We start from the raw sequence: 60948 nt of genomic DNA on the forward strand, positions 1-60948 counted from the left end.
TGATTTCTTGAATTGGGTCTGTGGCAATGGAAAAAGTATTTTTTCCCTATTTTTGCAAACAGAATTGCATTTTGATATAAATCCATGATAACTGGAGTATTCTTAGATCTTTTCATTGGCTAGATACATCCGCTAATCATTAATAATTTGGATCAACTGTCTTTGCACTCTTTCATTCCCAAAGACTAGGAAAATATTCTTTTCTTTTTGTGAGGGTATTTGTGTTCCCCCAGAAGTTCTTCAGGTGATATATGAACTGTTTGCAGAGAGCTTAGCAAAGCTCTTAAACACAAATGAAAAAAAAAAAACATTAAGTAAAAACACTGGGATTGCAATGTACCAGAGTGTGAATTTTTGTTGTTTGATTATTATTTCCATTCAAATTTCTTATATTCCTGGCCTTATATAAGCGTTCTGAATTTTTTTTATGTCCAGTATCTGCTTCACTTTATGTTAAGATAGAATCTTTAGGATCTGTCAAGGTGATGACATGTATTTTATGGCGACCAAATGAAAGATATGAAAGAAAGAATCTAACTTTGGAAGAAAGCAACATGCTTTTCTTCAACATAGGATTTCCTCCATGGAGGCATCATCACAGACTGTCAGAAGCTGGGCAAATCTCCAAAGGTTAGAGACAAGGCCAAAACATATAATTTCTGCTTTACACAGGGCCATTTCTGTCTCTGAGATCTTAAATACTGTCTCACCACAGCTGTGAAATTCAGAACTCTAAGTGCAACTGAGAACAGTTCTTGTTAGTTACCACTTCAGTATAGTTCTTTATCTAAAGTCTATACAGATTACGGCTATTAGAGTTGTTAAAAATGCATTTCAAAACACATAACATATTCATGAAAGTCTGTACCCAGAAGTCGTCAAATACGTTTCCACAAATAATAATTTTTTCTTTTCTTGCAGAACAAAGTGAGTGTGGTCCAACCATGAGGGCACATAGCTAGGAGCTGAGGTTCTGAGGTGTATTATTGTTATTAATTATTTGTATTGCCATCCAGAGCACTCAAAAGCCTGAATCAGGAACCCATTGGGTCAGGCACTGTACGAACACAAAGAAAGGCCTGCAGTTTGCCCCAGAGTGTTTATACTTGAAGCCTTCCTGGCAATGACTCTCAGCCTGCGGCAGCAAGCCTCCAAGCCACTGGCTGTATAGGCATACCCTGAGTGAACCTAGGGCAAGCCACCCAGATTTTTAAACACCATGTGCAGATGTGTTTGTGTTGCACATGCAGGAGCTGCAGATGCGAAAGCCCCAATGCATGCATTAAAGTCAGAGATCTGCACGTGCATGACACTTGACACATGCATCTTTGACTTGCCCACATGTACCATGAGCCTCATCCAAAGCCCAGTGAAGTCAATGGAAAGACACCCCTTTACTTCAGCAGGTCTTGGATCAGGCCCCATGTGTTCTGAGCATGCACTTTAAGGTGTGGAGTTTGTAAACGGTCCAATTTATCCTCGATGCACCTCAATGGATCTGTGTAATGATGGATCCATTCACCCAGCACGGGCTATATTTCTTCCACACTTCCCGCCACAAACTGCCCTGGAGTGACAGGGGCTACTGCTCCAGGCACACACACACAGAGATGAATCAGTAGTTCAACTGCATGCAGGTTCCTTCATGACCTCCCAAGAGAGGGGTAGGATTTGCCCTGAGTCATTAATTATATGAGAAAGTTTGGGAGGGAAAGCACAGAGCCCCAGTTCTGATCTCATCAGGCAAGGAGAGGATAGGTTGCTTTTTATCTATTTTTTAATAGATAAATTTATAATCTATTTATTTAAAAAATTTCAGCCCAATGCATTAACGATTTGTGATCTTAAAGCATTTCCTTTTAGTTTTGGTTCACTTTTAAAAACTTGTCAAATCCCAAACAGTTGAAATGATGAATGTTCCCTTGTGTATCTGACCATTCCCAAAGATGAATTTTAACTCTTAGCCCTGTACAGATTTTTTTTTCCTTACATATTTGCTTTCTTACTGGAAAGAAAGATGATATCTGTTGAAGCAAGCAGCAAGAATATGCAAGAAAGATAAATTATGGAAATAGCATATCTCATTACAAGGCTGGATGCTAATATCCTAGTGTAAAAATCTGGAGGAGTGATGCTATAGTGACTTTAGCTGAGCTGTAATGTGATGTGTGCTGGAGTTTTGAACTCTGGTGAACTTGAAAGGTTATAAGGTCGCTGTCATTCATCATTAGGCTCAGAGTGACAAGCAAGTCAAAAATCCTGATGCAGAACTGAGGCCGCTGAGCCACCTGGGTGGAAAAAAATCTGTTTTCCTACGAAGTACTATTTTCAGTGAGGTTACTGTGTCAAGTGCCCATTCTGAACTGGATTAGGGTTGAGCGGATAGCGTGTGTGTGTGTTTGTATGAAAAGGAGAAGATAGTGTGATGATAGCTAACTGGGTAAATAGAGAGAGAGAGAGAGAGAGAGAGAGAGAGGTTAAATCATTAGAGGCTGAGAGAGTAAAGCAGGGAAAAGATTAAAGCCAGGAGAGAGGCTTAAATGAGAATTTTTAAAAATAGAAATATATCTAGGGAAATAACTGACTTTCTAGACCAGTGGTTTTCAAACTATTTTTCTGGCAACCCAACTGAAGAAAATTGTTGATGCCCGTGACCCAGTGGAGCTGGGCATGAGGGGTTTGGGGTGTGGGACGGGCTCAGGGCTGGGGCAGAGGGTTCGGGTGTGGGAGTGAGGGCTGTGAGGTGGGGCCGGGAATGAAGGGTTCAGGGTGTCGGAGGGGGCTCAGGGCTGGGGCAGGGGGTGGGGGTGCAGGAGGCGGTCAGAGCTGTGGGCTGGGGGTGCAGGCTCTGGGGTAGGGCCAGGGATGAGGGGTTTGGAGTGCAGGAAGGGGCCCCAGGTTTTAGGGGGGCTCAGAGCTGGGGCAGGAGATTGGGGCACGGGGTTGGGGTGTGGGCTTACTTCGGGCGGCTCCCAGTCAGCGGCGCAGCAGGGGTGCTAAGGCAGGCTTCCTGCCTGTCCTGGCACCGCAGACCATGCTGTGCCCTAGAAGCGGCCAGCAGCAGGTCCGGCTCCTGGGCGGAGGCACGCACATGGCTCCGTGCGGCTCTCGCCCACTGGCATCGCCCCCCCCACACACACACACTGCGCACCCTACAACGGCACAGCAGTGCCAGGGCCCCATTGTAAGGCACGCAGGGTAGCGGCTCTTTGTCGCCTGAGAGATCTCCTGGTGACAAAATAAAACCACCCCCAACCAGGGATGGTAGCGCCGTCGATGGGAGAGCGGCTCCCGCCGCCGAAGCGCTGTCCACACCGGCACATTTCATTGTTAAAACTTCTGTCGTTCTTTTCATTCCCCTGACCAACAAAAGTTTTAATGCCGGAAGTGCAGCGTAGACATGGCCTAAGGCTAGATCTTTAGTCAGTCAAATTTTTGTCGGTCAGGGACATGAAAAAACCACACCCCTGACTGACATACGTTTTCACTGACAAAAGTGCTGGTGTGGACAGTGCTACCCCAGTGGGAGATGCTCTCCTGCCCACATAGCTACCACCGCTCATTAGGGGAGGTTTAATTATGCCAGCAGGAGAGCTCTCTTCTGCAGGCAAAAAGCAGCTACACGGGAGACCTTACAGATGTCTCCCACAAATGTCTGTTTCTTCCATGCTGCCCTTTACACAATGAATGTCCTCCTTGAATTAACCACTACATTACTGCTCTCCCGCTCGTCGAATGCACCTCTGCTGCAATGCCAGCGAATGATGGCTGGGTTTCGCACCTTTCGGGGCTAGATGCTGGGTTTTTTTTCTTGTAATGATTTAGAACCATCTAGTGGTGCACCTCGCTACTCTCTGGATTCACGTGATCTTAAGGCTGCTATCTTCCTCCTCCTCCTCCCTCCTTTGGTTTGTTACCCTCATGGCTCATCTACCCACAGTTTTTGCACTGATATGACTCTACTGGTTTAGAAAATAATCAAGTTACATCAGTGCAACCCCTGGTGTGGAGTCAGTTGTGCCAATATAAAAAATGTTTCGATGATTACCGATCTAAACACTGTGGATTCAGTTATACCAATGACCACCTTTACACTGGCCTAGCTACATCCACACTAGGGGTTGCCCTAACATAACAATATGAGTTCCTAAACCAGTGTGGTCAAATCAGTACAAAAACCACATAAAGAAGCCCTTCCTTGTTGCATCTTGTGTCAAATTGGACCCTAAGCTTTCTGGAGCAGGAAGTGTGTTTGCACATAGTTTAGCACAATGAGGCCCTGATGGTCTTGGGCCTTTGGGCACTACCAAATTAATAATAATGGCTTCCAATTCAGCAAGCACATGCCTAATTTTAAGCACTTATTGAAGTTAATGGGACTACTCAGATGCTATAAGTTAGGTATGTGCTTCATTACCTTGTTGAATAAGGGCCAATAGGAGCGAAATTTCAAGCAAGTTGTCTCAGGGATGCTGTAATCATTACAGAATCTTATTGATTACTTAAGCTCTGATCCTGTAAGGGACTCCATGTATAAACAGAGATCCATGCACATGGAGCTCTTCGCAGAATCAGAGCCTTAGAAGAAGAAAAAAATCTTTCCCACATGATATGGCATTTTCTGTTGTTCAATTAAAATACATTTGCTCAGGTCTAGATCCCCCTTAACTAAATGTCTTCCGGTCTCCTTAGGTTCTTGTGTCATTGCTGAGCTCCACACTTACGAGGTAAGACAGAGAGAGAAGGAATCAAACCTGAATCTTGGGTTCCCGGCTTTCTAAGACACTCAGATGTCACTGTAAGAGACACAATATAAAAACTAACCAGATCTTTCTCATGGTAGTGATGGTCACTAGGCCACTGGCCTAGAGCCTAACCCTAGGCCTGGCTTAGCCTGAAGTGTTTTTCCAAAGTATTTAGGCACCTAACTCCTATTGATTTCAATTTTTATTTGTCTGGTACCGCAGATACCACAGTGATGAGTATAGAACAAGAGCCTGAATAGAACAGAACAAATTATAGTTATTAAATACTAGCATTATATTATTATATGTAATTTGGGGGGGAGATAATCCCTATTGCTTGTCAATTTAGTCCACTGGCATACTGAGAAATAGAAATAAAGTGTGATGATTAATGTGAGTATTAGAAGCCTTAACAAGCAGAAAGACAATGCTAGCATTTGCTAAAGATGAAAAACGTTTTTTAGCATTGTAAGATTGCAAATCTATTACATACATGAAGTCTAATGAGAGGGACTGAGCCAAGATAAATACAACTATTTAACAGTTTATTTTAACCATCCAATGGGAATGGAGATACTTAAATGGACTCACATTGCCAATTACTTTTTGTTGTTGTTGTTGCTTACATGGTATTTGTTAGAAATCAGGATTTTCCTTAACTAAATGTCTTGTGGTCTCCTTCGCTTTGTTTCTTAACTGGTTTGTCTTTATGTTAGTTTTCTTTGGCTTCCCAGTAGAAGAGTAACAGATTTCTTTTGAAGTTTTTATTGATGAATGAGCTCCTATAAATAACTCTCTGTGGCAGCAGCCTGCCTGATCTCAGAGTTTACTCTGGAATAATAGTAGCAATGGGAATGAAGGAAATTTATGGCAGCATGACATGAAATAGTTTAATGGGCCTCATACTGTTTAAGTTAATCTTTACAGATGTAAAAACAGAAATACAATTATTGTAACAACTATTATTACATATTGCTTTTCTAATGAAAACAGTGACTTAGTAAGCAGTTTAAGAGATGTAGTCAAGAATTAAGGTGGCCACCTCCCCATGGATTCAGGAATTAGAGTGTTCGTGCAGTGTGTTTTCAAACATTCAGCTGAAGATCTGGACAAAACTCAAATGTAATAAAAATGGAAACGCCCACACACACAGCATTCTGCAGACACAAAGTGAAACCTCTAGCTAGTTGTGAATGTTCAGTGTTTTAGACCAGATTATGTATTCTGTTGACTGATGCAGCCGTTATAAAGGAGAGCTAACTGGAACGTGGCCTTCACAGGATCCTTTGTGTGGATGGTGAATCCCCACATCCAACAGAGCCCACAACATGTCATTCAATGTTCCCTCAGTTTCTGTGTTCACTCACTTTGGGCTGAATCCAAAGCCCATTGAGGTCAATGGGAGTCTTTTCATTTACTTCAGCGGGTTTTGGATTAGGCCCTTTACCCTTTCCATCCTGGGAGCAAAACAGGACTTTCTTATTCTATTAATGATTCTCCTGTGATTGCTGAGCTGCCACACTTAAGGGGTGAGAAGGAGCATAAGACAGATAATCAAACCTGGCTGTTGGGTTCCCAGCCTGCTAAATCAGCCAAAATGTCCTTCCTTAACTACGTATCTTGCAGTCTCCTTATATTTTCATGTCATGGCTGAGGAAAGACACCGAGAGAGAGAGGGAATCAAACCTGAATCTTGGGTTCCCAGCCTTCTAAGACACCCAGAATGTCACTGGAGGGGATGCAGTTCAAAAACTAGACTGATCTTTCGCATGGCCATGTTGGTGACTAAGCCACTGAGCTAAACTCTAATCCTAGTCCTGGCTTTGCCTGATGTGTTTTTCCAGAACAGATTTTTCACCACCCAGAGCCCAGAGGTTAGACAAACACCTGTAGGGATGGTCTAGATAATACTTAGTCCTACCATGAGGGCAGGGGACTGGACTAGATGACCTCTCGAGGTCCCTTCCAGTCCTATGATTCTATATCTCCACCCTCATCCTGAACAACTAACGGGTACCTATGGCCTCGATGTTAATGTTTATCAGAGTGAATAGACCTAAACATCCAGGCATTTCAACTTTAAAAACTGAATGTGTTGGGGGGACATGGTGGGGACTGGGGCTATGCGGGACGAGGATGGCAATATGTAGGAGACCATGGGGGCGCTGTCCGGGAGGAGTAATGGGTGGGGAGAAGCAGGACTGAGCGGGGATCTCTTTGACAAAGTTCCTCCTGTCTGATGAACTGTCCAGTTTCCTCAGAGAGCAGCTGACTCTACCCTCTGGCCCAGTTCTCCACTCCTGAGAAGGGGCGAGTGCAGTCAAGGAGGTGGGTGTGGCTGTGTATGCTCTTCCTCCACCTATGCTTCCCCACATCTATGCCCCCTGAGGCTCCCTGGCAGGCTCTGATGCAGGGGGTTCAAATCTGGCAACCTGCTCAGGTCCACCAGAGAAGACTCAGCTCCTAGCAAATCACAGAAGATTCCTGAGAGGAAGACACTGCCTCCAAAAGCAGGCAAGCACTTGGGTTGTTGTCACAAGTCTGTGATCACTGCATGGCTCCGGAGTGACAAAAGGAAGCAGGACAACTGGTGAGCTGCTCAGCCACCCTCAGCAGGTGAAAATCTAGAGCACCACTCCATGTTTCACCAGCTTGAGTTGGTTGGTTTAGCTGGACATGGGGAAGTTCTCAGCTCCTTTCATGAGCAATACTTTTATCTGCTGGCAGAGACCCTTTGCTTGCTCAGAGTGCTATAGCAGCCATAACCAGTTAACGGAATTGGAATTTCAACCTACTGCTGTCAGTGCACAACAGATAATGAATAACATGTTGCTGTTATATCGGGCAGAATTCTGCTCTACCTTGCCCAAGTTTTTCCTGGCAGGGAGTGAAGGAGACTGCCAGGTAGAGGGCCTAGGAATTACCTTGCTTTTACACAGCAGAGTGGATGAACACTTGGGGGAGGGAGTGGGGCTGAGGGCAACTTCTGAACACGCCTTTAAAAAGGAGCAGCATGTCCCCCCAACTTAGCACCTGCTGCCAATTGCAACGTGTACGCTGGGCACCTAGAGATCTTGGTCATGCCCTCAAGTGAGGTGTTTATGCCCCTTTAAGGCTATGGATTGCCTTCAGGCACGTTAGCCAGCCCCCTCCCCGCTCAACATCAGTACAGTGCTAAGAGTTTATCCTACCCACATGGATACAGTGTGGTAGACTGGGGGCGGGAGATGAGATTTCTTATGCCTTTTTCCATTTGTACAAAAGAGAGCAGGATTTTGCCAATGTCTGAACTGTGTTTAAATTTCCTGGCACCTAACTGATAGGTGACATTGGCTTAAATATTCTGTGTGCGTGTGTGTGTGTGTGTGAGAGAGAGAGAGAGAGAGAGATTCATGGTATGTCACACAGCCTCATCTTACATGTCTAAGTCCTGATCTCTTTACCAGTGAAGGAGCACTCAAATGCTAGAATCCCAAATTAGCTTTTCTTTCTATAACTCATTTGCTTGGCATTATTTGCTCAAGGCACTATACACTGTAGTATAAGGATGGCCTAGTCACACCACTTATCTCAAAATATACCCAGCAAAACAATGCTGGGGAGGGTGGGGGCAGAGAAGCAGGACAGAGCATTAAAAATAATTGGTGTCTTTGGTCTATGTGGATTGACTGTTGTAATTTCCAGTGAAATTACCTTGGTTTGGCACTTTGAGCACTGTACAACTGAATTAGATCACTGTAATGTGATTTAAGTCCTTGTACAGCTGATTGACCCGCATTTAGTGGTTCCAGTATTGTGAACAAGAGCTGGCGTGAACTACCGTGAGTTCTGATCCTCTCCCCTTCAGATGAACTTTGCTACAGAGAAAAATTGCAAAGGGGCAGATTCTCTGGTGTAAATCACTGTTGCTCTGTTGACTTCAATGGAGTGATGTTGATTCACACCAGCTGGGGATCTGGCCCAAGGAGTTTATTCATCCATCAAAATACCAGGGATGCCTGAAAGCTTCACTATTACCATTAAAGGGAATTACACAGGACCTGATCCAAAGCCCATTGATGCCAATGGAAAAATTCCCATTGACTACAATTGGCTTTGGATCACGCCCATAACCATGTTCATTTGGGTAATGCATATCCTTTCAAAAGTCATATAATTTACCCCTTGCCTTAGCTCTGCTACAAGTATACAATGTAGGAATCTGAGACTTGTGTATTTACATCTCTCCAAGCAAAGGAATTTACTTAATTGAGTTTGAAGAATAATACCTGTTGTTATAATGCCCACAACAAGTGAAGCAAATGCAACCTAACCAAAAAATCTGCTCTAGTATTCCTTCCTCTGGCCTCCCCTCCATTTTCTGCTTTCATAAGACTGTGAGCTTTTTAGGGCATAGACTTTATTAGGTCTTTATATTATACCTTGTAAAGTGCCATGCACATTTTCAGTGCTTAACAAATAATAATAATGAAAATTAGTGATATATTAGTATTTTGCATAATTTTTAACAATAGCTGGCTGTTGCTCTAGTGGTTGTTGTTTTGTCCTTGAAACTACATTGTTGTGATGAAATTATAATGAAAATTATCATTTTGTTCTTGCAATTTGTATTTATTTTTAGTGGGAAAAATGCATTATTCATAATGTTGTCCAAGCTGTAGAAGTCACTCACGCAAGAAATAACTTGCAAATCCTGACCTGATTTCAAAAAATGTGGGAAAGTTTATTTATTTCTCCCTGCATTCCTGATTTGCAATGTACTATCTAAAAATGTCACTAAGATTTAAGCTGACTGAGCTCATGCTAAATTTAGCCACTATATTGTAAATAAACATTCTTTATGCGTTACTGAACTGGCTTTGAAGCTGGGTTAAAACAAATTGCATTTTCATGAGCATTAACAATGTTTTACTCTGGAGCAAGCTCCTATCTCAATTAGTAATAATGTCTTATCCTATGTAATCTGAAAATGTGATTTAGGGCCCAGTCTTGAATTCCTTTAAGGAATACAAAATCACACCCTGCATTTATCTTCTACAGGGCCAGTTCTCTCCTTAATCAAGCAAAACTTCCTGTGTGCCCTTGATTATATAATGGGCCCCATTCTGAAAGCCCTCTAAGCAATAAACTCATATTGAAGTCCACTGGAATTCAGCATGTATAAAGCTTGAAGGGTCTGGCCTATTATAAAGAAAGCACTTAATGGCTTGTCTGGCTAAAGCACTAAAAATAAAGTGTAGGGAGCAATTATGCAATAGCCAGACTGATGAATTACATAACCTAATAGTCCTTTTCCATCTGCAACTTCTCTAATTCTGTGATCTCTTTTTCTCAGTCTTTAGGCTAAAATCAAATATGCTGTCTTCTTAATATCTGATGTGCTGTGTCTCAGGGGACTACGTCCTAAATTTGCAGAGAGTATGGATTTGGTAATCTGCTAGCTCCTTCCCACCTCAAACATCTGTGTTCCTATGCCCTTTATAAACATCTACAGAGCAATTAGCAGAAAACTCTTGGTCTTCTGGTTTGAAAAGAGACATCATCTTATGTAATGAAACCAAGTATCTTGCTTAGGATAGGAAGGAAAGAAGAAGTAACTAATATTTTAAATTGTAAAAAAAAAAAAAGTTATTATTACTATTATTTGTTATTTTATTGTCTCACTTTGAAAGCAGCCAGGGTAGGACACCCATTCCGTTTGCTAACTGAGGGTGCCCCAAAACATCTTCTATTTGTATGTAAATATATAAAACGCCCTGGGACCAATTTTAAGCAAACACACACACAGTATTTAATGATGAGAAACCCCACTTAAAAGGAATGAAATTCCTGGATTGTTGCAATGCACTCCTATGTGCAAATTGCAGTTCCCTATAGGAAACCTGTGTTTGAAATTGTTGTTCTGTGAACTAGATAACTTCACTGTATACTCTGTGTGTTCCTGCAAGTTAGAAGTGGCTGCATAACTCAAGAGACATGAAACCTTGATGAGTCGTGACATAGGTCATTCCTATCCAGTGGAATGGAAAGACAGATACACTGCCCACATAAGGAGTATTCTGTTCTGTGTCATAGAATATTTTCTACTTTGTTCCCAGTATTTCAGACTTAAATTTATTGCCAGGCTGGAGAGGTTGAGAACTCTGGGCTGAAGATTCCACAGATGTGTCAAATAGTGGGTGGTAGTTTTCAGCATTGGCAGCTGCTCCTTTGCCTATAGAACAGGTGTGAAACTTTTGACAACAAATTCCAGGAGTGCGTCAAGGTGCCCATCTTTGTATGACATTTTAAGACAACAGTAATTTGTAAACATGAATTCTTATTGGAGTAGTAATAGCATGTTCAGCTATAAACAAGTTGTGTGTGAGAGAGAGAGAGAGAATATGCACATAGGTTCACATTGGAGTCTGCATATATTACATAGTTCTCATTTTATTATTGTTTTTCTTATCTTATGTACAAATGGATGACATACAAAGGGAGTGTACAAATAAATAATTCTATCAGCCCATCATGCTTTATTATGCATACGCTTTCTCTGTCACACACATTAGTCAACCGTCAGCGCTAATTCCAAATCGCTGCTCAAAATAATTTGCCTCATTCTGATTTCACTCCAACTGGTGTCATACCAGAATGTCTATTGACATCACCAGAGTAGGTGTGATCAAAATTAGTCCCAATGTAGCTTTTAAAAACAGCAGCAGTGCGTTGGCCACATTCCACCCCCGGCAGGGGGGAAAGGGGGGATGTCACCCCCCACAGAAAATAAACCTCCACAAAATATAATAATTAACAATACTCCAAAAATCTGCCTGTGGACAAAAGACACCTACTGTATATGCTGGGCTAAATTCTAGTTTCATTTTCAGCCATTAAGATGACCACCTGACTGTGGCTCAGCCCTGATGTACTCACTGGCACAGAGAAAATAACTCAGCCACATTTCTTAATTCTTTCTCAGGATACAAGGGCAAAGGGACGGCCCACAGCACTGGAAGAAAGGTCATTTTAAACAATGAAAGGAAGCAATCTCTTTTACAGAACTCACAGTTAACCTGTGGAACTCCATTCTAAAAAATATCAGTGGGGCCCACAGCTTGGCTGGATTTGACAAAGGATTTGCCTAGCAGTTTCCAATTTGTGGTCCATAGACAAGCAGTGGTCCACAAAATCTTTCTCTGTTCTCCACAAAGAGTTGGGTTGCTGGCTTAACAGCCCTGATCCACTCCAGCCAGGACACCTGTAGAAGGAAGGAAAATGGTGGATCTGCCACTAGAGGCTGCTCTTTCATCAAAGGGGCTGCTGTTTCATTCTCTCAAAGCCAAAGAGAAGCCACCTACCCCGTCACACCCAGATACACCATATGCTGGAGGGAAAGGAACTGGGATAAAAGTGGGTACCGTGGGGCCTAGACTGAGTGCTGAAGAGCCACAGAACTAGAGGGCTACGAGGCCAAGGGAGTAGGCTGGGAGCCAGGGGCAGAGATAGGACTGAAAACCCAAGAAGAGAGTGAAATGGAATTGATTATTGGTGGGGATGTTTAGTTTGTGTAAGAGTGGGTGGGGTAGGATATTTCTGTGTGTGGCAATTCTCAGTCCTACACCAAAGACAATCACTTCCCCCCCTCACCCCCACCCCAGGAGAATTACTGTAGCTCCTAGAGGTGGGATGTTGCCTAATCTTGATATGCAGCCTGATTTGGAGGAGGGCCCATTAGAGGATCTCTCTACTGAGAGGGGGCCCACACTACAAAAAATATGGGAACCTTTCAGATTAAGCATTGATAGGGCTAATAAAAACATTGAGAGTTAGTTACAGCGGCTAGAGGTTTTTGGTTTTGGTTTGGTTTGGTTGGTTGGATTTTTTTCAGAGATATGAACTCTCATGATTCAGGGCATAAACCAACCGCTAAGTGAGGGGACTAGGGGGGAAATTACCATATGGGCAGGTTGTTCCATAATTGTCCGCCATGCACCTTCCTCTGAAGCATCTGATACTGGAGTTCACTGGAGACAGGATATTGAACTAGATGGACCACTGATCTGGTCTGGCAATACCTGTTTTCCCATGGATCCCATTCCCATCTCAGCCAAAGGCAAAACACCCATTGACTTCCATGGGTGGAACAGAATGCCTCCTCAGTTCATACACATGTGAAACTGCCTTTGACTGCAGTGGGAGCTACGGCTGAGTCAGAACTGTGCAAGGCCTAATTGCTACAGGCATCGGCCTGGCTCTTTTGTGCCGCTTAAGAATGGCATCACCACCCCTGAGCCCTGAAAGACTTCCGTGATGTCATCCGCCATCGCTTCACAAGATGGCCATCGATTGAGTTTGCTGTAATACCTGCATCGAGTTACACAGGTGAACAGCAAATCAGGTGACAAAGTGGGAAAGTAAAAATATTAACCCTTTCAGTCTCAAGGGATCAGAGTGAAATACTGTGGGGATGTCCTGGTTAAAAAGAAGTGGGCAAACTAACCTTACCTAAATCCAGGCTGACCTGTTTAAAAAAAAGTGGGTAAACTAAACTAAACTCCATGTTGCCCAAATGAGAAGAGAGTCAACCCAGTTTATCCTTGACTACACTACTGTGTCTGAATTTTACAGATCTGTGGTGGCTGTAACTCCTTCACAGTTGTAATGGTTCCCCTGTGAACTACAGGATTAGACAGTGCCATACATTTTTGGAACAGCTTTATCTACAGTTGGCATCATACTCGGTAGGGTTTTAAAATAAATAAATAAACAAGTTGTCATGCTTACCTGAAATCCCTTTTTGCCATTCAATGACAGGCATAAAAAGCGACTTTTCGGTGGGTTTTGAGATTTTTAGAGAAAAGGTTTGTACACTGGATGTATATGTTAGTTTAAAAATGTAGCTAACCCTCTCTCTAGGTCAGCACCACCTCCCACGGCTCCCTGACTTTTTGTACTTTCCCACATCAGATAAGCTGAGAGTTATTTGCAGATTCTGGGTGTTCAGCTCCTGAACTCCACGTCGAAATGCAAACAGCCCCGGAATCAGGAGCTGCTCGGACATTTCAAAGAAAACCCCAGACCATTCTGTGGGGAATGGCGAAGGAGTCTGAATCAGAGCTGTATCGACAAGCCCAGCTCTTCCCGGGCAGTCACCGGTCAAGGGGTTTATTTAAAGACAGACTCCGCTTTGTGTGCGGGACATGTTGTCTCTGTTGTCCGAAAACAATTTCCCTGAGCCCTTCTTCAGCCTCTCATGCACTGGACAGTTAAATGCGTAGAATTAAGTTCTCTCTGAGCTACTACTGTTCTTCAAGCAGCCTCTGAGAATTAAATACTAATAGTCCTGTAAAAATGCATCTCTTCTAGCGTTTTTACAGCGTCTTATTCTCCTTCTTCCCCCCCCCCCCCGACACTCCCCTCCCTCCCCAAAACCCAACATTTCTTTAGGCAGCATGAACTGGGCGTGATTTTTAAATAATCAGCCATATCATTGAACAAAATACTTTATTGAATATAGGTTCGGCTTCATAATGAAAGCTGATGATATAAAAGATTTCCAAAGGGCATTTGCCCGCTAATATACAAAGAAAGCCTCAATATTTTTTGAAAGAATAAAAAAAAATGCTCTGGTCTATAACTCATCTAGGAGAAAATAAAAACCTACGGGGACAGGGTGAGTTGATTGTTCTTGGTAGACGTCCAGTTTGTAACAAGCTAACGCCAAGATTAATGTATACTATTGTGATCCGTGTGGTTTTATGTTTAGAGCATCGGATTCCATATATAAAACATTGCAGTTTCTCCATTCCACATATTCAAAATCGGGTGTTCTCTGTAACCGGCCTCAGTGACACAGACATTACCAAAGTACACTAAAAAGGCAAGCACTATGCAGTAAACCAGCTTGAATTCACGCCATGAATTGTATACGGTGCTGATTCCAAGCAAGCAGGATTGTACGGAAGGAAATTCCATCTGTGACTATTTTTAGCGCATATGATCTGTCATGTATCTATTCGGTTTATTTAAATTACCAGGTTGGGGTTTATTAGGCAGCGTCGCAGCAATTGTATATATGTGTGCGGGGAAATATATGTATTCACTGCACAATAACTCAAGCACAAGAAAAACACATGATTACATTGGGGTGCATGGAGGGGGGTTGTTTTTTAACGTGAAAGCAAAGCACTTGGACAAAAACAGGTCTTAAATGCATGATGGATGGCAAGAATAAACCATCAGGCTGCTGTACTGTTTTGTGATATTTTTGTTACAGCCAAGGTAAAAAAAAAGTTACCTTAAAGTACATGTGGAAGAAAAAATATCTAGTCAAGAAATCTGCTGAGAAAGAAACGGTTGAAAATGCCATAAAATCCTAATATTCTTAACCCCTGTAATTCATTCTTGGTTTTTTATATATATATATATATATAAGCCAATTCCGTGTGTGTATATAATTGGATATCAAATTGCATTTGGGGGGGGGGGTTTGTTACTGAAAATTAAATACCGTCTCGGACAAGTGAAGAGGAAAATAAGAGAGAAAGGGAATCCCGATCTGATAAAATCTACCTTGAACTTGGGAATCGAGCATCAGGGAAGCACTGAAAGCTGGACAGACATTAGCATTAGCTGCCAGCGACCCACTGATGTATCCAGCTGGCAGGCTTTCCAAAGCCAACTTGGAGGCGCTCGGGTCCCAGCCTCCCTCTGCCTGCGCGTCCCCTTTGGCTGGCGTTTGGAGAGTTTTGTGAGCTAAGATGCTGTCTATACTGAAGCTTTTGGACTTCTCTGAGCTTTTCGGAGGCATTTGATCTGTCCCGGCTGCGGAGCCCACCTGGCTCTGACTGGCACTTGGGGAGAGCAGGCGTGCACCAGAGGTGGGTATATGCTGACATGCCCTGGCCTCTGCCAGCGCCGTCTCCTCCGCCTCTCCCTCCGAAGAGCTCTCCACCCTTTCCCCCTCGGGAATGCTTCCCTCTTTGGAGGCAGGCGCAGGGAGCTGAGGAGCTGTGCACCTGGATGGATCGGGATGGCCCCAAGGGGCAGGGGGCAGCTCTGGCTGAGGAGGATCTGCTGCTGCCCGGTTGCATCTCACAGAGCTCGCTTTGTTCTCGCCTTCCTCTCCGGGGGCCAGTGCATCCCCGGAGACGCAGGCTGGCTCCGGGGTCTCTTCTCCTGCGGATGCAGCCTGGCTCCCCCGGAATCTCTTCGGTTGCACATCAGCTCGGTTGCCAGCGGGCTGCTCCTTCCCCTCCTCTGCCTCTGCTTTGCCCTTGGTCTCCTGGGATCCTGAGGCTTTGGGCTTCCTTTTCCTCCGCCGGTAGTTCCCGTTTTCAAACATATCCAGGCACCGGGGGTCTAAGGTCCAGTAGCTGCCTTTGCCAGGTCTGCCTTTCTCCCGGGGCACCTTGATGAAGCAGTCGTTGAGGGAGAGATTGTGCCGGATGGAATTCTGCCAGCCTTGCCTGTTGTCGTGGTAGAAAGGGAACCGCTCCATGATGAACTGGTAGATGCCGTTGAGAGTCACCTTCTGGTCTGGAGCCTCCTTGATGGCCATGGCAATGAGAGCGATGTAGCTGTAAGGAGGCTTCTGGGGAGGTTCCTGCCTGGAGATCACGCTGGCGGATGCGAAGCCTAAAGCAGCAGGCAGCCCAGCCCTGTCGGCCCCGTACAGATAGACCATAGAGGAGCCATTTAGCGGGCTGCTCATTGGAGGTAGATGGCTGCCGAAAACGTGGCTCATCGCGGACGTGGTTTTAGCTCCGGGTCTTTCCCCTGGCAGTTCAGAGACGCGAAAGGACAAGGAAGAAACCCTCCAAGAGTCCACCGGGGAGCTGTTTGTGTGAGCTCAGACCCCAACCCTGCCTCAACGAGTTTGTTCTCCCTCTGTCCCGGCTTCATCGCTCTTTTTTTTTTTTTTAAAGAAAAAAATGTTAAATAATTGTTGTAAGTTTGCTATTATATGTTGACTTAGCACTGGAAAATAAATTGTCTCCGATAAACAGTCGCTTGTGTTCTCAGCCCACCCACATTAATTAAAATATCATTGCTACAAAACTCCAAGCTCCCTCCACGTGTCTCTTTGGTACCAGCCAATGGTTCGCCGGGTTTGTCCTTCATTTGTTTATAGCATTAGTCTGTTGATAAGTCTGCCCACCCAAGTTGAATCAAGCTGTGTTTATTTGGAAAAATTTCCGGGCACCCAATATATAAACGCACTGATCTGATGTTTGAAATATCACGTCCACCCTTTGACGCTGTAAGCACACAGTCAGCAAAGCAGGATGTAGGCGGCTGGAGCTCAGAGGGAGAAGGGGCAGAAACCCCCGGGTAAAGGAGGATTTGGTTTTTTGAAAGGATCAATGCGGAGGAAACCAGGCAATTAAATGGAGCTGCAAGGAAGAACCTAGGGGTCTGTCTCTCTCTCTCTCTCTCTCCAAGTGGAGAACAGGGATGAATCCTCAACTGGTGTAAATCAACCTAGCTCCGCTGATTTGCACCCGCTGTGGATCTGGCTTTTTGCCTTCAAACCTGCAGTCATAGAAGATGAGGGTTGGAAGAGACCTCAGGAGGTCATCTAGTCCAATCTCCTGCTCAAAGCACGACGAACCCCAGCTAAATCAAAATCAGTGCAGGGATTGCTCCTGACGCATAAGATAGACATCCAAGCAACCAGGTTTGCATCAAAGATACAGTAGAAAACACGTCTGAAGACAGATGAAACAAAAGCCCAAGGAAGCGATCCAACCCGGGGTATGCTCTAATCGTGTGTCTGCTGCCATTTGAACAGGCCGCTTGTACAGAGTGATGCTAATATGGTCTCTCTAACCTCAAGGGTGAGAAGTATCCCCCCACTGCTAGTGAAATCCAGCAGGAGGAAATTCTGTATTCGGACCTCAGGCCCGCGTGCCGTGTGGATGCAGGGGGACGCGAGTTAAGCAATCCCTTCTTTTCGAGGAACCAAAATCGAAGGGGATTTTGATTATTATTTGGGGGTCACAGTGGGATTGCAAGGAGCAACCGCGCTCCATAAAAGGCGAACTTGGCAGGCATGAGGGGGAGGTTTCGTATTTGTGAATGCAGGCCTGTTGCTTTATATTATGTACTTTCCTGTTTATACCAAGGATGGGGATTATAACAACTTTACAAGTGCACACAGCTGGCCGGTGATTACATTAGGCATTTGTGATGCTCTTTTTTGTATAAACGTTCAGGTTTTTTTTTTAATTGACTGATGTAATGATTTTAATCAAAGGTACTGGCTGAGTCGGACTCAGAAAGAGGTGTCAGCTCTTTAATGAGGGCGATGAACAGACCCCCACTAAGCGTGCCCTCTAATGTGAAATGTCGACAATCAGTTCGCTCTTCTCTTTGTGGGTGAAAAGGACAGATGCTTAGGGCCCTGTTGTGTCCCCAGTTTTTAAAACAGTCAGTGGTGGGGCGGGGGAATCTGCTAAAAACCGATGGCAAGAGATGGCCCATGGAAACTGACTAACATACGAGCATTTTTAGGAAGCTGTGTAAAGGCAGATCTGAGTCATGAGTTTCTGTTCTGATTAGAGGCTGTTTGCCTGCCATCTCTTCTGGGAGCAAAATGTGCTCAGAAGGAAGCACGGGCCACGTCTCCTGTCGGGTCTGATCCAAACTCGAATGGCTTCCGTGGGCTTTGCATCGAGCCCAGACCGAGGGCCAATCAACTTGTAATGCCAGCACTCGTTTGAGTGGAGCAAGCAGGATTTGGCCGCCACTGGTAACTTCCAAACGTATTCGGGGAAATTAAGTGTGCCGTTAGAAACTAGAGTCCCGATCCTGTATCCCTTGCCCAGATAAAACTATGGACTCGAATGGGACTTTTGTCTGACTGCAGGATGGGGCCCTTACTGCATCATAAACATCACACTACTTTTAAAAGGGCTAGTTGGGAATTCCCTGAGGGTTATCCCCTAGGTGCCCAGCAGGAGATCAGAAGCAAGGAAGAAATCTGATTTGATTTCTGCATTTTCAGATGAATCCAGCAGGGGTTCAGATTAACAGCTAGAGAAAGCAATCCTCTTGCTTTGGATTTGCAAATTACTTTAAAAAAAAGTGGATTTCTGATGGTCTCATTTGTTGTTATAGATTGGGACCTCGCTTCCACAAAGTCTGCTTATTAATAGGATTGTGACTCTTTGATTTCGGGCATTACTTCGTAGAATTAAACCAGAGGGAACTAAATCGCGTCCCTAGGAACTCGGCACATTTCAGAGAGTCAGTAAACCGCAAACCCTTTTATTTGATATAAATTATCACATGCCAAGGGCTGGGGGGGGGGACGATCTATATTAGCAAACGCCTTTCGCTCCCAGGGGCTGTTTGATTGTCCACATCCAGCGTGTGCCAACAAAAAAAAAAGTGGCCCTTGGTTGAGTTTAGACATCAATTCTCCTAAGCATCCTTCGTTAAACATTATTTCACATAAACCTTCCTTGTAAAGGGGGCTCTGCGCATCCGTGTCGGAGCCCAGATGCCTTCACTCGGCTGACACCTTATCGACATCCGCCGTGGAGATTTTAAACGGGAGATCAACGTTTAACGTCGCCTCCCCCCCTCCTGTCCCCCCGTCCCCCGGGCTTTATTTAAATTCTCACCGACTCTAGTGCGTCTCCTTGAGAAATCCAAGCAAGAAATATTAAAATAATAAATACTCCCCTGCGATGGCAGCGGGCCCGGGATACAGACACAGGCTCACACGGCCCCACAGAGGTTTCTTGCCTCACTTTTCTGTACATCGCTGCGCGCAATTCCCTGGGGAGGCGAAGAAGAGACGTTCGTCTCGGGTTGAAAACCACCAGTCGGAGCTTCCCTAACAGCTCATTCGCTCCCTGGGTGCGTTACCCTCTTCGGATGCCCTGACCTGACAGGGTCCGCTTGGGAGCAGCCATCGACGTGTCTGTAATCCGAGCCGCTCTCGCTGCCACCGTCCGGGGCTGGAGGCGAGTGGCCGAGAAGCTCCGCGGGGAACTTTCTTTCTGCCTGCTGGGCACAAGAACCGAGCCGTGGGCCTCCTCCAGGCTCTTTAGAGACTCCGGGGTGTGCTTTCGCTTCCCCACACCCGGGCCTCGCGTCCCTTCAAGGCAGCAGGACGGAGGGAGGCTGTCCTAGCAGAGAGACACACTTGGCAGCCTAGAGGGCATTAGCAGCTTCTGTGGTCCCAAGAAGGGAGCAGAGCCTGGGGTGTAACATCTGTAGCGTTTCCCCCCCCGCCCCACATGTGAGTTATTCAAAACGGCCCATAGCCAAAATGTTCACACTTGGGGCCCTAAAGTAAATCACCTAAATCCATATTTGGGCACCCCAATAAAACGATCTGATTTTTCAAGGTGTTTCGCTTTAGGCACCCCGGCTTGCCCATTTTAACCTATATGGTCCCATGTTATTATTCCCCAGATCGCCAGGCCTTGACATCATTACACCTCGTGCTTTGCATCTGAGTCCACGATGCAGGGGAGCTGCAGTCAAGTTTGTGCTCAGTGTCAAATGAGAACTAAAAACAGTTTGCCCTTTGCATGATGCAAAACGGGTGCTGGCGGCAGCTTTTTACAGCTGCGAATCCCTCTCACAGAGGCACTTTCTACCTGACGCCTTTTCATTTCTTTTTCCACGACCTGCTCAGGGCTTTCAAGTTCTCCAGAGTCCACGCCAGGAAGGAAAAATAAAACACGAAGGAGGCTTGCAACGAGATGCTAAAGGGGAAGCGATGCTAAACGGGGGGTTAATATATTTGTGCAAACCTGGCAGGTGACTAGAATGTGACCTTAATTGACTGTCTGGGTATGTTATATTTTTGGGAGTTCCTAAACGGACTGCATTTGAGTCCTGTAGCACAAAGGAAATTCGCTGTTTGTTGCTTGGATTGGCAGAGCTGGAACAGAAATACACAATATAAAGAGCTGTTGGATTTGAACACACACTTTTCTGATCGCAACTCATAGCCAACCTTTGGTACTCTTTGCCAGGGGATGGTGTGAGGCCAAAAGCATAACTGGGCTCCAAAAAAGAATTAGATAAATTTAGGGAGGATAGGTCCATCAAGGGCTATTAGCCAAGGGAGTCAACCCCATGCTCTGGCTGTCCCTAACCCGCTGACTGACAGAATCTGGGGATGGATCAGGCGATAAATTGTCTTGTTCTGTTCATTCCCTTTGAAGCGCCTGGCACTGGCCACTCTGGGCAGACAGGATGCTGAGCTAGATGGACCATTGGGCTGACCCGGCATGGCCGTTCTTATGAATTAAAGGTCATGGGAAGTGGGGAGGGATCAGTAAACTAGGCAGCAGATTTGAAGTCCCAAGCCATTTTGGCGTTACAACGTCTTGACAGTGCTAGGTGTCCACCCACCATCCTCATTAGCCAAAATAAACCCCAAACAAGGCTGGGCCCAGCAGAGGTGAACTCTGCAACACAGCGACTTCCCTGATAGAAGCTGATTTTGGCCCCCGGCTAGTTTGTACTTGAGCACAATTGAAATATTGGGCGTGGTGCCTGAGCGGAGGCTACAATAGGGTCGGCTCCTTAATGGTGCGCTGGGATTTATGTTGGTCCCTCACCTGTCAGCAAGTACGCTGTAGGGCCCGATCCTGCCAGGTGCTGAATCTGTCCCTGAATGAGGCTTACAGGTGAAGGTGGCGTCACACCATAACATGATTGAGGATGGGGGAGTATTTTGGCTGGCAGAATTATGAGATCGTCAGCAACGGTTGCAAGGGACGTGACTACTTTAAATGCTCTAAACACAAACGCAAAACACACAAGCAAACACACCCCGATTCTGCTCCCATCGAAACCAATGACAAAACTTTCATTGACTTCAGTCGGGTAGGATCCAGCCCCCCCTCCCCCCAAATAAAGCCACGTGAGTCAATCGTGTTGGAAAGAACTACAGTGTCCCACGCTATTCTGTGAGGACTCTAGGGTGGGCTACTTGGGGCGTTTGCTGTTGCTTTATGACTCTTGCAAAGCAAGAGTCCAGGCAATGTGACTGGACAGTTTAAAGATTTAAACTGTCTTATTTTTAGCACGGCTCTAATTCCCCTGGCTGGTTTAAACCACCTGGGAGACAATCATCCAGATCGGGTGAAAGCCCTTTTTTGCAAAAAAAGAGAAAGAAAGAAAGAAAGAAAGAAAGAAAGAAAGAAAGAAAGAAAGAAAGAAAGAAAGAAAGAAAGAAAGAAAGAAAGAAAGAAAGAAAGAAAGAAAGAAAGAAAGAAAGAAAACGACCTTAAAAAAACCCCAAAAACGCTCACCAAAATCTGAACAAACTGGTGATTAGATTCGCTTTTCCAGCAAGCATCTCAGACCAGAGTCGGGAGAACACGCCGATTGCTTTTATAAACTATCAGGGACCTATTTCACATGGAAAGAAACCGAGAAAAACAAAAGTTCTTGTTCTCTTTGACAAAAGTCTGTCTACAGATGTAAATAACAGTGACTGTGATGCAGAGCTCTCCTTGACCGGGGGGTGGGGGGAGGGAGGATCTGCAAGAAGATGCTGGAGTCTGTTTTCTGCTTGAAGATTTTTCGAATACAATGCAGAGGGGAAGGCAGGGGTAAAAACGCTACAGCTGTTTCCAAAGGGGGATAAGGGTGAAAGCTGATCGTTAGAGGGGGAAATATACGTATTGAAACACAAAATGTTACGTGTTTCGCACCAAAAGATTCCCAGGGATAGATTGAACTCAGTGTTTTCCACCAGAGCTTAGAGTTAATAGTAACACCTACTTGGAATGTCTCCGTCTGGTAAATGGGAAAAAACCATGCTTCGATTGTAAGTGTTTGCTGGGTGTTATTATTCTGTTAGGTTTTCCTTTTTTGAAAGAAAAAAAAAAAGACTCAAAATGAGCATGCCCGTATTATGCCCGAAAAACTAAGGTTTAAAAAGAGAGTCCAAGGCTGCAAATGAACACCCCCTGCGCCAAGGCGTGCAATCGCTTGTGAGATCGACGGCCCAATCTCACAGACTTTATCCTGGACCCAAAATGCTGCCACCCACAAAGAGGAAATTAGCTAGCTGCTGAAACTCTGCCATTTTCCAGGGCCAGACCGTTGCAGCTTGGCGACAAGGAGCAGGGAGCCCTGTGAGAGAGACATTTAAGTGCTTTCTTTTCCTGAGGATTTTTATTGTATTGTTTAATGTGACAGGGTCCTGCAGGAAGTCAGCCACCCGGAGAAGGGGGGACTTCAAGAGACAGAGACAAGGATGCATTTGACCTACCTGAGATCATTCCCTTCGAGTGGAAATCGAATAAAAATCATTACAACGCCTTTTTTAAAAAATGGTTATTACTAATTCTTCTTTGGGGACTTTGGTTTTCTACCATAGCCGAGATCAGGCGGGTAGGGCTCGATATTGAGTCGGGAAAACAGCTCGAGCCTGAGCGATCATGAAAATTTGGAAACGCAAACAAGAGGATGCTGCCCGCAGTCACTGTTTAACGCGGGCTCCGCACTTCCCAGGGTCCAGTGTCACTCTGGAACTGTCCAGCAAAAAAGCAATTTTCCGGAGGGCCGCAGCTGGCATGCCAAATGCCCCCAGAGGGAAAGGACTGGTAGCAGCAGCGAGTGGCTGCCCTTTCGGGGGAAAGCACCCGCCCCCGGCTCTGGCAGTAGCTTCGGGAGGTCGATACCTGCCACGGGGCAGTCCTTTATCCCGTCAGCTATTTGCAAAATGCGACTGCAATAAGATACTATCGTGCGGCCAGCCTGGACCGCATGTTGGCACATCGGCACTGAGGCGTCTGTCTACACTCTGCCAGCCTGAGAATCCCCGGAGTGGTCCTGGGTTATTCAGCCCCCACCCGCTGCTAACCCCCATCAAGGGCCTAGTGCCCTTTAGACAAACAAGGGAAAGGCTCAAGCAGCAGATCACCTGTGCCTGCAACCCCACTCTGCGCCCCGGAGGCCCTATGCTGGAGAGAGAATCTGCCACTGGGAACTCTGGCTCAAGCAAGGAACCTGTTAGGGAGGAGAAGTGGCAAGTTTAATGTTAGCGGCCCTCGATATTCCTCTGTCTCCCTATCTCCCCCCCCCCCTCACACACACACACGCGCGTGCAGGGGATTCTCACACCCAGCCCACCCTCTCCCCACCCAAAAAAAGAAGCCCCTGATTTCCAGCTTACAGGTACAGAACAACGCGATGAGGCGACTGTGAGCTGGGGAGGGTTGGGGGGAGCTATTCAGCGAAAAATCTCCCCGATTTAATTTGAAGAAGGGGCGAGGATTTGGGGATGTCGGCGGGGAAGGAGAATGTATTCGCTCCTCTTTTTCCCCTCCTTTCTCCCCGCCTTGCTCTTTTATGAATAGACAAAAAAAACTGGAGAATTTGGCACGAGCAGCTCGGGTTTTTGTAGGAAGGCTGTTGACACGGAGCACAAATGACTCCGATGGGCCATGCTGCGTTTCAACCAAGCGTTTCAACGCACGCTGCCAGAATTCGGCCGCGTATGGTATTTGCCAGATCAAAACCAGCCCGGGGAATATTGTCTGCCACGAACTACAGCGTATCTTCTCCGTCCAGCTATTCACCTTTTCGTCCTAATAGGTGTTTAGTGGTTTTTTGGTTGGTTTTTTTATGGGAGGAGATTTGCCTCCTCAGCCGTTTTTATTGTGCTGCATTTATAGTCTGTGATTCCATAGGTTAGCATGGGTATTTACTGACAATCTTTGCAGCTGGCATCTACATTCGTTGGGGGACGTATGTTATTACCATTAAAATTAACTTGGTGGAAACCAGCTGTGTTTGAAAAGGGCTCCTAAGGCCATTTTTATCTAAAGGCTGCTTTCTTCGTTACCAACGTGCTAGACGATCCTGTGATGGTATTTTTTTTATTATTAATTATTATTATTACTAAGCAACAACGAGCCACTACACCTCTGAAGCATGTTAAAGTTGTTCACAAGGGATCTGAAGGGAGAGAAGGCTGGTAGCTTTCCCATATCCGCTGTCAGCCCCGGGCATTTATAATGAGAGCTCAGATTGGGTATGGGAAGCAGAAGATGAAGTCAAATGAAGCCAGATCTTTTGTACAAGAAACGAATAAAAAAGAGAATGCGTTCAGACAGTGCTGCAAAATCACCCTAATATGAACTTGCTGGGATAGTTCCTAGGACTTCCTAACGAGATCCAGATCAAATGTTATTCCTTATTATCCCCACAGGATGTTAAAAATTTATTTTTCCTGTACACTGTTGTTTTATCGGGGCAACTGCCTGTAGCATACTGCTGCTGAACTGAGAGGTAACTGACTACATTCAAAGCACCTCATAAGGCCGACATCTCAGTCGGTAAATAAAACTGTCAAGAAAAAGATTAAAATAAGAGTGATTAATCAGAACCTATCCTGATGAGGATTCTTTCACTCACATGATTTGCGGATTGGAGAATCTCACTCCAGGTTCAAGCCGGCCAATTGTCCTGGGTTTGCAAAGTGTTCTGCAAATCTTCCGATCCTGGGAAGCCCCTTTAAACTAAGCCAGGAATGCCTACATGTTTTCATTTCAACTATGCTATTTCGTCACGTGAACTGAGCCTTTGTTAAATAAATAATCATAAAAAAGAGTAATAAACCTTTAGTCTCCAGGAAATCTACTCGGTTTTAACATCAACGTGTTCCACGTTTTCTGCCCGAAAAATGGGATCAGGAAAACCTGCAAACACACACACACACACACATTCACACACACACACACACACATGCGCCAGACTTTGAGCAGAAGAAAACAACATGGATTTATTTTAAGGTAAGTACAACGATTAAGACCACATAAGACAAACAAGCGTGAAGTAGAATAAAAACAAATAGTTCTCAGGAATGGTCAGGGTGGAGACTATTATACAAAACATCACACTGTCGTAAATAAAAAAACGAATCAGAGACTTTGTCTTTTTTTCCCAAAAATCCACCAACAAAAATAAATTATTTCCTCGTCTTGTAAAAAGAACAGCTCTAAAGAGGAAGAAATTCTCTTGCATAATTGTACAAAAAAAAAAAAAGGAAGAAGAAATCACTTGTAATTAATTGGGCTGCCAGGAATTGTTGGGCAACATAAAAAAAAATAATCCAGTGAACTCAACTTTAAATATTATATTAATGGCTCTGAAAATTAGCCTGATTAGAAATCCACACATTTTACAGCACAATAAGAGAACTTAAAATACCCAGGACATATATTTATATATATAATATATATAATTTTCTTTTTAATCGCATAATGGTCGCTGTGATATTGGTCCATAACTTATTTTCGGAGACCTCCTATACTTTAGCATATAACTTTGCCACTTTGTTTAGATAGCTCTCTATATATTTTAAAGATATCCCTTTTCAAGTAGAATTTACTTGTTTGGAATTTACAGACGATGGAAGAGGATTAAGGGTCTATAAACTCTTTGGTTCCCAGGTCCGCTTAGAGGTTGTAAAAGTATTTCCTTGTGCAGTCTTAAGTGTTTGCTTAATTGGCCTACCCAGGAGAGTCAATGCTAATCAATACTTAGTGCAGTCATAGGAATAGGGGGTGGCGTGGCGGTATATGGAGGGCGTGGATCTATAGGGGATCTGACAGCTTGTGTTGCCGCTCACCTGATGCTCGTTGAGGGTCGAGCTCTCAATCCCCAGCCGGTGAGAGTTGAACATGTCCCGGACGCTCGGGAAAGTCTGCTGCTGGGAGCCAAACGTGTGCCCGGAGAGGTGGTTGAGCTCGGTGCTGTGGTTGAGGTACCAGGAGGCTGCCGGCTGCCCGGGCCCGCCGCTGGGATGCGGGTGGCTGGGGGTCAGCGCGCTCTCCTGGCTGGAGGCCAGGTTCATGGTGGCCAAGGGCGAAGCGGTGCCGTTGGGGTGCTCCGAGATGGCTTCTTCCAGCGCGGTGGGGACGCACATGTGGCCCGGCCTGTCCCCGGTGTAGAGGCTCATGGCCCGCATGCTGCACTGGTAGCTGCCGCTCGTGTCCACGCTCTGGCTGCACGCCTGGCTGTAGATGGAGGGTTGCGCCTGGGGGTAGCCCAGCGGCAGCGAAGCCACCAGCCCTGCCCCTGTCCGGCCGGAGGCGGCGCTCCCGGGGCTCAGCTCCCCCGGGGGAGAAGTCCGCAGGGTCATGATGTTCTCCACGCTGAAGCCCGACAGCCCGTTGCCGGCCGGGTGGTGCTCCGGCAGGGAGCTCTCGGTGGACACCGACGGGGTGGAGGCCACGCTCCTGGGGCTGCCGCTGCCCGGGCTCAGCGTCTCCACCTTGGTGATGACCGGCAGGTCTGGCGAGGAGGCCTCGCTCTTGATGACCACCTTCTTCTCCGAGGCCTCCTTGGAGATGTCCGGGCTGGAGATGCCCGGCGCCTTGGGCTGCTCCTTGGCCTGCCTCTCCTCCTTCTCCTTGGGCACGTCTTTCTTCTTGAAGCGCCGGCGGCGGCGCAGGAAGCTGCCGTTCTCGAACATGTTGTAGGAGTCCGGGTCCAGGGTCCAGTAGCTGCCCTTGCCGGGCTTCTTGTCGTCCCGGGGCACCTTGACGAAGCACTCGTTGAGGGAGAGGTTGTGGCGGATGGAATTCTGCCAGCCCTGCTTGTTCTCCCTGTAGAAGGGGAACCGGTCCATGATGAACTGGTAAATCCCATTCAGGGTGATCTTCTTGTCCGGGGCGTTCTGGATGGCCATGGTGATGAGAGCAATGTAGCTGTAGGGAGGCTTCACCAGGTCCTTGGGGGCCGCCGGCTGGTGGTGATGGTAAGGCCCATAGGAGCGGCCCATGCCGGCGGCGTACTGGTCAGGGTGGCCCGAATAGACGCTCATGGGGCTGGCCATGTTGCTGTAAGTCCCCGCGGTCCGGTAGTAGTTCTGCTCGCTCAAGTAAGGCACCACTCCCAAGGCGTTGGGGTCGGAGACGGAGTAGCGAGCCTGCATCATGGATGGGGCTCCCCCAAATCGCAAGGCGACGCGACGAAATCACCGGGGTCCGGGGGAGGGGGGACGAAGAGGGTAGGGGTTTTGGGGGAGAGGGGCTCACCCCAACGGGATTCCTCTGCAGAGGAGGAGGGCGAGGGAGGAAGGGGTGAGAGAGAGGGAGAGTCTCAAACACAAGCTGCCCAAATCCAACAGGGTCCTTAGCAGCAGTAAATCAGCAGCATCCTTCGGAGTCGCCAGGCGGAGCGTGCAGTGCGGATATCTAGTGATCTCTCTGGGTTGTTGTTGTTGTTTTTTTTTTTCAGAGGTGGTAAAAGCTGCTGCTAAAAGGGAGGCAGAAGCAGGGAATAATTCTCGCAGTCAAAGAAAAGTCTTGAGGGGGGAAAAAAGATAATTCTTGCAACAACAACAAATTCTTCTGGGAGGGAAACCACCACCACTTCTTGCGAACTCGGAACCAAAATAAACTCTAGGGCTGTGGAGGAGCCTGTGAGAGTCCGGTGTGTGTGTGTGTCTGTGTGTGTCTGTCTGTCTGTCTGCGTGCGTGCGCGCAGAGCCACCGGCGAGCCCCGCAAATGCTAACTCCCCTTATAGGGTTTGGGAAAGTTTCAAAACTTTTCTTGCTGAAGGCGAGTTTTTACTCCTCGCCGGCCACGCCTCTGCCCCCGACTTTGAGCCAATCGCCGCGCCCTTTGCGGTGGCTTTGTCCAATCAATGGGCAGGGAGAGCGAGAGCGAGAGCGAGAGGCTGCGGCAGAGCAGCGGGGCTGGGACCAAGGTAAACGCACCGGGGCTGTATCTTTCGAAGGCGTTGGAAGGTAACGAGCATCCAGCGCGGCTCATTCGTGACTTTTGGTTGCTCGCGGTAGGATTTTAAAGGACATGAAATGTAACGTATGAGCGGAATGGGTTTTACGCCGTAAGCCAGGCCAGGTTCATGACGAGCTGATCGCAATGATCAGCGATCACTGAAAACACTTCCCCGAGCGCTGTATTTATTATTCCTCCAGGTTTTTAACGGAGGAAACCTGCAATGCTGTATAAACACAGAGCTTCCCAATTTAAATACATTTTAGTTTAAAATCAAATCACCCTCCTGTCCGTGGGCGGCTATTCAGAAGGGGCTGATCATTTTCTTGGGTTCTTTCTCACACGCTTCTTGTAGCGTAGCTACCTATAAAAGCATTAGCACTGAAAGCTAGGGGATGGCACACATCACATTTCATAGCGTACGCTATCAGATCAAACAGCCGGCACTGGGATATTTGGAAGGTAGCAAGTTTGCAGCTTCCTCGAACACTTTCAAAAGATTTGAGCAAATAAAAAGAAAGAAAGAAAGAAAGAAAGAAAGAAAGAAAGAAAGAAAGAAAGAAAGAAAGAAAGAAAGAAAGAAAGACAGACCCAGGAGAAAAAGACCCACATCGAGATGAGTTTTCTTGGGTTTGTGAAACCCGCCCCTCCTGCTTTCCCTAATGATTTCATTACAGGCAATCAGATTCGGTTAATTAGGGACGCATGCTCGGGGAGTGCAAAGTTCCTGTATTTGCAAAGCTTCTGCGAAGTGCGCTGCATTGATCGTGGATAACGTTTCTCTCCAACGCAGCCAGATGAAGAAAGAAATGACCTCTCCTCCCGCCCCCAAGTAAAATAGAAAGCAAAGAACAAAACCACCTCCCTTTGGATCCAAATTTCTGAAAGGTGAATTTAAATTAAAACGGAATAAAATAGCTACAGACCCAGTCTGTGTCCGCTGCCTACTGAAATAAGGCCCTCCGTCTACAATTTACTTCATGCGACTTTTGAAAAGACCATCTAACAATTTGTGCGGAGCAAAACTCAGTCTTCGGGAATCGGTAAAGCTTCAGACAGGGACACATTTAACAAAAAGCGAATTTCGTGTGTGTGTGTGTGAGAGAGAGAGAGAGAGAGAGAGAGAGATGTCTCCTTATTTATCTTAACAAATATACTCAGTACATAACTATCAGGGATCCAAGTGGGGTAGGTATTGCAGGGCTAATGGTCCTACCTGAGAATCACAAAAGCTCTCTGTGAATGTCTTAATACAAAAGGGAAAGTTTTTTACCCAACACTTGTAAATCCACCAAAAACCTGTAATGGAAATTGATTGTAAAATGCAGTTGATGTCTTGGAAACTTTCACCTTCGTTTCATAGCAATAAATTCAAATGACACCCTTCGATTTCTTTAGGTAGAATAAATGCCAGGGTGATTTTCACAAGAGCATAAAAAAGCAAATTAGGTTAGCGTTGCTGGTGTCTCATTTAAATGTATTAACGGAGAAACGGGGTTTATTTAACAGGTTTTTAAACGACTTCCCATTTTTAAACTTCAGCTTTCAGTACAACCACACTTCTGATCAGCCCTAATTGTTTTAAAGCACACAATAAGCATAGGGGGACTTTTTTTAAAAAAATCATACACAATTTTAAAAAGTTGTAAACGTCCAACTCTGCCCAAAGAAACACTGGTGGGTTATAGCTCTTTAACCTATTATTTCCTAAAAGTTTAAGTTTTGTCTCAACAAATAGCCTGGTTACTAAACCTTACGTCCCATCAGTTCACCACTCTCAAAACTTTACGGAGCGTAAGTTTCTAAAGAAATCGAAAAGACGCCCTGTGCCCTCGCATCACCCATTTGGAAAATCTGTGGAGCCTAAGTCCAAAGGATCTGAAAAGCTACAAGACAAAATAGTTTCAGCCCCAAACGAAAGACAGCTAGAGAGATCCTTTCAACCAAGAGCGCAAAGGTGGACAAGAGATATTCTCTTTTCCTTGGAATGCTCCGGCTCTTTTTGGTTTCCCCATTAGGACTCCCGGGAGCAATGTTTGTTTGAGTTATTTGAACAACAGCTTCTACGTGCCTAGAGGTTTTGTCTTTAAATTTTTTATTTACCCTTGGTGGACACTATAAAACAATACTCTGAACCTTTCCACTACCAGATCCCCCCCCCCCCCTTTGAAATGTCCTTGCAATCTTGGAGAATGTTTTTATGAGAAACAAGAACATTGCAAAGACCCGGTTGCAAAGACTGGGATAATCAGGCAGGAGATTTGTCCCATTGTTTTTCTACAAAGGCAACAACAGAACCAGTTGCTTTCTGGTAGCCAAGTGAAGCTCTCCTCAAACATCACCTGAACTCTCCCCCTGAGAGTCTAGTTTGCTCACTATGTGGGTTTTGGTGCCCTCTAGGGGATACGCAGGAGACTGTAAATATTTTTCTCTGCAAACGTTCAGTGCATTGAATGGTAAAAATGTCGGTGCTGACACCTTGTGGACTTATCCTGGCAGAGCAGTTGTAGTATCGAAAATTTATCAAATGTCAAACACGAACGTGGTCTATTAGTTTTCGGGGGGGACTGTCCTGCGGCCGTGTGTCAGTAGGTGCCAGAAATGGGAGGCAAGAGTTTATTACAAAGAAGAAACGAGTTTGCACAGGCAATGAAAAACGAAGCTTAGCTGTTCCAGTGACTATGTTTTTCCTGCAAAAATATATGCACATACTTGCCTTAACTCTAAGCATACGCGTAAGGCTTTGCAGGACCAGAAACGAACACAGCAGAGGTAGCGACATCTGAAAATGGGTATGGGGAAATGACCCAAATACACACACAGAGAGAGAATCAGTTCAGAGCAGCAGCAAATGAAGATCCAAACGTGTCTGACTCAAAGCCAGTTCGTTAGTTTCAACCTTGACTACCTTGAGGAGCCTCCGTTGTTTCATTGTTTCCTGTGCAAAACGTTAGACAACCGTAGAAAGTTTACTAGCAAATAGAAACTTGTTTCATAACGAGCCAGATCTAACATACAATTTCAGCAAAATGAAGTAGGTTTTTTGTTTGTTTGCTTTTTGGAATTTAGTTTTTCTCTAACCCAATGCTATAGAGATTCTAGAGTTGTCTTGACTTGTATTCTGTACAGTATTGCCTATGATAATAATTTGATTAATAATTCTTCAAACCAAAGCATTACAAGCAATTACCTTACTGTATTGGTTTCATCTCCAGGGCAGAAAATAAAGCACAGAAATGCATCTGCCCCTATTTTTCAGCTTTCATTTTCAAGGAATTTGCAAGCTTTCTTTTATTGCTGTCCTTAATGTGTCAATTTCTGAGGCTGGAGAAAGGATTTGCAATAAAAGGCACTTGCAAGAATTGTGGAGAGCAGGGGAAAAATACAAAGGGGATTTGGAATCCAGGCTTTTAGAAGCATTCCTTGGTTTTCTTCTTCTTCTAAAACTGTAAAACACTTCAAGAAAGATTTTCACATTTTCCCTTCTAAATCAAATGCTTGAATTTTAATAGTTCTTATAAGACAATGGTTTATCTTTCACTATTTTTGTAAGCAGTGTTGTAGACTCCTGGATAGCAGGAGATTAGAGAGAGGAGGTGGCTGAGGATATCTTTTATTGGACCAACTTCTGTTGATGAGAGAGACAAGTTTTGGAGCTTGAACAGCTTGAAAGCTTATATCTCTCATCAACAGAAGCTGGCCCAGGAAAATATACTACCTCACCCACTTTATCTATCTTTCTCTATACTATATTCCAATTTTTAAGCAAAATTATTAGGTACTCAGATACCACAGTGAAATGTGCAATACGGGAATTATAGTAGTATAGACTAGAACACTCCCTTTTATTAGGGATTTTTAGGGCCTGATCCAAGTTCTATTGAAACCAAAAGAGAGACTTTCCACTGACTTTAGTGGGAGGTGGGCCATTAGTGCTAAAGCTCAAGTTGGCAATATATGTATGACAGTGAGAAAAGAGATCTTGGAAAAGTGATTTTGAGCAAATGGGATTTTAGTCTTATGGGATCAAACAATAGCTGATGCATGAAACCAGTAGAAGAGGCCTCAATTGTTAGGCAAGTTGCTAATTTAAGAGCCCATCCCCAAATATTCCTAAATGTATCACGTCCAGTTCTGCTTCACCTTTGTTAGAAGACCAACTCTTTTAAGCAACTATTTTTGATGGCTTCTTAGATAGATTTCATTATCTATCTATTTATCTTAGATAATTATATGGCCTCCCTTCTGAGTGTCCCATAATCTTTAATGTATTTATCTTCACAACACCACTGTGAGATAGGAAAGTACTATCAGCCCCATTTTATAGGTGGTAAACTGAGGCATTAAGCTGCTAACTAACTTGCCCAAGGTCACACAGGAAGTCTGTGGTGGTCCTGGGACACAGGCCTCCAAAATCCTAGGCTGGCCCATGGGACCATCCTTCTTCACTGATATACAGTAAATTATTTCTAAAGGGGAAGGGGATAATTGTAGGCACTTCAGTCCACACAGAGGAATTACCCTTCCAAAGGTTCTGCTTCACCAGATTTAGAGTATCATAATTACTCTGAATTAAAGAGAGGTTGTAAATAGCTCATCAAGGGCCCAATCCTGAACTCCCCACAAAGACAAATAAATGAGCCATCAATGTTATTGGGAGTTTTGCATGAATCGAAAGTGGAGAGTTGGCCTCCAAATCATCAAACATCTGATTCACGTGGATGGTCTGTTATGTCTGGATGGGGAACCATCGACTTCAACAGCACTCAGTTTTGGTGTACCAGTCTTCCTGGATGGATCCCACTGCCCACGGCCCTAATTGCTTGTATTGAAATCAGGGTGAGTTTCACCATGGACTTCAAGAGAAACAGCATCAGGCTCCAGGGTTATTGGGACTGTTCTGCATTTAGCCAAACATGTTCATATTAATCCATGTCCAAAAATGCCCAGTGAACTTTGAGCAGAAAAGGTTTCTAAAGACCTGACTTTTTTTACACTTATTTATACAGATTTGACAGAGAAAACATATATGCAATCAACTGCCATAGCAAAGAGAGAATGCATTTGTATCTGCCCAGCAATACAGGGGAGAGATCATGATCACCAAGGTGGTTTTCCCGGGGTGAGGATCATCCATTGCACAGTGGGTGTGCTGACCCCTGTGATTTCCCCAAATACGGGAAACTCAACTGCATAATTTGTGGCAGTGGGGGACTGTGTCGGTGCTTTCCCCTGGAAAAAAATACATCTGTGACTATTCAGAAAGGAGTATCCAAATTTCTTCTGCTTTCTGGTTGGCACAGTAACAGTCAGTTCTGACTGTGGATGTATATCAACAGCATCCAACCCAAGCAGATTAGAACCTAAATTCATAAACCTTCTCCCACCACCACCCTTTAAAATAAACCTAGGTTTCATTGTTCCCATGACCCCGTATTCCACTTGATACAGGAATGTTCAGATTCTTGAAACTCTGTCTTCCCTGAGTCGTTTTTTGAATATTTTAATTCTATAAATAATAATAAATACTGTAATTTAATATCCCATTAAATTCAAAATTGGAGAGAAAAAAATGCTACTTTGAATAGATTTTACATTGTTCTGTTCATAAACGACTGGATTTCAATGAAAATGTAATTGGTTGTGGGGCTTTTTTATTAATGTGCTTTTCCAGATATAGCACACAATCAAAAGAAAGACCAAGATATTTCTATAACTTTTTGGACTACACTGTGTTCTCAGTTTTTAAGCACAATTCCCCACTGGCTTCCACTTTAAAATTTATGGCACAGCATGTCCCTTTGTACATTTAATTTCAGGAAGAATATCGCCATTGTTCATGAATTTGGGCCATGCAACCATTTATATTGTTCTTATTAAAACTGAGCTAAAAGACACCTTGTAATCCCCAGCTGCAGACTGCTGGATTATAACATAACAGTTGCCCACCAATGAGGACATTTCAAAAAAAGAAAGCGGAGCCAAGAATATCATACCCAGAAACTCACAAGAGGATACTTAATTTAAATCAAACATTCCACTAAGGCTCCTTATTTGGAATAGGGCAGAATTCTATAACAACACTCCACTGCCCCAGAGCTTGAAGGCTCAGTAATCCTGCTGGTTTTGAGAACTGCATATACAGTAGAATTTGGCTGATGGATAGATCCATGACAGGGAAGTATCCCAATTAACAAAATGTCCTTTATAGCATAGGATCCCATCCTGTAATCCTTAATTCGGACTAAATGCCATTGACTGGAAGAACATACATGCTGACTCAGACCAATGATCCATCTAGCCCAGTACCCTGTCTTCTAACAGTGGCCAATACCAGGAGCTTCCGAGGGAAGGAGCAGAACAGGCAACCATCGAGTGATCCATCCCCTGTTGTCCAGTCCCAGCTTCTGGCCATCAGAGGCTAGGGACACCCAAAGCAAGGGGTGGCATCCCTTACCATCTTGGCAAATAACCATCCTCCATGAACGTATCTAGTTCTATTTTGGCCTTCACAACATTCCCTGATAACAAGTGCCACAGGTTGACTGTGCGTTGTGTGAAGAAGTGAACCTGAGTAAAAACATCAAGATCAGGCTCAGAAATTAGTATTTTTATCAGATGCATAAATAAGTACAATGCTGTGTAAAGCAATCATGCAGCTAGATACATTGTATCCCCTGTGCACTTTATTTGCACTGGGGTAATTGCAATTTAATTTTATGGCATGTAAGAGCATGCCTACCCTTCTCCCACCAAGGATTCGAGACCAGACCCTTTCCCTACCTTCTATCATTTGCTGCTGTGAAGGTAGTTTTGCAGCTGAGTGCCGAATGTGAAATCACTGTTACTTCACAGGGGCCAGAAATAAGTGAGAGGAAGGCAGGCCTTGTGCTCGAGGAGCTGGGCTGGGAAGCAGGAGAGCTGGATTTGATTCCAGGCTTTGCCACAGATTTCCTGGGTGACTTTGGGTAAACCACTTCCCACTCTTACAAGCATGCACTTAATATTCAGAGGACAACTGCAGTGTCGGGGTTTGAATCTCTGCATTGTTCACTTCCCCATCTGTGAAATGGGGATAATAAGGCTTCCTTCCTCAGAGAGCTCATTGCTGGAAGCCGGTTTAGAGTCCTAGGCGAACCAAGAGTGAAAGAACTTTTAAAATCTAATTATTTGCTCTCATGTTGGACAATGGCAATGAGTGATGCCAGCTTCTTTTGTCGTTTCACTTTCCCCACTTGGTATTGCTGACTCCCGGGCTTCATCCGCTGCAGGGGATGTTCAGGGAGTGTCTCTGTTTGTCTTTACCACAACTGCTTGGGAGTGGATTCCTTGCCCGGGGTTTAGTGTTTCTAAGAGCTCCCTGTGACGCTCTTTCCATTGGGCATCTCGCAAATCCCCAGCTTTAGGCAGGGACATTTTGGACCCCGTTGGAGACACGCAGAGGTGCAGAAACTAGAGTGCCACGGTGCCGCACCCCCTGGCTTGAAGTGGTTTCCATTATATCCAGGGTTTACAGTTTGGTTCAATGGCGCTCAGCCCCCCGCACATTGTCCCAGCCTCCCTGGAGACACCCCAGGGCCAGGGGCTTGAGCAGGGGGGTAGCGTCACAAAAAGAAACCCTCCTCTTTTGCTGCCTGCCCTTGTGCAAGTCCCTTCAGCGCGGGTTCGCCTCCCACCCAGGCTGTGAGCTCTGCGGGGCGGGGGCTGGCTCTCCGGGATGGGGGTGTTGTACAGCGCCGCGCACTGGCAGGGGGCGGGTTCCTAGCGCCGCTGCAACCATCAAACGCGTCGGTTACTGCTTCGGGGGAGGGGCGGGGCGCTTCGCTGGAGAGCCAAGCCAGCCCCACCGTCGGCGTGTCGGCCTGTCTGCTTGAGGGTTTCTTGTCCTCTCCCGGCCGCCGTAGTCCCAGCAGACACGTGGGGCCGCCAGCTGATGGGCACAGGAGGGGGGCAGGCACACGCGGCGCCTCCCGCTGGCGGGGGGCATGGAGGCGGGGGTGCGGCTGAGCACTGGTGGGAACTGCCGGGAGTCCCCGGGCGGGGGGCTCACACCGGGGTGCTTGGAGGGGGCGATACCCCAGGGTGTGGGGGGGAGAGGGGTGACCAGATGTCCCATTTTGGGGGACTTTTTCTTACATAGGTGCCTATTGCCCCCACCCGCTGTCCCATTTTTTTCACAGTTGCTATCTGGTCACCCTGGGTGGGGTGGGGGGCGATATCCCAGGGCCCTGGAGGCTAGACAAGGAGGAAATGGGTGCCCCCATATTGAAAAGGAGAAATTGTGCTGGGGGGCCCACATTCCCACATTGATGGTGGAGGTCAGACCAGGGGGTGCAAAGCTTCCCAGCACCCTAATGCATAGAGCACTTTGTGCATTTCAACAATCTTCCTTCCCCGTGGAAATAACTGACGTAGCTGAGATGTGCACGGGTACTTTCACGGTGGCTGTCCGGTGTGTCCTCAACACTCTGTTACAGTGAAACTCTAACCTTTATCTCACTGGCCCGGCACAATGCTGTATTTTCTATTAATTCAGCCTTGCCTTGCTTTGATTCTGCTCCTTTTTGCCTTTTGTAAGGTGTCTCCAAATGGGATATCCGGGAGAAGATCTGGGACTACATGGAAGCAAATAACCTGGCTGATTTCCCAAGACCAGTGCATCACCGGATCCCCAATTTCAAGGTATTGTGGTTTCTCAGAAACGAACAATATACATTCCTGTCTTATGCCAAACTAAACGTTCTCTTGGCTGGAATCCACTTCTTTTTTAAGGGTATGTTGCATTTATGAAATGCAAATGGATTATTCTGGTGCATATCAGAAAATGTTTGTTAATCATGCATCCCAACAGTCTGCACAATTAGTGAATAACCATAGCAGATGGGATGGACTGGGGAAAAAACCATCAGAATAATAATTGGCAAATATAACTGAAAAACTTGAGCGGTTTTGTACAGTTCATATTCCTGTATACTGAATGGGATAATAATATCTCGCTCTTATATAATGGTTTTTATCAATAGATTTCAAAATGCTTTACAAAGGAGGTCAGTATCATGACCCCATTTTACAGAAGGGGAAACTGAGGCATCAAGTTGCCCTGCCCCAGGTCCTCCAGCAAGCCAGTGGTGGGGACAAGAATAGAATCCAGGTCCCCTGAGTCCCAGTCCAGTGCTCTCTCCCCTAGGCCACACTGTCTATAATGTGCTGCTGAAATAGGGTTGTGTAAATGATGGCAGCCAGAGGTATGTAGCGGTAACTGGGCAGCGGTGGCTGAGCCATATTTTCGGCATAGGGAAGCTGCAGCCGTAATGCTCCCTGGTCACCAGGCAGGGAGAAACGAGAGTGTGGTCAGAAGTGGCACTTCACTGTAAAATATAGGATATCCAGCACTAGCGTCAAAATGCACAAGGGTACGGGGCTATGGCCGTTCTATCAGCCTGCCCAGTGACTTGCTGTTTTGATGTGCGGTCATTCTCACGGAGCGAGGGCTGTAGCATTTTGTCTGCTTCCAGTGTGGGTGTACTGAGTGGGAGAAAGCTCTTTCCATCCCCTAGTGCATCTGCACGGTGGATTTGGCCACTAAACATTCAGAGCTGTATTACAACTCTGGCTACAGTTCTACTCGGGGAATAAGTAGGTGTAGTGAGCCCCCCGGGCTGCCTCGCATGGGCTATCACTATCATGGGTAGCAGCACAAGGGGGAGAACGGCTGCCACCAAGCCACTACTTCCTCTCCCAGGCAGGTGGATGGAGAATGAGTGGGCAGGGGATGAACCCAAAGCACCAGCCTGTGCAGGTGAGTTCGTGCAGAGGGGGAAGCAACTTCCCCAGGAAGAGGGCTGGTGTGGCTTTACTTCCCCCTGAAACAAGGGGACTGAGGCACAATTCAGTCCCTGCTCTGCTTCTGGGGCAGCATCACTGGCACTAGTAGTCCGTTGAGTTGTGGGTACCCAACGAGTCCCATGAGGCACTGGGATTTTAGTCTGGGTGCTTATGAGTATTTGAGACGTCACCGATTTCGCATGAAGTTCTTGGTCCAGCAGGTCAGTGTTAAAAGTAGGGAATTAAATTGCCTTGCTTGATGGAAGGTGGGAGTTGCCTGTCTCAGATTTGGAAGGTTGTGAACAGTCTGATGACATGCCGCTGTCTTATGAAAACAGGGCGCTTCGCATGCTGCCAGTAGGCTCCCAGGTTTACAGGAATTCAAAACTGCCAAGACCATTAAAGTAAATCCCGATGCTCCCCAGAAGACTGCTCGCTTTCTAACACTGGAAGTAAGTGACTGTATTCCTTTTCCTTTTTAATTACTGTTCCATTGATGCAGGGGTCTCACCAGGCTTGCCATGCTGTCCGAGAGCTTGACATGTTCAACAGAACAAGTGAGGTTAAAGTGGACCCTGACAAACCACTAGAAGGAGTTCGGCTAGTGACCTTACAGGTAATTGAACCTTCCCTGAGTGAAGGTGATGCAACCCCAAGTGCTTGAGCAGACCACTTTGTCCAAGGGTTCTTGGCATTTATGTGGCACCAGCCACATGACAGCTTTACAAATAAGTCTTATTGCCACTTGTACAAATGGAGAAACTGAGGCACCCGGCAAGTCTGTGGGAGAGCTTGGAATAGAACTCAGGAAAACCCAGCCCTAGATACTTTCCCTCCTGCATACACTACCTGGTACATGACACTTTTCACAGCAGAATGAAAGTATTCTCTGTATAGCCGTAAGTCTTCAGGGTACAGCTACTATAATAGCTGTGGGATAAAAATGCCTCTCAAAAAGCCCCCGTGGCTTTCTGTCATGTCATGATACAGATTTGCAAACGCCTAAATAAATAAAAAATCCAGGTTGAATTGCATCCATAATATTAATGTAACATCTCTCAATGTGCCCTATTTCACATTGACTGTCTGGGATCAGCCCATGACAGAAACTAGACTCTTCCACTGTCATCATTGAGAATGATCTTACATTTAGATTAGTTTGTCCAATGTCTTGTTCATCTTCAAAATAAATAATCTTCTCTATTGTCATTGTCTTGCTTATTAGACAGGATTCATTTGCAAGTATTAAGAATTATTTAGTTATACAAATGGTAATTCTGTATTTTTGCCCAGAGGAGCATTGGTCTTTGTGCTCAAACACATGACAGTAAAGGATTTTTTTAATATATATTTAAAGAAAAATAAGCCTGTCCCCTAATTCTGGAGTGTAACTGTTCATGGTTTCTGTTATCACAGGCAAGGAAGACCTTGTTGGTTCCAACACCGCGACTGAGAACTGGGCTGTTTAATAAGATTGTCCCACCACCAGGAGCAACTAAAGAGATACTGAGAATATGTGCAACCTCTCAAGTAGGTATCAGAAGCGTGGGGAACTATTTCAGAAGAGCGGAGCAGTGGCCTTTATAGTTAAGATTCTGGACCGAGGCTAGGGAGATCTTCACTGTGTAGCCTTGGACAAACCGTTTCATCTTTGCGTGCCTCTGCTCCTGCTCTGCAAGAACAGGGATGATAATATTTCATTTCTATCTTGTGTCTTTAGATTGTATATTGCTCAGCGGTGGGCTAGCTCTTGCTAGATGAATGTGTAATGAGTGCAGTGGGGCCCCAATCCCCAGATGCAACCATAGCACAAATGACAAGAGAAAAGGCGAACCAAACTTTGTTGTTGAGATTTGGAAAAGGAGGGTGAACATTTTTACTCTTGTTATTTTTCACTTTTATGCATTCCTCCACTCCCTGTTTGGGCCTGGGACTAGAAATATTGAAATAACACACACAAGACTATACTTACGATAACACCAGCCTCACCAGAAGCAGGGCGTTTCAGGCCTGTTACCAGATAGCTGGCGCTCACAGGATTTTGGCCTTTGCTTTGCCTCCCCAAAAAGCGTGGGTAAGCTTGAAATAAGCATCAACTTTTTGCGTATTCCTCTGAACCATACAACTATTTAGAGCTGCACCATCGCTTTGCTCTTTGTTGTTTTGGATTTCAATTTTTTTTTTTTTAAACTAAAATTGAAGTGGTGCAGAAATATTCATTCTCAGTGGCTTTATTTACCTGGATCACTGCAAGAAAGTTTCAGAGGCTGTATTTACACACTTTAAAACCTCAGAGTCTGACGCATATTGTTTCTGCCTTCTCTTGTGCAGGTGAACTTTCGTGCTTAAAAACCTAGAGGGGGAGAGTATTTAATGTGTTTAACTTGTTGCTTAATCTGGGTAATAAAACGTTTATGGTGGTTCGTACTTTTTTGGAGGGGGAAGGAAGGGGCAGATCTTTTACCCTTTTTGACTCCTAAAGAAATGAACGAAAAGCATCCACATTAACTAATTTCTGTCACTCAGCTGATGTGCGGAAAAAGGCAATTGGAGTGAATCATTTTTTTGTTGTAAACTGTAAAGTGGTGCTTTGCTGCCCCCTACTGTAAAAATGTCATATTCCATAGCTGAGTGAGTATGCCAGAGAATCCTGTATTATTTTATCTATTTCTAGTATTTAAAACAAAAACAGCATTTTTTCAATTAATCGGCCAACCACAGCTAGAGCTGAGGAAAGGAATAAAATTGAAAGATATTAATCCAAACATAGACTCCTACATATAATTTGGGGACTGAAAATGTGTGAAACTCTAAAGTGAGCTTCCCGGTTAACAGTTCTCTTAAGACTGTTATTTTATTCAAACTGTTAAGAGTTGGAATTTGTACCCTGTGTCATTCAAAAGATAGCTTTCTCTTGACCTGCTGCTTGATCTCATATCTGACCTATGCCCTTTCAATCACGTCAGTGCTATTTTTCAGGCAGATCTGTGCTAGTCATAATGTATCTCATGCACCTTGCATCCACAAAGTACAGTACAAAAAATCCTCACCATGCCTCTGGGAGATAGGCAAGTAAATATTATTGTCTCCCATTTTATGGATGAAGAATCTCGGCCACCAAGAGCTGGTCTTCACTGGCCTTATTTTATTCTAGGCTGTAAACGTTTGTTTTTTATTGTGGGTGTCAACCTAACATAAAGAAGAAAGGTTTGTCCCCTGGATCAGAGGAGTGAGGAGTGTTCGCCTTATCCTTTACAAACATGTGAATTACCTTGAGTTCATCTTGAAGTAAAAACATCTAACAAAGACAAAACTGAAGAAGTGAAACCCCCACATTGTGAGTGCCTTCCATTTTTGGGTGTCCAGGTGGAGACACATTGGCTCTGATTTTCAGAGAGGCTGAGTATCTACAGCTCCAGAAATCTGTCTTGAACAAATGCTGTAGAGGGGGAAGGGGGAAAAAACGCAGTTCATTACGTTTGGCAGTAACATGTACCTCCATACCCTAGGCTCTGAAGTAGAAGGGCTTTCTTCAGGTAGCTCAGCTTGACATCATTACATCGGAGATGATGCAGACATCAAAATGTGACAAGGAAGGAAAGTTCAGGAGAAAGTGTGAGTCATACTGGAGCATGCATTGAGGGATAACTGGTGTGTAGAGACAGTCTGTCTAGTGGCTCATGCATAAGACAGGTAGCCAGGTGTTCCAGATTCTATCCTTGGCTCTGCTACAGACAGGCTTCTTGTATGACCTGGGAAAAATAATTTAGAGTTTGTCTACACATGAAAGTTAATCCAGAATAAGGTAATGTGTGAATTGAAAGCAAATTATCTATTCCTGATTAACTCTGGCCTACTCTACACTTAAAAATTAGATTGACCTGGCTTTGTCATTCAGGGCTGTGAACAGCTTCACTCCTGAGAGCTGTAGTTACGTGGACCTAATCCCCGATGGCGGAATAATTGTTCTGTTGACCTGGCTGCTGATGGATTAACTACGTTGACTGAAAACTTCCTTCTGCCGACAGAGGAAGTATCCACGCTATGGTGCCAAAGCATAGATGCAGCACCATAGTTGTGCCATTGTAGCATAGACATGCCCTATGTGTGTGGACATTCTTATTCCACATTAGTTAAAGCCATTTCTACATCTGCACACATAGTTAATCAGGAATAAATCCCCATGTAGACAAGCCTGTAATGTCTCTAAACTTCAGCCGTCCCATTTGTAAACCAAAGTTAACACTTCCCTATTTCACAGATGTATTGTGAGGATTAATTTGTTCACAATTTTTAACGCGCTTTGCGATCCTTCTGTGACTGGAGCGATGCATTACTTTTACGTGCCATCTGCCAAGATTTTCAAAAATAGGAGCCTGACGTTAGGCTTCAAATACAAATTTAGGCTGCTCAGTAAACTAGCTGGGTTTTCCGAAGCTGAAAAGCCACAGCTTCTACTGAAGTATGCCAAAGGCATCAACTTTTTAGTAGAAATGTATTGCAGAATTCTAACTCGTTGGATCCTTGGAGAATAACTTCCCAGACTTCTGATATTTGGCTGTGTATAAGAAGGGACATTTCAGAGCTTGGTTATTTATTTGGTTTGAGCAAAAGAGGCTTGATTATTTTTGATGATGGTGATGCTATCTTACTGAATTGGAAGTGAAACACCCTTAAAATCATGTTTTTCTTCTTAGGGGGTAAAGGATTACAGTGTGCCTATAGGTCTGGATGCAAAAGTCCAAGTGGACCTGGTTGTTGTAGGATCGGTGGCTGTTTCTGAAAAAGGTAGGGGTAAAGGTTGTTAGACACGTTAGAGTTGGGGAGGTTTGGGGGATAGGAGGATATCGATTTCTCTGTCTTATATTTAAGGGTAATCCCTTTGCACGTGAGGCGTTAGGGGTCTCACTCCAACTTCTGAAGGCTGGTGTCTACATTACAACGATGCCATCACTATTCGTTCCCTCTGCTGGCAGTCTGATAGTGGAGTTACGCCAGCCAATGTGTTGTCTGTGCACAGTGAGCCTTCAACAGGGTTCTTCTGGGTGCGTTGCGTTTTCAGTTGAACAGTCATGAGAGCAGATCTTCTCTGCCTGTAGAGATGGTTCCTCCAAGACAAAGCAGAGGCCTGTTGGGTGAGGGGGGGCAGCATAAAGGTCTTAGACTGCAGCTGCCCATTCTCCACTATTCGGGGGGTGACCTCGGTGTGGCAGTTGTCAGCGCAAGACCTTTCATCAGCATTACGTCTGCTTGCAAAAAAAAAAAGACAATCCTCTCTTTGTGAAGCCTAAGCTGTCTTCTTCATACTTGGGTTAACTGGTACCGACTCCTGAATCCAGCCTGGTGCAGATGGGCTCTCAGAATATCACTGTGTGCTTGGTTCATGTGCCAGACATCTGTTGCCTTTTTACAAGCATTCCACTTAATTATTGTCCTCTCTTGCACTCTGCTGCCCTCCAGTGTTAACTAGCTCACTTTTGATTTGTACATTTTAGGTTGGAGAATTGGGAAAGGGGAAGGTTTTGCAGATATGGAATATGCAATGATGGTGTCAATGGGGGCCATCAGAGAGGACACCCCGGTTGTTACTGTCGTGCATGACTGCCAGGTGAGCTGAAGAACCCACTCTGAAGGCACGTCTGCAACCATTCAATACCTTGCATTATAGGCGTGTATTAGGCAGCCACGATTAGAACTGGATGGAATTTTTTGGACAAATTATTTGCCCAAAAATGCAGTTTCAGGATGAGCGAAACTATTTGCAAATTCAGGACAAATTCGGCTGAATAAAAAATGAAGTGTGGGGCGGAGGGGGAGTCAAAGTCAAAACGGTTCGTTTCAACCTTTTCAGAAGGAGACATTTCAGCTTTTCATTTCAAACCAACATTTTGTTTCGGAAATCTAGCTTGATGCCTTTAGAAAATTAAAATAAGGTAAAAAGGACTCCCAAACAAAGCAAAAAACAAAACAAAAATACTGTTTTGGTTCTAATGAAACACTGTTTTTTCAGTTTCTTATTTTGTCGAGGAAAACCCCCCAAAATTTCAGCTTTGGATCAACCTCAAATGAAATTTTCAGTTCAGTCCCTGAACTGAAAAAATCAAGTAGTCATTCCAGTTCCAGTTGTAACAGTTAAGTAGATGCAGAGCAGGACTGACTTGTGTCTAGATCTGGGGTTGTTTCAGTGTAATCTACTTATCTTGTCATCTTAAGTGAAAGATTTTTGGTATCTGGGAAGCTGTCTGGAGTGAGACTTTCCATGCGAAGTCACAGTTCTGGTGGGGTTGTTTTAAATACTTACCAAATTTCTCTTCCCTCTGGTTGTAGGTGGTTGACATTGCAGAAGAGCTGCTTGATGACCATGATTTAACTGTGGATTACATCCTCACTCCAACAAGAACCATTAAAACAGGCTGCAAACGACCAAAACCACAAGGAATAATATGGCATAAGGTAGGTTACTTCTGCTAAAGATGACTTATTGATACCAAATCCTTGCTTCTGAAGCTAATGTTGTACCTTCTCCTTCTGTACATCATTAATCCTTCTGGAATGTGTATCCTCTGAATATCTATGAGAACTGCATCTCCAACTAACAAACACTGTATATAGCCAGTGTGAACATTCCCGTGGCCTCTTGATGGTGGTGATGATATAAAAACAAATAAACAAAGTGGAATCAGGTTGCCGTCTGTTGCATTAGCAACACTAGGAAGGGACGTGTATGGAAAATGGAAATAGGCAAAGACATGTTGTTTTCAGCTGTCTCTGTGGTTGTTGTAAATGATAGTGGCAAAAACGAGACATGCATTTGAAAGTGAGGTGTCCTATCCTGTGGATTTCAGGTTGCACCATACAGGAACAGATTCTCAGATGACTTAAATTGTCCTAGGTCTGCTGAAGTCAGTAAAGCTGTGACAACTGACAGCAGCTCAGGATCTGCCCCACAAAGTTTGTCTTGCCTCTTGAATACTCATTGAAGTTGATTCTGTTCCTTTTCATGAGACAATACAGCAGGGAGAGCTTAATGCTGTAAATTCAGAGTGGAATGTCTGCCAGTCCATCTTTGCAGGAAAAGTAAGTGTATGTTTTATGAATTAGTGGTAGGGATGTTGGTTTTTGCATTGCTGCACGGTGGTTAGGTGTGGGATTTATTTTAAAATAATATATAGATCAAGCTTGTTGAATGGTGCAGAAAGGGATTTCTAAATACTTCCATGCACCAGCATGATGAATCCATGCTGCTGGAGTTATGTTGGTTGGTTGCTCGCTCATCTGGATGATCACCACTTCTTTTCACAGAGATGGTCACAAATCCAAACAGGTTCACAAATGTTCACATGAATGATTTTGTCTAAAAGTTCAGATTGGAAAGGGCTTTATTTATAATCTGATTTTTATTGTTTTCTTCTTTAAGTCATCTGACCTGGAGAAGAGCTCTGTGTTGCCTTGAAAGCTTGCATCTCTCACCAACAGAAGTTGGTCCAATAAAAGATATTACCTCACCCAGCTTGTCTTTCTCAAGTCATCCAGTCAGGCAGCAGAAATAACACCATATGACTTAAGTGACAATTTGCACACTACAGCTAATGAATAGCAAATTGTTGTTTGCATAAACTATCCAGGAAATACTTGTAAGAAATTAGTACTTTTGTAGAAGCCAGGATCATTTGGCAAACACCGCAAACAGAAGACAGGGCTAAACTTGTAAAGTAACTTAGCTGCAACAAATAACTCCAACAATTCTATTTATTTTTCTATCCCGGGGGAGTATTCTAACCTGGTTGTGGGTGCGTTAAGGAGAGCTCCTTCTGTGTTAGTGCATTTCATAATTGAAATATTTCACATGGAGATTTTATTATACTCAAGCTCATTTAAAGGAATTGTTTGAAGTCCCAGATCTTGTGCCCCATCCATCTTGCTAGCATGGCTTTGATCACGTTCTCCCTTCGTGTCGGAATTCAGCCTCAATAAATTACCTTGCTAGCATTTCTCTCCACTTCCCTTCACAAGCTAAATCCGCAAAGGTCTGGAGAAGACAAAATCTCTTGAAAAGTCCTTTAATCTTTGTGCTGCTTTTGACACTCTCACAGATGAGGTTGGTCTCTAGCTAACCTGTGTATCAAAATGGATGTAGTCTTTGCATTTTTTCTCTTTTCTTCACTTATCAGAGAGAGATTAAAGACCAGTCGTATAACAGCGCTTGGGACAAAGGGTTACCAGCACTTAAGGCACTTCCATCTGTTCACATTTGTAACTTGATCAGACATATTTGACCAAAGCATACTTCTCCTATGCTGTGTCAGAAACCATTTTATTTTCAGTGGTGGTGTTCACACTTGGGTGTGATTACCTGTTTTTCCCATCACTGCTTGATTTGACTTTATTCATTACTGTTTGTGTCTCTTCTCTCATGCATTCAGCATGGACTGTATAGTTTTCACCACAAAATAACATACATCTATTAGGAATGTTTTCAGTAGAATGGCAATTAGTGCCTGATGCAAAGCCCCGGGGAAGTCAGCAGAAAGACTCTCATTGACGTCAGTGGGCTTTGGATCAGGGCCTAATTCCACCAAGACGAGGGCCGAAATTTTCAAAGCTGGTGCTTGACTTTAGGCTTCTTGTCCATATTTGGGCACCTAAATGAAAGTGACCTGATTTTCAAAGGTGTTGAGCTCCCACAGCTCTCAGAGAGATTTTGGAGTGCTCATTTTCTCTGAAAATCAGGCCATTTTTAAGGCTCACTTTCTCAGAGGACTGAACACCCTTCTCCCATTGACTCCCCACCTCCCAGGAGCTCTCAGCATCTTGCAGGAAACAGCCAGTATTTAGGAACCTAAATTTTAATAAGGACCCAACCTTGATAGTTTTAACCAGAGTCCTTGTCCTGAAACACTAACAACTGAGGTCAGATGGACTTGAAATGACACAGGAAAATATTGCATTAGACATGGGGATGGTGGGACAAGAAGAGACTTCGGAATGAAAAGGAAGATATTGAAGATGTACTGTACCGAAGTTCTACTGCTTGTGTAGTTGTACCACCTACGATTCAGTGGCAGGAATATTACCCTTCCCTAACACATCATCAGTACTTGCACTATTAAGACATGAATGAGGACCAAGATCAGGGTGGGGAGAGGACTCTTCAGATTTCTGTTCCTCAGTATGGTAACAACCATCCATGTTTCTGGTACGGCTAAAGAATTAAAAGGACAACAGATTTCCGGGCTGTTAATTCATTGGGAACAAAGTAGCATGCGTACTTGTTTTTGTTACCTTGTCATTATGGGCGTTTCCCTGTGAATAACTGCTACACACAATGTCTCAGAGCTGGGAGGTCCAGTTAATCTGCAGGTCTTAAAACTACAGGATTTTGTTGTGGCTATTTAAGAGTTTGTCCATAGGCTCATGACTCCCAGTCCTACATCCTTTTCTCCTCCTTCAAATCCTGGCTTTGCCATTGCATTCCTGTATCTCTGAGCAAAAATAAATTAGCCAAGAGGTAGTGGATAAAAGACTCAACTTCTAAACAGGATGTTTTGTCAATGGAATGTAGTTTAAGTGTATTTAGTAAGGGATGTCTGTTAGATGTGTAAATTGCCTTGTAACAAAAGTTACCCTTCAGAAACATGGCTTGCTCAAGCAAAGACAACAATGGCTTAAGGGTTTATATAAAGTAGGGTATTCCTGCTTGCAAACACTAGGCTGCTGCTGAGCATTGCCCTGGGAGATGTGCTTAATTTGGTGAAAAAAAAAGGAGTACTTGTGGCACCTTAGAGACTAACCAATTTATTTGAGCATAAGCTTTTGTGAGCTACAGTGAGCTGTAGCTCACGAAAGCTTATGCTCAAATAAATTGGTTAGTCTCTAAGGTGCCACAAGTACTCCTTTTCTTTTTGCTGTTACAGACTAACACGGCTGCTACTCTGAAACCTTAATTTGGTGAGAAGCTATTAGGCTAGTAGCCATTAGCAAACACACTCCGTTTTCAGCATTCATACACTGTGCATGCCCTTAAAATTGAGAGGCAGGATGAGAAGTGTACGTGTCAAACAAGGCACACCACAAAAATAAAAGCTAAATGCAGTCCTCAAACAGATTTCAGGTTTGCTTACCACTTTGATTATAGGCAAATGGAGAAAAAAGTAATGATTCAGATCCTCATCTGGTGTAAATTGGCATTGCTCCATGAACCAATTGCTCCAATTTATACCAGCTGAATACCTGGCCCGACAGAATTTTCACCACAAGCTGCGTTCTACAACACGATTTGTGGTTGTGGCCAAGATATTTGTTGTAATGAAGAGAAATGTGTTCCATGCACATTTTCAACAAGGAAAACGTAACAAAATGCTGGGAATGGTATCAGAGAAATGATCTTTCAATGTCTTTGAAAGACTTTTGGATCCTTTAGTCCAGTGGTTCTCAAAGCCGGTCCGTCGCTTGTTCAGGGAAAGCCCCTGGCGGGCCGGACTGGTTTGTTTACCTGCCGCATCCGCAGGTTCGGCCGATCACGGCTCCCACTGGCTGCAGTTCGCCACTGCAGGCCAATGGGGACTGCGGGAAGCGGCGTGGGCCAAGGGACATGCTGGCCGCTCTTCCCACAGCCCCCATTGGCCTGGAGCGGCGAACCGCGGCCAGTGGGGGCCATGATCGACTGAACCTGCGGATGCGGCAGGTAAACAAACCAGTCCGGCCCGCTAGGGGCTTTCCCTGAACAAGTGGCGGACCGGCTTTGAGAACCACTGCTTTAGTCGTGCCTGACAGCATACAATAGGTACAATATAGCTCAATTCTCCTCCACTTACACCAGTTTAACACTAATATAGCATTATTTACTTCAAAGAAGCCACTTCTGACTTGTACCAGTGTAAGTGTAAACAGAACCAGCTCTACACTGTGGTGTGTATAGTGTTAAGTGCAGCAGTAACTTCTTATCTGTCTCTGACAGACGCCGGTGCTAACTGTGTCCACCTATCTATTCAGGGGACACCATCATAGGGCCTAATCACATCAGCCATGCCATCAGAGGCTTGTTCATCTGCACATCTCCCACTGTGATCTATGCCATCATATGCCAGCAATGCCCCTCTGCCACGTACTTTGGCCAAACCGGACAGTCTCTACACAGTAGAATAAATGGACACAAATCAGATGTCAAGAATTTATAACATTCAAAAACCAGTCGGAGAACACTTCAGTCTCTCTGGTCACTCGATTACAGACCTAAAAGTGACAATTCTTCAACAAAAAGACTTCAAAAACAGACTCCAATGAGAGACTGCCGAATTGGAATTAATTTGCAAACTGGACACAATTAACTTAGGCTTGAATAGAGACTGGGAGTGGATGGGTCATTACACAAAGTAAAACTATTTCCCCATGTTTAATTCCCCCCCCTTCCCCCCACTGTTCCTCACACGTTCTTGTCAACTGCTAGAAATGGCCCACCTTGATTATCACTACAAAAGGGTTTCCCCTCTAGCCCCCTCCTGCTGGTAATAGCGCCCCTTACCTGATCACTCTCGTTACAGTGTGTATGGTAACACCCATTGTTTCATGTTCTCTGTGTATATAAATCTCCCCGCTGTATTTTCCACTGAATGCATCTGATGAAGTGAGCTGTAGCTCATGAAAGCTTATGCGCAAATAAATTGGTTAGTTTCTAAGGTGCCACAAGTACTCCTTTTCTTTTTGTGGATACAGACTAACAGGGCTGCTACTCTGATTCAGGTGCTTACATGGGAGCTGAGCCCTCTTGAAAACTTGGCAACTCAGTTAGATGCCACAATGGGAGCTGTTGGCTCTTTTGCAGAGCTAGCCCGGTGCCTCCGAGGAGAACCCTAAATGCATGCGGTAACGCACTCTGCCCAGTAGCAGCTGTGATCTGAGACTAGGTATTTGTCAGTCTTTGTCACAGTTCTTTGCATTTTACTTTAAAAAAAAAACAGCACAAAATAACCAGAGGAATTAATATAATTATATATAGTTGGGGTGGTGGAAGGAGAGATGAGAATAGTTAGTGTAAAATAACAGCAATTTCATTCTTTTTTTTAAAAAATAGAAAAGATTTGGAACGTCTTTGTGCTTGTGTTGAGAGTTTGAGTTTGAGAGGGAACCTTTGTCTACACTACGCACCTTTTAGCCGCTGCAGCTATGCTGCTAAAAGGCGTGCAGTGTAACTGCTGTTTGTCAGCGGGAAAGTTGGAGCTCTCCTGCTGACAAAACCGTCCACCCCCAACGAGCAGCGGCAGCTTTGTCAGCAGGAAAGCGCTCCAGTTCACACCAGTGCTTTTCATCGGTAAAACTTTTGTCGTTCGGGGAGGTTGTGTTTTTTTAACACTCCTGAACGACAAAAGTTTTGCCGACGAAGTTCCAGTGTAGACAAAGCCGAACAGAAACAGCAAAAGAGTTCCTGCCAAAGAAACAAATTGTGGGGGTGAAGAGGGGAACCTTGGTATAAGGTTGGGGGCAAGAGGGAATGTAACTGAGGGCAGAAATAGCCATACGATATGTGACAGCCTGTTTCTGAACCAGAAATAGACAGTAATGTCAAATAGGCACATTGTACAAAGTCTTTCCCGCACCAACCGCCTATCACTGGGAAGCTATGCTATAAAGGATGGGCCAGATTCTGATCCCAGTGGCACTGGTGTAACTCCATCAGCACCAATATAAAGGTCCAATCCTGCACCATTAAAGTCGATGAGCATTTTGCCATTTGCTACAGTGGTGAAGGATGGAACCTAAATGAGATTAAAAAAAACAGGTACTTGTAGCACCTTAGAGACTAACAAATTTATTTGAGCGTAAGCTTTATGAGATCAGACTCTAGTTGAAGAACTTAACGTGTAAGGCTTTGGACAACACTTAGGTACCTTGCTGAGCCAATGAAATGGCTAGAAATTGCTACTTGCCCTGCTACAATTGCTGTGTGGTTCACTAATGTCCTTTGCTGAGTGTGTTTTGGAATAGCATCCACAGCTATCAGTTGTGTGGGTTTCTTTGTATCAGTCACCTTTGCTTCCTTTTCTCCTCTGCTAGATGCTAGCAGGTTTTGCGACCTCCAAAAGGAGAAGGGGTGGGGCATTGCTTGGTGCTAACATTCTTTCTATTTTCTAGTACCTTCAGAGGAATCTGCTTGGGCAGTTAGGGCCGGATCTACAAAGGTATTTAGGTGCCTAAAATTCCATATAGGAATCTAATCATATTAGGTGCTTTTGAAAATTCCACTAAACCCTTAACTCCCATTGGAGTTCAGTGGGAGTTTGGGCACCAATTCATTTAATAGGCTTAGCTGCATCTTTAGGCACCTAATTCCTTTGTAAATCTGGCTCTCTGTAAAATTTACTGCTGGGGGAATTCTGTGCCAAAAAAATAAAAATTCTGCACACAATATTTTAAAATTCTGCATATTTTATTTGTCAAAATAACACCATATAATCATGCCAGTTTCACTTATTTTGGTAATTTATTTCAAAATATCTGTCAACAAATATGTCTGTAACAATACAGACAACAAAAAAGATTCAGAAAATGTTTTTTGACAAATAGATTCTTTACTAGGCATATTTATACAGAACTTTGAGTAATAAATCATTTAAACTACAATATAAAAATCTATTTCTTGCACCCCTCCAAAGCAGTGCAAGGGTAACGGAGGAGCTGAGGGAGAGGGAAGTAATTGCTGGGAAGTGAACGTGGAGGGTTGTTGGCTGTGGGTGGGAGAAGTATGGAACAGGTTTTTGGGGGCAAAGGATTGTTAAAGAGTTGGGGAGCCTCCCCCTGCAGACCCTGGGAGAGGCTAGGGGTCAGTCAATCAGTCAGGCACATCTGCTCCTGTCCCCATCTAGCCCTGCACCCCCACTCAGCCACCCCCACCATGCCCCTTGCATCCCGTCTCCTCATTCTCATGTGTCCCTGCACCCCCACTCAGCCACCCCCATCCTCATGGGGCCTTGCTTCCCCATATGGCCCTGCACTCACTGCCTCCCATCCACATGTCTCTGCATGCTCACTCCCTTTCAGCCCCCGCTCCCGTCTGTGACCTCCCTCCCAGGAGCCATGTGTATCCTGCTCTGTCTTCCCTCCCTCCCCTCCCCCTGCACGTTCTGTGCCTCCTCACCTGGCACCACAGACAGGGTGTTGTGAGAAATGCAGTCTCTGCTCTCTCCTTATCGGCTGCTGACTGCTCTGAGCAGTGGGCTGGCAGCCTCTGTTCTGGTGCCATAGCAGAACAGGTGGGCGAAAGGCATAACTGCAGAGCCTCTCAGGCAGCATGTATTTTCTGCAGGAGGAAAAAAAAAATCTGCTAGACACATGCATTCTGCGTGTGCGCAGTGGCAGGGAATTCCCCCAGGAGTAAAAAGTGCATCTATAGACTAAAGTAATGATGAGTCCCAAATGTGAGCTGCGGAAGTACATTCTCTGTAGAGACACTAGCAGGCTGCCCTCCCCCCTAACTGTGCCCTCACGTTGTGTGCAAGTGTTTGGACATTTTGTGGATGCACGTGAATGATACAATGTGTGTCTGCAGCAAGGCTGTGTCTGTGCCATTGCTTTAAACCCATGTAAACTTTAATGCACGCTGAACACAGGCAGTTCACTAATGCCAACCAACTGGGCTCTTACCTGGGTTGTAGCCTTAACACCCCTACTATTCACACAGAAAAACCTCTGACCCAGGTTGGGAGGTGCTTTAGGTCCAAGCTAGCTTGCCCAGGTGGGGTGGTGAGGTAGAACCAGGCTCTGCTTTTACTTAGACTGGGCCCCTCTCTCTTTGCAGTGTAGACACAGGCGGGCCTCCAGTGCCCTTCCCACAGTTCCCCGAAGGACAGACGTGTTCTCCCCTGAGTGACAGGGAAAGAAACCTAGAGCATCTCAGCCCGAAGAACCATGGGTTATGCAGATGCATGGGTCAGTGCGGAAACAGGGCGCAGTAGGGCTCTGTAGTGACATTCTCCAGGGATGCGCACAGTGACGTGCCACTCAGGTTGGCTGCGAAGTGGAGACACAACCTAAGACTATGCCCCTGCTTCCCCCCTCCCCCATGCAGAAAGATCTCAGAGCCCTTTGCATAGGTGAATAAATTATCACCATTTTACAGAGGGGGGAATCCTAGCCAGAAGGAGATTAAATGATTTACCCAGACCATCTACCGAGCCAGTGGCTATCCGAGTAGAGGTTACACCCACAGACGCACAGCACAAGAAGCAGGGTATTTCCTTGCAGAACCCGGGGGCGGAGGGGGGCATCCTCAGGCACACGCAGTGGTGCGGCTGCAGAGCTGCTCCTTGTAGATTACTTCAGCCCGATGGCCCAAGGCGCCGCCATCTTGAAGAAAGGACTGGCCAGCCTGTACTGTGAGGGATTGCAGGATCTTATTCCTACCCCTCTCCTGGGCAGCTCTTCCTGTCCAAACCAGCCCCATGTGCGGTGTGGCAGGCAGGGCCAGATTAAAGCATTTGGGGGGCCCCCGCAGTATGGAACTTGGGAGTCCCCCATCTTCCTTAAGCTAGCCAGATCCCATCAGCTTGACCCCTTCCCCCACCAGGCATCCTCCACACACACCAATCTAACCCCTCTGGCCTCTGAACCCCTACACCGGCCCCCCTCCCAGGAGCCACAGTCCGCTAGCCACAGTCTCCTTCCAGGTTCCAAGGAGCCTCTGCCTTCCCCACCCCAGTCCCCGCTCCTTACTCCTCCCTGCTGGTGAACCTGGGTCGGTCCTGCTTTCTGGCACCAGGGGGGGCAGGAGCCACCATGTCAGCATGTTGAGGCCCTGGCATGTGGAGTGGGACCCGGATGTCGTGCCAGCAGCGGTCCCAGTGGCTGTGTGACCTGGGCTCCGTAACAGAAGCAGCCACTGGCAGCCCCATGTGTTCACACAGCAACAGTTGGCAGTTGCATGATGCTGGGGCTGGGGGTTCGGTTCACGTGTAACTTGAACATTACAAGAGCGCGGGGGAGGGAAGGCACCTTACAGCCAGCCAGGCAGGAGTAAAATTGGCCAGGCCCGTTAAAATCTGGCCAGGTGGCAACCCTAGGCCCAAACCTGGTCAGAGGGCCGCTTGAGCTTGGGGACTCTGTGCAAGTACACTGAGTGCACCTTGGTTAATCCGGTCCTGATGACAGGTGGATCTTTGCGAAGCTGAATTTACACTACTACTGAAGTACCTCCCTCCCCCTGTATACAGCTCCCTTCCTCCTCCACCCACACGTCAGAACCGCACTGGCCCTGCTTCCGGGGGACCATTGTGGCTTTGAACGTGGCGCCTGGATTTGCCACAGAATGTCACTGTGCTCTGTACTGCCTGTTTAAATGCACACCTTTAAATGGCTACATTTACTGGGGTGCTGGCTGGCATGCCAGAGACCCCACTAGAATGAGCTGGTTCTGTTCAATGGGAAACTCCCAGCAGCCCATCTGTCAAGTCACAGACACCGGACTGAAGCAGGTGTCTCTAAGTGCGTGGTGGACTGTCAGGATTATGTTGAAGGAGATTTGTCTGAGCAATCATCATGTCAGCAACTTCCTGCCTTCCTCAGGCTTCTAAAGGGGAAGGGAAATTTCCCCTTCTGAGCTGCTTTTCCATAAATCAGTGCTTGTAGTAAAGAGGCCACCCATGAGCAGAATATAACCATCAAATTTGTGTTCTCTGGCAGAAAATCTGATTTAGCTGGATATTGGCACATCTGCCCTGTTAGCCTTACTGCAGTGGAGGGTTCGTACTTGCTGGAAGATCAGGATTATCAGTTAGTTTTCAAGGAAGCTTTGGATAATAGCTGAATTTTTTGGCAGGGTCTTGGATAGTGCTGCCGTGGCCCACGGAAGCAAAATTCAGGATAGTTTCATCACGCTCTGACTCCAGCCATGCCCGCACGTGGCATTAATCTGGCATGGTTAAGGCTCACGATGGGGGATGGGGTTGCAGTGAACGTGTCCGGTAACTGCCACTATGCAGTTTGCCTGCACTTAAAAGGTGTCAGAATCCCAGAGCATACAAGCCATTATGCAGAGCAGGGGTATGCACAGGAATAAAAATGTGGTTGCTTTTGGAGGGGCACTTTCTGTGCCCCCCACCTATGGCCGGAGCAGCTCACTCTCCCCTGGCAGCTGGAGGAGCTGGTTCCAGGAGCTGGCTGTCTTCCTGTCCCACACACACACATTCCTGGAGGAGCTGGTTCTCCCTGCCGCAGCCCCGGGGCTGGAGGAGCTGGTTCTCCCGCTTCCCCTTCCCCATGGCACTGGTGGAGCTCACTTTCCCTCCCAGCAGCCGGAGGAGCTGAATCTTCCCCCGCAGGCCCAGAGCCAGAGGAGCTGGCATCTCCCGCCCCTGCCCAACGCCAGAGAAGTTCACTCTCCCTGCCCCGGAGCAGTTCTGTGCCCCCCCGCCCCTTGCGGGGGGGTGACTATGCCCCTGCTTCCTCCCTCCCCCACGCAGAGAGATCTCAGAGCCCTTTGCATAGGTGAATAAATTATCACCATTTTACAAAGGGGGAATCCTAGCCAGAAGGAGATTACATGACTTACCCAGACCACCTACCAAGCCAGTGGCCATCCGAGTAGAACCCAAGTCTCAGTTCTGTGCTTTAACCACTAGATGAGGCTGGGAAATTAGTGCCCATGTCCAACCAGGAAATGGATAGTTTGGAGGAGGAGACTGTCCTCGGATTCCCTCCACTTCCAGACAAATGCTCAGATAAATTGGTTAGTCTCTAAGGTGCCACATTTCTTTTTAGACAAAATCACTGCAGCCCTTGAGACAAAAGTAGCTTTTGCATGATTCTAATTAGCAACACATTGTCCTACCGCAGAAGAGTTCTTTGGTATTTTACAACCGAGCAAGCAGCTTATGTCCCTTCTCCTCCCTAGCTGCCCAGCCGCTCCACAAATGGGTTTGTTGGATGCATACACTGAAACCCCAAACTGCCTTTTCTTTTTCTTTTTTTTTTTTTTTTTTTGGTGGGGGAGTTAGGAAATGTTGGTTGTACTCCCTTGGAAGTGACCAGCAAGACTCCCGTAGGATTAGGACTACATCCTTTGGGCAGATTGGGTTGCCCTGCTCCCATTGTGGGCATGAAACGGGCAGCGGAAGGAGGGTGGTTCTTTGGGATCGGCAGGGGTAGGGGAGTAGTAGGACGTGAGGAGCCATTGTTGGGTCTGGATCTCCAGGAGGAAGGCTGGTTTGGGGGGCAGGACAGGGTGGATTTTCAGCTATGAGCACTTGTCTCATCTATCCTAGATGAGTTTGTCACCGGTGTATCTCAGTGTGAGATCTACTGGTGCAAGAGGGAAGCTGTAGGCAGTACTCTATAGTGTCCATTGTACAAAGTTATAGGTACTGCAGCCCCCAGCCCCTGCAGTCACATGGTGAATTCAGAATCCCTGGAAACAAAGAGAAGCTTGAAAACCTGACCCGAGTGTAACTGGTGCCTCCTGGACTCTGCAGTCAGCCTGAAGCAATAACTCCAAGAGATATGAACTGCCCCATTTAATGTTAACTCTGAAATCTGCTTCCCCCCCCCCCCCCCGCCACACACACACAAGGAGAGCTCAGGCCACGTCAGAGCTGGAGGTTGGTCCTGGCGGCCGGCAGGGAAGTCTCCCTTGGCTCTGGATTGTTTTAATTCGGTCTTGTCCGTAGAGTGTCTTGAAGGGCCTGGGAATTCTTTGCCCACCCCAGCGCCCATCCCATGTACGCAGGCCGTGTGAAGAGGTGAGGGTTTGCCCTTGGTACTGTTGATCTTTCTAAAGATTGGGGATGTATGTTTTGAGCGAAGTTTGACTTTCGGGTGAAAGAAACTGTACAGTTGCTTCGTAATAGGCTGGGCTTGTTTCTGGGTACAGGAGTGATTAGTTCCAGGAGTGTAGAAAAATGTTTTCCCCTGTTTGGTTTAATTAGCATAGAGCTTGCGTTTCCCATGGAAACTTGACAGAGGACAACAAATGTTCCTAATTGTTGGCCAGGAAAAACAAAGGAAGATGGCTTCAGCCATTGGTCGAATGTCATATGGCCCGGCCCAGGGGAAGATGCTGTCAGTTTCAGCAGTCTGAAAGTACTTGGCAGAGAAAAACGCCTCTCTCCAAGAATCAGCAGAGTTATAATTCATCAAAATATGAAAATGGTATCTACCTTTCAGAGTGCTGCGGCTCCCATGGCTGCTATGGAAACATGTACATCTCTGAACTGCCAGCTTGGGTTTGCTTTTAGACGAATTACGGTGCAGTAAAAAAAGTTTGCTTGTTAAGGGCCCAATTCCAGCACCTTTTACTCTCGACCGATGTGGGGCCAGAATGGAGGCAGCCTCTGTTTTAAACTAATTGTTCTCATTCTATCACTGGGTTGTATATGAACTATTAGGCCAAAATAAGAGGAAACCAGGCCTAACTTTTGGTCTGAGCCTGAAAGTAAAACTCTTTAAGGTTCACAAACCTGAAATCCTGCAGAGGCATGCGCAAACCCTGGAGAGACCTCTGCTGAATTGCCACCCCTATACCCTAGATGGGCCCTGATGCCCCACCTGATCTCATCTACCACCAGCAACTTCTTGGCAGCTGGCTGGCCCCTTTTCCCTTGTAGATCACTGAGGTGAAGTCGACAAGGTGAAGTCGCCCTGGCACCCCACTAATTTCAGCAGGCAAGGTAAACATCTTGCTTGTGTCTGCAAGCTCATCAACAGCCAAGCAAACAATGCTCCTTCTCCTTCCAGCTACTGCAATGGCTTTGCTACATTTCAGAAGCTGAGAGCCCCACCATGTTATACAGTAATTAGGGAGTTCTTGAGTTTCCTGTAAGTCATGGGCTGTAGCCTGGGCCCTTTCATGGCCCAGACTGGTAGCATTCAGCCGTGAGAATAGGAGTCTTTCCTGGACCACTGCTGATGAGGCTTATGATAACTGGGGTGTGATGGAGAGAGAGCAGGCCTCTTTCTAAAGACCAGCTGCCCCTAAAGATCCTGGCAAGATAGGAGAAGACCAACCCCACCCCATTGACTTTGAGTGGCCTCGTGTGTTTTCCTCTCCCTAACCCTCTCAGAGTGTAACAGAAAGGGGGATGTGCCTGTGATGGTGAGAAATGATGTAAGGGAGATTTTGGGTACAGGGACAGGCGACTTGTCAGAGAAAAACATTAATACACTTTTGGCCAATTTCCACCAGGGAAGCATGGTAGATTTTAACACACATAATATACGTCATATGCAGAATCTTGTATTGATGCAACATTAAAGTTGCAAATCCAAACATGCACAAGTCAGCAAATTCAGAAGTCCAGTAGCTCTGGGTTGGTTGGTTATTTTCTGCTGGATCCGCAATGTGCAGCCTGCATAGTGACTAGTGTTTTTTGTTGCCCTGCCACGTATATTTATGGAGTACTGTCAGAAGTCAGCCCCACAGTTAGTAAAGTTTGTTGAATGCACTGGGCACTTTGAAGGATGATGACAAAATAAGATCAGAGTCTGATCTGACCGTATATGTTGGGTTAATTAAAAAAAAAAACAAAACACCACCCTCAAACTTGTTTCTGTTTTAATTTTTCTAGATTAGCTACGAGATGCTGGAAAGAATCCCAATCCTAAAGAATCTTCGCTACAGAGAGAAGCAGGCAGGCAAAGATGTTTTCCTGAAAGACGAACATCCAGACTTTCCAAATGCCAGGAAACCAGAAGACTCCGATGAAAATGCCAAGACTGGAAATACAAAACTCCAAACTGAGTCTACCTTGGCCCAAGTTGGACACTGTCATGTTGGAAATGATTCTTTAAATACCAAATCAGAGACACATGGTGCACTCACCACTGTCTATGTAGGTAATATACCTCCAGGCACAAGAGTGAGTGAGTTAAAAAGTGCTTTAAGAGAATTCCATGCATCCCCGGTGCGGCTCAGTTGGCAGGGAGCACAGTGCAGGGCTTTTCTTGATTACACGGATAAAACGACTGCTGAGCGTGTTGTATCCTCTTTGAAAGGCTTAAGCCTCAGGGGTCAGACATTGCGAGTTGAGATGGCCAAGAACCAGAGAAACAAAGGGCAAGTAGAAATCAATGGACAGAGAAACAAATAAGAATAGAAAAAATAGCTATCTCTTCATTGCTCAGCAAGAATCCAGCCTAGTTTTTCAAGGATCTCAGCACAGTCTCTAACTCTGTGGACTAAGCATTGTCAAACAATAGAATTTAAAAGCCAGTTTTTCCAGCACATTAGGCAGGCAGTTGCACAGCTGATTTGCTGACTGTTTCTACAAATGTTCATGCAAATCAAGTATTTGCCTATGCAGATGACAAATTGGCCCTTTCTGCATACAGTTACTCAGTTTATGTCTTCAGGTCCCAGCAGTTGTGGTGCACTAGACAGGTGTGTCGTGCACACATACACATTTCTTTGCACACATGCCCTGTTTGAAAAACTGCCCCGAGGAATCGATGTGCCCACAATTCTAGCCAGGTGCCTATATGCTGTCATCGGTGCTGGCAGTGAATTGTACCTGCACAGCTGTGCACACACGTTTAGAGGTGAGCTTTTGAAAAATCTAGTCTGTGGGATGCAGCGCTTCCCAGACAGGACCCAATCCTGTGAGGTGCTGAGGACAGCTGGCTAGGAAAAATCCCCCTCCCCCCCACCCACCACCACACACGCGAAAAAAGGCGTTCTGAGATTTGCAACAAAATGTTGTGACAAATAGAAAAAAAATGCACAGAAATGTTTTGTTGAAAAGCAATTTTTCAATGCCGTTTGATGGATTGTGATTTGTGAGGGAGGGGAGGTGTTTGTTTTGGTTTGCATTGTTCTTGGTGTTTTTTTACCATCTCTCCCGCTGAGCATCCTCAGTACCTGTTGACTTCATCTGAAACTGACAGCAGTGAGCACCCCACAGGATCCCTCTCTTAACTCACTCTCAAGTTTGTACATTTTATTCTGGTCTGGGAAATAAGATGAATATCAGTTTTCTTTCCGGCTATTTTGGGTGCCTTTTTCATGGTTAGATTGGTATGTGGTATGTAATTATTTTCAAGACAATGGGCCTGATTCTTCTCTCACTGCTGCTGATGTAAAGTACGCATAACTCTGACGTGAATAGAGTTATATTAGCATAAAACAGATGTAAGGGAGAGACGATTCAGGGCCTCTACTGCAAAGACTGGTGGAAACTGATTAGGCATAAAGTTATTTGAAAAGTTACCAAGGTATCAACACAGCGTATTCATTCTGTGCCTTCTCATTACCATTACAGCATTGCAGTCTTCCTTTGTAACCAGGATGCCAGATATTGATATGGGTTTGAGTACAGAGTGCTACAGGAAAGTTTTCCTGACAGGGAGGTGCTAGCTTGTATATGCATACACACACATGCTTTTATGGAATAAAGCAGAATTATGATTTATTTAGTATGGCTTTTATTTTTTAAAGTTCCTTATTCTTGAAAAACAAGTTGAATTTTGGCTGAACTATCCTTTCTAAACAGAAGCACTTTGCAATTGATCCTGGGCAAAAAGTCAAAATAAGCTTCTAAATGGATATTTTCTTTTTTTAAGTATAGGAGTTGGAAACATTTTTCTTAGCCAGAGGGTATTACTAAGTATATTTTAAGCAGATTATTATGCTTCAAGTGGGGAAGACCTTTCATGCAGTATTAAAGAAAAAGTTCTCAAA

At 45.4% G+C, this 60948-nt stretch overlaps 3 protein-coding genes and 1 pseudogene across 4 annotated transcripts; 2 read left to right on the forward strand and 2 right to left on the reverse strand.

Annotated features, from left to right (window-relative positions):
• Positions 1-14273: 14273 nt before the first annotated feature.
• FOXL1 (forkhead box L1) lies at positions 14274-25154 on the reverse strand. Its single transcript, XM_073308477.1, has 2 exons — positions 25134-25154; positions 14274-16638 (listed from the first exon to the last, which is right to left on the reverse strand). The coding sequence occupies exon 2, from the start codon at positions 16474-16476 to the stop codon at positions 15223-15225; it is 1254 nt and encodes a 417-aa protein (XP_073164578.1). The 5' UTR covers positions 16477-16638; positions 25134-25154; the 3' UTR covers positions 14274-15222.
• Positions 25155-25503: 349 nt separating this feature from the next.
• On the reverse strand, positions 25504-28250 carry FOXC2 (forkhead box C2). Its single transcript, XM_073308478.1, has one exon. The coding sequence runs from the start codon at positions 27658-27660 to the stop codon at positions 26254-26256; it is 1407 nt and encodes a 468-aa protein (XP_073164579.1). The 5' UTR covers positions 27661-28250; the 3' UTR covers positions 25504-26253.
• Positions 28251-33546: 5296 nt separating this feature from the next.
• LOC140896567 (U1 spliceosomal RNA) lies at positions 33547-33701 on the forward strand (annotated as a pseudogene).
• A 2706-nt stretch (positions 33702-36407) lies between these two features.
• MTHFSD (methenyltetrahydrofolate synthetase domain containing) lies at positions 36408-60679 on the forward strand. Of its 2 annotated transcripts, none has more exons than XM_073308110.1 (8): positions 36408-36479; positions 37045-37148; positions 38630-38743; positions 39708-39821; positions 42989-43079; positions 43787-43899; positions 44619-44744; positions 58841-60679. In XM_073308110.1, the coding sequence occupies exons 1-8, from the start codon at positions 36452-36454 to the stop codon at positions 59360-59362; spliced, it is 1212 nt and encodes a 403-aa protein (XP_073164211.1). In that variant the 5' UTR covers positions 36408-36451; the 3' UTR covers positions 59363-60679. The 2 variants fall into 2 exon arrangements, with proteins under 2 accessions (XP_073164211.1, XP_073164210.1); XM_073308109.1 differs by lacking the exon at positions 38630-38743 and adding an exon at positions 38794-38907.
• The last annotated feature ends 269 nt before the right edge of the window (positions 60680-60948 follow it).

This window comes from Lepidochelys kempii, chromosome 12 (assembly GCF_965140265.1).
Source record: "Lepidochelys kempii isolate rLepKem1 chromosome 12, rLepKem1.hap2, whole genome shotgun sequence".
Lineage (NCBI taxonomy): Eukaryota > Metazoa > Chordata > Testudines > Cheloniidae > Lepidochelys > Lepidochelys kempii.

Excerpts from the sequence above, each read along its gene's own strand:
- MTHFSD (XM_073308110.1), top strand. The coding sequence starts at position 36,452 with ATGGAGGCGGGGGTGCGGCTGAGCACTG. Across the intron at positions 36,480-37,044 it reads GGGGGTGCGGCTGAGCACTG|GTGTCTCCAAATGGGATATC; the intron begins GTGGGAACTGCC and ends GCCTTTTGTAAG. Across the intron at positions 44,745-58,840 it reads AAGGAATAATATGGCATAAG|ATTAGCTACGAGATGCTGGA; the intron begins GTAGGTTACTTC and ends TAATTTTTCTAG.
- FOXC2 (XM_073308478.1), bottom strand. The coding sequence starts at position 27,660 with ATGATGCAGGCTCGCTACTCCGTCTCCGACCCCAACGCCTTGGGAGTG.
- FOXL1 (XM_073308477.1), bottom strand. The coding sequence starts at position 16,476 with ATGAGCCACGTTTTCGGCAGCCATCTACCTCCAATGAGCAGCCCGCTA.